The 53,814-nt window shown below is 46.6% G+C and overlaps 6 protein-coding genes across 6 annotated transcripts in view; 1 reads left to right on the top strand and 5 right to left on the bottom strand.

The window, feature by feature from the left end:
- Positions 1 to 4,217: 4,217 nt before the first annotated feature.
- LOC101763306 (NADH-ubiquinone oxidoreductase 20.9 kDa subunit) lies at positions 4,218 to 5,006 on the bottom strand. Its single transcript, XM_004973442.3, has 2 exons — positions 4,726 to 5,006; positions 4,218 to 4,638 (listed from the first exon to the last, which is right to left on the bottom strand). The coding sequence occupies exons 1-2, from the start codon at positions 4,877 to 4,879 to the stop codon at positions 4,484 to 4,486; spliced, it is 309 nt and encodes a 102-aa protein (XP_004973499.1). The 5' UTR covers positions 4,880 to 5,006; the 3' UTR covers positions 4,218 to 4,483.
- Positions 5,007 to 5,254: 248 nt separating this feature from the next.
- On the top strand, positions 5,255 to 8,173 carry LOC101763713 (dihydrolipoyllysine-residue acetyltransferase component 4 of pyruvate dehydrogenase complex, chloroplastic). Its single transcript, XM_004973443.4, has 6 exons — positions 5,255 to 6,240; positions 6,329 to 6,520; positions 6,612 to 6,699; positions 6,802 to 6,872; positions 6,966 to 7,049; positions 7,790 to 8,173. The coding sequence occupies exons 1-6, from the start codon at positions 5,359 to 5,361 to the stop codon at positions 7,892 to 7,894; spliced, it is 1,422 nt and encodes a 473-aa protein (XP_004973500.1). The 5' UTR covers positions 5,255 to 5,358; the 3' UTR covers positions 7,895 to 8,173.
- Positions 8,174 to 8,472: 299 nt separating this feature from the next.
- LOC101762616 (formin-like protein 9) lies at positions 8,473 to 12,076 on the bottom strand. The gene is made up of 4 exons (XM_004973440.3): positions 10,078 to 12,076; positions 9,806 to 9,996; positions 9,482 to 9,717; positions 8,473 to 9,405 (listed from the first exon to the last, which is right to left on the bottom strand). The coding sequence occupies exons 1-4, from the start codon at positions 11,589 to 11,591 to the stop codon at positions 8,686 to 8,688; spliced, it is 2,661 nt and encodes an 886-aa protein (XP_004973497.1). The 5' UTR covers positions 11,592 to 12,076; the 3' UTR covers positions 8,473 to 8,685.
- Positions 12,077 to 12,813: 737 nt separating this feature from the next.
- LOC111257617 (heavy metal-associated isoprenylated plant protein 26-like) lies at positions 12,814 to 13,833 on the bottom strand. Its single transcript, XM_022827516.1, has 3 exons — positions 13,506 to 13,833; positions 13,324 to 13,405; positions 12,814 to 13,236 (listed from the first exon to the last, which is right to left on the bottom strand). The coding sequence occupies exons 1-3, from the start codon at positions 13,515 to 13,517 to the stop codon at positions 13,046 to 13,048; spliced, it is 285 nt and encodes a 94-aa protein (XP_022683251.1). The 5' UTR covers positions 13,518 to 13,833; the 3' UTR covers positions 12,814 to 13,045.
- A 400-nt stretch (positions 13,834 to 14,233) lies between these two features.
- Positions 14,234 to 19,420, bottom strand: LOC101773716. The gene is made up of 6 exons (XM_022827515.1): positions 18,910 to 19,420; positions 16,951 to 17,042; positions 16,749 to 16,862; positions 15,661 to 16,359; positions 15,359 to 15,569; positions 14,234 to 15,243 (listed from the first exon to the last, which is right to left on the bottom strand). Exons 1-6 carry the CDS (start codon positions 19,259 to 19,261, stop codon positions 14,711 to 14,713), a joined length of 2,001 nt encoding a protein of 666 aa, XP_022683250.1. The 5' UTR covers positions 19,262 to 19,420; the 3' UTR covers positions 14,234 to 14,710.
- A 28,548-nt stretch (positions 19,421 to 47,968) lies between these two features.
- LOC101762216 (leucine-rich repeat receptor protein kinase MSP1-like) overlaps positions 47,969 to 53,814 on the bottom strand; it is a 7,630-nt gene continuing 1,784 nt past the window's right edge. The window contains 4 exon segments of the mRNA XM_012846949.2: positions 47,969 to 49,104; positions 49,107 to 52,204; positions 52,741 to 52,826; positions 53,053 to 53,144. Of these exon segments, the coding sequence (XP_012702403.1) occupies positions 48,299 to 49,104; positions 49,107 to 52,182 (3,882 nt within the window). The 5' untranslated portion in view covers positions 52,183 to 52,204; positions 52,741 to 52,826; positions 53,053 to 53,144 and the 3' untranslated portion in view covers positions 47,969 to 48,298.

Genomic DNA, 53,814 nt, shown 5'->3' with positions numbered 1-53,814 from the left:
TGAGTCCTATGGCATCCCGTGCCGTCATATCATACAAGTGCTTAGAGCCGAGAAGCAAAATGAGATACCATCGATTTATATTATGAAGAGATGGGAGAAAAGATGTAAAAGGTTTGTATTGTATGATTTTTTTGTATGGCTGTTTTGTACAATAGTCTTGATTAGGTATTCGATTTTACAGGGAACTATTCTTTGATGAAAAAGGTAACCTGCTAGATGAAAGCCTGAAGATCCTATGGAGGTGTCAATGAGGAAAAAGATTTCAGATTCACGCAACTAGTTGGAACATCTTATCCAAATGGCCAAGAACTCTGAACAAGAACTCTGAACAAAGGATGGACTTTTTATTTTCTAGTTTATCCAACCTAGTAGAACCTCTCCAAAAGATCACGCCTGCTACGAGAGTTAATAAACAGGATGAGTATGAATCTTTCCTTGGTAGTAAAATTCCAAATCAAGTCGATATACATCCACCAAATGATATCAAGTCGAAAGGGAGATGCAAAAGAATTAAGAAAAGCGAGGAGATGAAGGCTGCAAGCAAGGGTAAAAGTAAACGGACGTGTGGAAAATGTAAGCAAGTAGGGGATCATGATGCACGCACTTGCCCAAACAATGCTGATATGTCTCAGGTTTAAATATGAATGAGAAGTGAGCTAGAACCAAATGTTTCAAATTTTTCAAAATTTTTTAGCTGAAACCCAGAACCACATGTAAGCCAAGCACAAGCATACATTATCAGCACAAGCATCCATTGACTATATAACATTGTGCCAAATGGTACCATTTTTAGGAATTTTTATAATTGCATTTTGATAATTACAAGTACCTGCACAAGAACTAGCTACATTCTATGGGCTTACATAACTGCAAAATCTCTCCCTGCACAAGCACAACAAGATTGTCCCCTTACAGAAGCACAAGAAAACTCTGCAAAAGCAGTAGCAGTTGCATCTTCTTCACCAGCAAGAGCCGGCTCCACATTTGTCCAGCACAACATCAATTCCAAATCAATCCTTCATCGAGGACGGCGACCAGAGGGGCAGCAGCCTAGCCATCAGGCGTCGGCGGCCAGTGGGGGCCGCAGCCTAGCCATCAGGCAACGGTGCCCAGCGAGGGCGACAGGTCAGCTTAATTTGTGGCCATCTGATCGACCAGTAGTCAGTACACTCACCACCATGAGACTCCATCCAGCTTCTCATCCTTCTTTCCTCGTGGCTCCTCCTCCTCCTCCAATCCGCTGACGCCAAGAGGACGTTGCTGGCGTCGGAGGCAGGGGCGCGGTGGCCGTGGATCCGGGCAGTGAGCCTCGGTGGCTAGCTCGTGACGGAGGGTGGAGGCGGGTAGGAGGCCGCCGAGGGCGACGGGGCAAGGTGGCTGGCGAGGGTGGAGGCGAGTAGGAGGCCAGCGGGGGCAGGGGTGATTGTGGCCATGAGGACGTACGGACAGCAAGGGCAAAATCGAGGGCTCGCGATGGCGCCGGACGCACACGGAATCAGAAACGGACACGAGGGGGTAGGGGGCTAGCGGGTGGAGGGGCTTAAGCGCAAAATAGTCGCATCTCTCACCCTATCTATTGGATTAGCATCTAATGACCTTGATTCGTAGTTTCCAAGGTTGCACAGGGTGGTTAGTTTGCACCAAATACGTTCCCTACTTTCTTAGTACCATATCCTATCTCACAGACATGGTTTCTTGCTTAAATTTGCCGCAAAACATTATTACCCTATAGTTGCTTAAGAATCTTGTCAACATTTTTAGGCAGGCAGTTTGTTCACCACGGGCCATACTTTCTTCGCACCATACCTTAACCACAGAATTAGTTATTTGCTCAAATTTGTCGTTGCTGTGGCAGTGACGGGGAAAAAAACTATGGCACACCGTACTTGCCTGAGCTTAGGCTTGTGCCTAGAGACTTATAGAGAGGGTCGATTCCATGCAGAAACTGAAACAGCAGCCCGAGTAAGAGTAACCAGATCCTGGGAACAACTTCATGGATGCATGCAGGTTCAGAACCAGGAACATCAGCAACTTAAGCTTAATATTAGCCATATTTCATATGTGCCTTTCACTTTACAGAGACTGAGACTATGAATTGCAAAATCATTTTGCTTTCTGGGTCACCTTCAGCCACTGAGAAACTATAGCAATTGGCAACCTCAGATCCATCTAACACTGCCTCTACATGCACATTGATAGCAGCAGTGGAGTCAAAAAGATTTGAATACCACAGGGTTGAATTACCGTTATTCCTCATCATTTGTGGGGATTCAAGATCTGTTTATGCACATAAATGCCTCTAATGCCGAACAAGGTTATCAATGTTCATGAAGATGTGATCATGTTCCTAAACCCTAATGTGTGCTTCAATGTTGATCTACCACCTGAATCTGTTGCCAAAAGCATGAAAAATGAAATCATGTCTAGGTTTCTAAGTTGTAATAAAGGCCTGATCACCCCAGTAAGAAAAATGGTCATCAACTTAGGGGACAATGAAGTTTTTTTTCTCTTAAATACTACCTCCATATCGTTTTATTTGACGTTGGGTAGTTCAAAAATGAACTAAGCAACGTCAAATAATATGATTTGGAGGGAGTATATTAGAGTAAACTGCTACGGCAGTTCCATTTTGAGGAAGGCCGCAGAGCAACTTAGACACATCACAAAGCCAGGGTTTCCTTTATACTACTCAAAATCACAATCTTCATTCTAATACAAGGCAGAAACCTATGCAGCTTAGACAAATAATCAAACCAAGGGTTTATATCTAAGTGAGACCTACGATTGAAGTAAGGATCACACTGGATCTGATATAATCATGACTACTCATAAGTCATAACACATAACATACTCACTGAGAGGTCAGCTCTTGCAGATCAAGGTAATAGAATGAAAACGACAATGCTGGAGTTTTAAAAAATTGAATAAACTCGAGAAGAATAGCTTACTTTATTTCAATTAACTCAAAATAAATTGAAGCACAGCTGCCAATGCTACTAAGTACTAACAACCAGGTGGACCAGAGTAATTTCCACACAGATTTACATATTTCCCGGGTCAGTGGGCAGTGGGTACTAATAAATTGCTGTGTCCTCCCTCATACTACTATCTACCTTGCCCCCCTGAAGATTTTTTTAAATGCATGTGTACAAAATTTACTAATTATCATGTGGCGAGCGCAAGGCAATCCTCATATGCATAAATCATACAAGCACTCTCTGATAGCATTTCTCAACACCAGCTAGTCAACCCCACCCCAAAGCCTACAACAAGAGGCAAACAGAATCACATCCCCTAATCCAGGCAAGCTAATATAAAAAGGCACAACAGTCACTAAATTACATACCAGAAATAACTTTCAAATAAAAAATTTACCGGAACAGAGACAACATTATCACCGGAAAATAACATGAGGGGATGCATTGTATTATCAAATCCTCACAGCTGTTCCACAGCATAACAAATTTACTCATCCAAGATCATACATGCTCAGATCAATCGAAGCTAACATGGGCCATGGGGTAAGGGAAGATAAAGAGTAACAATTGTTATAAGAGCAACAGAGTTAAGCTAAATTCTCACTACAACTTAATGTGTTTCACAAGACTCGGAATAAAAAGGACAGTAACATGTCAATACTTACACCAGATAGATCGGATTAATTTCCACAGTTCTATGTATTTTCCATGTCAGTAAGCATGGATAAAAATTTCTGTATGCTCTCTAATACTACAATCCTATGTTTCAAAAAATGCTAGGCGTACGAGACTAGGCAGTTGTACTTTCCCCAGGCCCCTAGAGTAATGCCATGTTAAATAGAGAAAACTTGGTATATTAAGACACAGAATTTGACATTATCTTGCAAGTTGCAACCATAACTTCCATGACCATAGTTCGCCTTTATGCATCCTCTGTTTTGTTCTACTTTCATACTTACATAGATCAAGTCTTAAACTGCTCTACATGGAAAAAAGCCGCTGTGCTAGGTGAGGCGGTGTTGCCGCCTAGTACGTAGGCAAGTCCTCTCACAAGATTCTTGATGATGAATCTGGACAAACTCACAAACCATCATGTAAATAACATCAGGTAAGTCCTGATACAAAAGTTGTCTGAAAACTCTTATGAATCTTATCCCCATAGCAAGCCCAATGAGCCCACCCCACCCCACCGCTTACTACAGGAATCAAAATACATACCCTAATGCTGACACGCTAATATACACAATGATGCGGCGATTTACCAAGTTCAATTCAGGAATCACAAAGTTCATAAATTCACGGAAATGGTGATGAAATTCTCACCAAAACCACAACAAGAGGAGCTGAATTGTATCATCAAATCCTCATAACTGTGCAACAGCATGCCACATTTATTCAACCAAGGCCATACAGTGCCCAGATCAAGAACTGAAGCTAACAAGAGGTCAGGAAGAGTAAAAGGCGTAACATTGCGACGAGGGAGACGGAGTGAAGATGGATCCTCACTACAGCTTGTGCTTGTAGCGCGCGACCTCGGCGTCGTTGGGGAAGAACCCCATGAGGCGGCCGGCGGAGTTCTGGTAGGCGTACATGAACCCTCCCATGACCCCGATGAGCCCGCCCGTGACCATCGACGGGCCCCGGATCCCCGGCTTGATCCCTGCACGACGAGCCCCGGTTTGAGCTTTCCGATGGGGGTGGAACTGAGAGCCGGGGTTTGGGAGGGGGATCTAGGATGGGAACGAACCGGAGAGGTAGCCGACGGTGACGGAGACGGCGGAGATAGTGGAGAGGCGCATGTAGTCGAGCGCGGAGAAGTTGCCGACCACCTTGGTGAAGGCCGGGTTCCGGTCCACCACCGGGTACTCCGGCTTCGTCGACGCGGTGATATCCGTGTTCATCGCGGGCGCGGCGGGGGCGCGAATCCCTCCGGTGCTGGCGGCGGCGGCGGCGGCGGCGGCGGAGACGGCAGATTTGGTCGCGAGAGCTGGATGTGCGAGACCTGTGGCTTCCGGGGATGGGTCCTTCTCACTGGGAGAGGTGGTGGGCCTAACGAAAAGAGCTGGGCCTAGTCTGAATCTGGGCCATCCGACAAAGAGTGCGGCCCGTGTCGTCGTCGATCACACGACCATCATAACTGGGTTGAGCCCACTGCTTTCAGTCCATCCTTGTTAATGACGTGGGGCCCAGACCACACGGACAGTGAGCCCGGCCCATCACTGAATCGTCGGAGTTTCCAAAGCCACCCTCACCTCGCTTTCTCCGCCCTTGCTCGAGTCGCCTCGCTCTTCCCACCGCTATACCCCAACCAGCCAAGCCCCGCCCCCTCCTCGCCTCCGCCTCCAGCTTCGACTCCTCGAGCACTCCTCTCCAGTCTCCAATGGCGACGGCCCCGGCACCCTTCTCGCTGTCCACCTCCACCCTGCCCGCGCGCCTCCGGGCCGCGGCGGTGCCGGCGGGCGCGCGCGGCAGGCAGCCGCGGCGCGGACGGATGGTGGTGCGCGCCAAGATCCGGGAGATCTTCATGCCAGCGCTGAGCTCCACCATGACGGAGGGCAAGATCGTCTCCTGGTCCGCCGCCGAGGGCGACCGCGTCACCAAGGGCGACGCCGTCGTCGTCGTCGAGTCCGACAAGGCCGACATGGACGTCGAGACCTTCCACGACGGCATCGTGGCGGCGGTCCTCGTCCCGGCCGGGGAGTCCGCGCCGGTGGGGGCGCCCATCGCGCTGCTCGCGGAGTCCGAGGAGGAGGTGCCGCTCGCCCTCGCCAAGGCCAAGGAGCTCTCCAACGGGCAGTCGCAGCAGGCGGCGCCTGCTCCGGCGGAGGAGGCCGCCGCGACGCCGCCCCCGCCTCCGCCTCCGACGCCGGCGGCTGCCCCCGCGCCAGTGGCCGCCGGGACGAAGGGCATTGCCAGCCCGCAGGCTAAGAAGCTCGCGAAGCAGCACAGGGTGGACCTTGCCAAGGTGACCGGCACCGGGCCGTACGGTAGAATTACGCCTGGGGATGTTGAGGCGGCCGCCGGAATCCAGCCGAAGCCAAAGCCTGCTGCTGTTGCTGCTGCATCACCACCTGTGGCTGCACCTTCAGCTGCTGCAGTGCCTCAAGCAGCAGTGCTACCACCGGTGCCTGGCGCGACTGTTGTTCCATTCACTACCATGCAGGCCGCGGTGAGCAAGAACATGGTGGAGAGCCTGGCGGTGCCCGCATTCCGTGTCGGGTACCCAATTGTAACTGATAAGCTCGATGAGCTGTATGAAAAGGTGAGGATCGGAGAAGTGTCGACTGCCCCTGATGCTCTTCTGTGTTTTAGCCTACTTGCTGATAATTGGGTTGATTTGATTCTGTTAGGTTAAGCCAAAGGGTGTGACAATGACTGTGCTACTGGCGAAGGCCGCGGCCATGGCGCTTGCTCAGCACCCTGCTGTCAATGCTAGTTGCAGGGATGGAAAGAGCTTCACTTACAACAGTAACATCAACATCGCAGTGGCCGTGGCAATTGATGGTGGCCTTATTACACCCGTCCTGCAGGATGCTGACAAGGTATATACTATATTTGTGTTATCAATTTGATTTCATCTACGAGTAGTAGCAAGCAAGTTAACCATTCAGCTTATGAGTTGGTTCACTGCAGCTGGATATCTATTTGCTCTCACAAAATTGGAAGGATCTAGTCAAAAAGGCACGCGCAAAACAGCTCCAACCAAATGAGTACAGCTCCGGTATGGAACTTACTGCAGTGTTTAATACGTTATTATATTGCCTTTGCAATCATTATGATGTTCATGAACATTGTGCTTAAATGAAGATTTTGTGGTCTGCAGGGACATTTACACTGTCCAACCTGGGTATGTTTGGTGTAGATAGATTTGATGCAATTCTTCCACCTGGCCAGGTAAGCTTACTTCTCATTATTGCCTAGCTAAAATTGTGCTATCTTTGCTTTACTGATGTATGATAGATAATATTTGTGTTTCTGTGAATGCAGGGAGCTATTATGGCAGTTGGAGCCTCGAAACCTACAGTTGTGGCTGATAAAGATGGTTTCTTTAGTGTCAAGAGCAAAATGCTGGTTAGTTATGCATCTGATTTTTTTAGACATCAGTTGTTTGCATGTGATGTTTTCAGTTCTATGAATTCTAGTGCTATATCCAGAGGGTTTTTTCATGAACGATCGCCAAGTTTGTCATATACATCATCTGGAGAGCATTACATTATTATTGTCTACAACCACTAGATTCACAGATTCTGTCCAAATCATAGTGCATAGATATACAAGCCTGATTTTTTAGACATCAGTTGTTTGCGTGTAATGTTACCAGTTTTATGAGACCTAGTGCTATTATCCAGAGGGGTTTTTTCATGGTCGTCGTAGAGTTTGTCATATACATGATCTGGAGATTATTACATATTGTCTATAACCACTAAATCGTAGTTAATAGATTTACAGGCCTAAGTTGAGTATGTTGGCAATGAAACTATGTAATTCATAGGTAGCAAGCACCACAAGTTACACATCATCAAAGTCTAAGTTGTATATGGGTGATGTTTTTGTGCGGGGCTGTCACTGGTGCTGCCAGTTAGGGCCTCTTTGGTTGGTTGCTGGATTTTGGCTTGCATCAGCCATGATTCTTGTGGAGTTGTGGTGAACAGATTGTTTACAATATTTGACCAGAACTGTAGCTGTAGCATAGTGGGCATATAGTAAGAAAGTACTGCATCAAGTATGGCAGAAAAGCAGGAGCCAAACTAGGGTAACTCAAGTTCAGCAAATTTGTATTTAACTAAGTTGTTTCAACATTTTCTTTTCAGGTCAATGTCACTGCTGATCACAGGATTGTATATGGTGCTGATTTGGCAGCATTCCTGCAGACTTTTGCAAAGATTATTGAGGATCCTGAGAGCTTAACGTTGTAAGATCTCTTGAAGATTATGATGTTACTCCTATCTATGTGCCCATCAGTAGTCTGATTGCAGTTGAGGAGTTCTCTCCAGTTTTTGTATCTTCGAGCCTTCAGTGGGATGTCGTCTGATCTGTTTGTACTTGTTTTTATTTCTCAATATTTGGATCTTGTTGGAGAGATTATACTGATGATACTATGGAAATTTTGGAGAGCAATAAGTTATACTGTAGAATAGTTTGGTAACTGTAATTTTGCCTTAGTTCTGCATATTTTTTGCTTACATAATGCTTTATATCCCTGTTTCATTTATCTGCCAGAAAGTACATATTCTTAAATTTACAATATTATAATCCGGTCTTCCCTTAATATATATAGGGAAAAGGTATAATTGCATTTGCTTCAATCCTGACAATAAATTAAAATATTTATCAATTTAGACTGGCATGTAAATTGATCTAGACCGATTTGAACTGTAATGGCATGCTGCTTTTACAGTTTGAAATTTGTCCAGCTTATAATGGCAAAACGTACATAGTATATGTTTGCGGATCATAGCTGGCTATATATCCAAGAGACCAAAACTATAAGTTGTTCAGCGTTAAGTTGTGAGTATATTTAACAAACTTGAAAACCATGCAATCCAACCGACCATCATTCTAATACAACTCTGCACATGTACAAATTCTCCATAGTTGATACCAACCCACCAACTCATCTCAAGCTAATAACTATACACACAGTTACACAAAAAAGTTAGTTTGTTAATGTCCCGCTGGTTAATCTGAAGTCTGATCATCAAAGTATTCACCTGAGTGGAAGTACTATGTTTAGATATTGGATGTGCTTTGAACCTCTCATCTCTCTGCACACCCTATCTAGCAAACCAAGAAAATCTCTCATGATGATAAATATGTGGAGAAGGTTGGACTCATTCTTGCCAATGTCTCCATGATAATACTCTGTGAGTTCTCTGACCTGCTGTAGGACCTCGGCTTCAGCAACTTTGAGCTCCTGCATTGTATTCTCTGCATGAGTTTGGAATGATCTCATGCAATGCAGGAAGTTCTGGTTCCTGTCATTGCAGGTAAGGTCCTTTCCAACAAGCCTTCTTAGTTGAGCCAGTCCTTGTGAAAGATTTGAGATTGAGCTTTTTAAGGTATCCAGGTCTATGCTTGCCACCTTCTTGACATTGGCAAGCTCATTACTTAACTCAGAAACAAATTCTGTACCCATTTCCAAGTACTCTTCACGTCCTGCTGGTGTGGCGTGACATGGTCCTGGTGTTCCACTGATCTTATCTGAAGCTTTTGACCCTTGTGACCGTACCATCTCTTGAACAACAAAATGGAGGAGGGTTGTCTTCCCATCAGCTCCACGTATATCTGACAGTTTCAGCAATGCGTCGAGTTTGAAAGCACTTGCACCTCCTCTTATTGTTCCAACATTCATTCTGTTTCCTGTCTTCAGTACTGCTTCAAGTAACCTTAAGAATAATTTGCTGGACCTGAGTTCGCTGCAGGCTCCCTAGTAAACACAGAAATAGTTGTAGCTTCAATAGAATGTTCCTATCTTCTAAATTAATCGAAATGGATCCACTTACTTTAATCAATGTGAAGGACATTCTGAGATGGGAAACTTCATCATCAAAAGTTTCCTTGTACAGCATCACCTCAATTCTTGAAAATGCCATTGGTATTGTCAATAGCACCTTGACAAAGTTCTCTGCTGGATCCAAAATGTTGATGTCCCCATCGTAATCCAGCAACTTTTTCTCTTCTTCCTCAGATGGTTTCATCTTGACCAGAGCTTCTAGTTGTTGCACAGATAATCCAGTACCTGTGATATATAGTCAAAACAACACAGTAGGTTCATCTGGCCATCATTAACTCAGTAAATTTGAATCCAAACATCATGGGAAATATACCTTCTGTTATAGAATCGCAGACTTGTTCAGTGCTCGCATTTAAGGTCTTCAGCAATATAGTAGTATTTTGAAGTTTGTGGTGCTCAATAACATGATTGCTGCTAGATAGAGTCTTGTTTTTGTTGTCCTCAGTTTTTACTGGGCCTTGAAAGTTGTATGCAAACAAAGAGTTTATCATCTGCTCATCAAATCTGCATAATCATGTTATTGTAAGAATGCAATAATAACCACTGCAATGACAATATAGAATGAGAATCCTTTAATTGCCTTACTCGAACTCAAAGGAACTTGACTGAATGTCATTCCACACCATGGAGCGGTTTGGAGCTGCCCTTACTTTGTCCCAGTGCAAAGGTTTCAACCTTGGAAGGGGTAATCCATCTTTGCCAACTTGTACCTGAATCGGTAATGGAGGTGGGAGTGGAGGCTGGCCAGTGTTCTGCCCTTTAAGACTGGAAAGATGTTTGTTTGGTGGTGGAGGCGGCGGTGGTGATTTCGGAGGGGGCGGTGGTGATTTCAGGACACTTGTTGCACTTGATGGTTTGAACTCAGCTTCTGCTGCTGAACTCCTTGAGGTCTCCTTAGAATCCAAATTGAATTTTGCGCTTGACGCACTAAATGCTGTGTTTGTTTCCGAGGGTGTGATCTCTGTACCATGGGAAGTGCATTTGTATCCTGAGGATGGATTCATGTAGCAATTTGAGTTGTCCTGCTCTATTCTTGGAGATTCAGGATGTGCCATGGATCCAGAAGTGTTAGCTCTTTTGCCAGTTTCTTGATAGTATTGTTTCGCTGGAGGATGGCAAAAGGTGTTACTCACATGGGTGTGATCAGAAGCTGTTGAAGTTGGAGTCTTTGGAGAGAAGTGAGATCTAAAATCTGGTGATAGTGATTGATATGAGGAACCAGATGGTGAATCATCTGCGTGTGGAGAAGACGGGGATGGATCTGTGACAGTTTTATTGCAAATCTGCAACGGTGACTCTGCGTTGGAGCCACCTGACGAACGAGAACAAGGTACGGAATGGAAAGAATCAGCCTCATCAGACTGCAAGTTGACGTTGGTTCTCACAGTATAATCGCGTATGATTAGCTCTGCACTTTTTGAAGGTGTGCATAAGCTCTTAGATTCTGAAGATTCCTTGAGGATCGGGTAGTCCTCTAGGCGTTGCACAGCAGAACTCAGGAACAGCATATCTGGGCTAGGATGGGAACTAACCTTCATGGTAGCACAAGGTGACCTGTGAGATCTCGATCCATGGAACAACAGCTTGAATGGCTTCTTCTGAATCTTCCTTGATCTCCTGAGTGAGACTGCTGCTACGGCGATTCCAAGAACAAGCAGACACGCCCCAACCGTGGCCAGAGCGACAATGGCGGCTTTCGGGAGCTTGGTATGGCCTCCACCGCCCAGTTTGCGTGCCACGCTTCTCACCGGAGCAGTGTGGCTGCGGGTTTTCAGTGGCATCCTGCTGTGACTAGTATGGGGAAGAGGAGCAGGAGCTGGAACGGGTGCTCTTGCTTGATGAGGTGATGTTGCTGGTGCTGGAGCTGGAGCTTCAGAATCGTGTCGGTGCCTCTGGTGTCGCGACCAATGATGATCCAAGCCTATCAGCATCCTGAACCTGGAGACGAAAGAGGAACTGGCATCACGGGTCACCACCACGACACCGCCGCGCTCATGGCTCGGAAGGCGGGGAGCCCCCTCCAGGACCTGGAAGTTGAGCAGGAGGAGCACAAGGGAGGCGGTGAGGAGAAGCAAGACGCACTTCATCGCCAAGCCCATTCTTGCTGCTGATCATGAATGGACAAAAGAGAGGAGAGGAGCTCTCCTTGCCGCAGGACGATCGAGCTCTCAATGACCGCGACAAAAGGAGGAACAGGACGGGGAGTGAGGTGGGGGTGTACCCGTGTACGTGTGTGCGGACACATTTGCTGTCCAGGCCGTAAGCCAGCGGCCGGTGAGTGAGTGAGTTCGTTGGTTGGTTCTCCTCTCTTCTCTGTGACGCCCATCCACCTCTGCAGGCTTTAACGCCACTCCAAGAAACCCCCTGACTTACCATGGCTTTTGCTCGGCAAGAGCTAGCAGGACGGCAGCTGCGACGCAGGCTTCTCGCCAGGTCTGTACAGCACCTTCCTTTTGAGCTTCTTTTGCATCTGTCTTGCTTACCGGTTACCACATCCGGTGCTACGGTTTGGTGGGCAGTGGGCACCGATTTTTGGTAAGGGGATCGGATCGCCGCCGCGACAGAAGTGATAGTTCGCTGTGCTGATTGCGCAATGATTTTGATTTTTCCTGTCATTTTCGCGGTAACGACGTCAGTACCAAATCCGTTATCAGCCACTTGTCTTCTGTTAATCTGTTATTTTGTTAGGGAAAAGGTTTGTGATATGTAGTGGGATCCTTTTGCTCCATCCGGAGGCTGCACTCCAGGCACACAGGGCAGTAGCCCGGCACTTACGTTTGCAGAGGTTACCTTCTTGGTGTGGGTGCCTTGGAAGGCTGGGCACCAAGCACATTCAGGTACAGGAAACCTGCTACTGCTTTGCTGATGACCATGGGCCTGTTCGCTTCAGCTTATTCAGCCGGCTTATCAGCCACCAAATAGTGTTTTCCTCCCACAACAAATCAGCCGTTTCAGCTTTTCAGCCGGCTTATAAGCTGAAGCGAACAGGCCACATCTCTATCGTGTTCGTCAGACTAAGAGCTACAGCCCCTACGTTCGATCTTGTCTTTCCATCAGAGATAATCTGAACTGCCGTGGCTTCTGTACCGGTCCTCGTCCTTGTGGTTAGTTGAGAGTTCAGTACTTCATTTAGGTGGCTGGTAGCGTTGTTGGTTCCGCTGTGGTACGACGCACTGTTGCCACCGGTGGCATGACCAATGAAAAGGGACAGTGAACCACCGAGCTTGCGGCGAGTAGAGCTCGTGAACATCGTCGTCAGATATTCAGATCAGGCGAAACAGTCCCTACCGCACCGTGTCAGGTCAAGGGCTCAAGCGCGCATCCAAGGACAATGGTATCTGTTTCGAAGAGTGCACCTACGGCATATGGCAATGCTTACATTAGCCAACTTTGTGTGCTTACAGCGTTCCAACTGCAAGTAGTGAAGCCTAAAGATCATTTCTCTCTAGGTTACCCGTTCAGCAACAGCAACCCAGCATGAGCTCCCGGGCATGGGACCTGAAAGCAAGCAGGACGACTCGGGAAGGCTGTGTCCTGCGCCGCGGCCACTACTTCAAGGCTGCTGGCCGCCGCCGCCCTCCGCTGGCGGGTCTCCGCCGCCTCCGGTGTCCACCTCCTTGACCTCCAGTATCTCGACGCGGCGGTTGGTCCTCTTGCGGAGCTTGATGGCCACGTCCTGCGGCACGAAGGCGCCGCAGACGCTCACCCGGTGCTGCTTCCGGTCGATCATGTGGCTCTCCAGGTCTTCCAATCAAGCCAAAAGCCATCAGAACAGCATCAGTAACGTTACTTTCTGAATTTCGGATCAAGCTGAAGCGTTTAGTATAAAACCTTGCATGTTGAGGAGCGCCCTCCTGATCCTCTGGTAGCACCCGTTGCAGTCGATGTTCATCCTCACCGTCATGCAGTAGAACTGCACCCCCACATCACAAACACCAGTCGTCAGTCAAGTCTCAGCACCTCCAGCAAGCACGATCATGGTGGCGCAGAGCGTTGGCCGTCATGGTGGTTACCTTGCCGCTCATCAATTAATCTCCCTTCTCCTGCTCGACCACGGCCAGCGGCGCCGGTAGATCTGTGGCCTCGCCGGCGAAGGAGGTGGTCCTGAAGAAGCCGCCCCAAAGAGAGGTTTGTTTGCAAGGGCAAAGGGCAAGTGGGCACGCAGCTGGGGCTAAGGGGATTTGATTTGGACTGATACCTATCTTTTGAGCTTTGTCAAGGCATCACCGAGGTCGCCGGAATCAGATTCTGGCCCAACCACGCAGGCTCCCTGGCTGCCTTGCACGTATGGGCATGGCGCCGGTCCTTTTCCTGGCACCTTTCGCCTTTCCTCCTGCCCGGCGCCGGCGCCCGCCTTGTGACGATGCTTCGGACACGGGCTCTCTCAACGTGGACTCTTGCGCATACCATAATCGTACAGCGCGATCGGAATCTTGGAAACGCGATGTGGACACACGGATTAGCAAATTAGCACGGCGGGAGAAGTGCAAATTTGACCGTCGGAGGTGGCGCGACGAGAGTGGCGTCGGCGGCAGTAGAGAAGGCTGCCAACATCGTCAGCAAAGCTAAACCTGTCAAACCTACCGTTGCCATACATTCAGAGCAGGATTTGATTCTTTTTCCAGCGGTAGCTCAGCCACTTGCTGCTACACCGCACATTGACATTTCACAACCATTCCGTTGCGCAGATAGAATCAGGCACAATGAAGTCCACTGCAACGTGATAACAGAATTCAACAAGTACCCAGAGGGGCAAAACCTGAAAACAACTTAACTATTTTGTGATATTTCTTTCAGTACAGTAGAGGATTCAGAATGATAACGTTATGTGAGAAGCACCACAGCTACAGGATGAACAAATTTAACAGCAAAAGGCTAGGATTGTCAAAAAAAACAAAAGCTCTAAAAACTGGAATCAAAACTCAGCCATTCTTCCCCTACTTTGAACATGACGTTAACAAAGCTCCTATCACCCCTAGAATGTTATAGAGAACAGGTAAAACTTATCTAGGTCAGTCATACATACAAACTGTATACTGGTCCTTGGTGACATCTTCACATCTAACTGCTCAGAACGGATGAGCCTTCAAAACTCCCGAAACCTTATCCGGGTGGCAAAGTAACCTGGGGATGCACAAAACCACATCTCACCGAGGCTGGTGTAACTCCAGAAAGGAAGAAGATAGCATGTTAGCCTTCAAGCGGTGTGAGTTGGGTTTCATCTGGACATCACAAGATTGGGAACCTGCACAGGCACACCCATAAAACACTGCTCTCCACTGCTCTTGCACGCCTCCTCATCAGGCACTGAATTCAGCTGACCAGAACTTCCACTGGGGCTGGATGAGCCCATGTCTCCGCTGCTGCTTCCACTGCTAGTGTCCGACTGCCTTCTTGAACCAGATCTTCTACTGCGCTTCCTTGGCCTCCACCTCAAGTTATCAAGCTTCAAAACATTTGTAAGGTCAGCAAAGACACGTTTATTATCACGTGAGATCTTGCTGACAGAAGATTTTTCATCACGCCTCTCATCAAATCGAAGGCCCTCCTCCAATTGTGGTTCTGGTTTTGGAGACATATTGACATCTAATGGAATTTGTTTCCGATTCAAATCTTCACTTCCAGTGCCTGTGGCGGAGGTCAGTTTGTTTGCGATATCTTTTCTTTCCTTCAAAGGATTCCATTTGTTACCAACCCACTCAAGGGAATGCCTCAGCTCATCTTCAAGAAATTCAGCTACTCGCTTTTCTCCTGTGATACATAACATAAAAAGAATGTAAGCTACTGGGCTTCGATATGCTAACATTGTGCTACTAATGTTCACGCATCATAAAAGCATGCCCAAAATTGCTGGGAGTGAAGTTACCAGGAAAATAAACTTGTAGATGCCCACTATCTCCCTGCCGCAACACAATTCCCTCCCACCAACCACCATGCCACCACGCATCAACAATGGCTCCAACATTAAAGCAAGAGGCCTTGCTTTCTCCCACATGTTGTGGGCGAACCATTGGCCTTCCAAGGAAACGTATTCCCAGTTGATCAGGTTTAGCAACCCTAGTCAGCATAACCCACTCCTGCAGCATACAAATCAGATCAAAGTTCAGTTAGAAAGCCCATTAACGTGAGCAAAGGTAAACAAAATTATAAAAATTGAACTTAACACACCTCCAAGTTTCCAGTTTCGTCAGCATCCTGGAGTTCTAGGTAGCGCACCTTGATTTTATCATTATGCCTCTTCAGGATCGAACATCTAAACCAACATCCCCTTATACCACTATCCTGTGATAGAACTTCCACTTGGCATCCAGGGTACAAGTATTTGTCACCCAAAAAACTAGATGCAGAAGCACCAGAACCAAGGAACTTTTGTGGATTAGCGTCATCATTGAATGCATCGCGCTTCCTCTTCAGCCCTCCATCTGAGCTGGGTCCAAATTTAGGGACCTTGAAACGCACCTTCAGAGAGGAAGTTGCATTGAACATGGTCCTCAGTACTCCCTGGCTCCAGTAGCCTTGAAGTTGTGTAACGTCAAAAGGCTTGACTTCATCATCATCTATCTGCCGGCGGCAAAAGTAAGGTTGCCACAAGCTGTATCTGGTACCACTCTTGAACTTCTCGTAGTGCTGAGCACTCAGGACTGCAGCCAATCCATCAATGCATTCTACATTGAGATCTTGACGACCAAGAGAAAAGAAAATCTCTCTGTCATCGACATCCATGGGCAACGGAACACCAACCTCATCAGCTTTGTCAAACCATCGCACCTTGACCATGTTGTATGAATTTGTATCCTCGTAGAGATCTTCCACATAAGCAATAAGTCTCTTCATCTCTTCACTCATGATGTATACAAAACTATGCACCTATAAGCATAGCAGGAATATATCAACTATGGTTCAACCTTAAAATGTTTAAGCTACATGAGAAAATATTGGCACTTAACCTCCACCTACTTTCAACTTTCTATGATGACAAAACGTTCCTTAATATCATCTCAAAGTAGTAATGGTAAAAGAATAAAAATGATTTGTCACAATGTAAAAGAAGCTTATCTTCAACAAAATCTACCCACTTCTTTCTCATGAAATTGCCCATAAGTTCAGAACTGGCATTTTTTTCTGGGGTTCAGTTTTATGCCTGCCTTTTAGGTATGGTGTTAGAAATGTAACTATTGTACTTGAAAATGAGCAAGGAGCAGAGGTGCACATACTGGTAAAGAAAGATCATGAAAGTGATCATTGAGTGGGCATACCGAGATAGTAATTCCCCTTCGGCAGAAAGATTTGTAGTGCTTCAAATGTTGTTGGCAATGCCATGCAGAACCCAACCATGTGAAATCTTTCGAAATTTCCCTAGAAGAAACATCCTGAAGAGGCGTAAAAGAAAATGCATTAGAAGGTGAATTAAGAATTATGAGAGGAATAAGAAAGGCAAGAACCAAAACATTACTGTACCTTTGAATAAGTAACCTGAGTGCAGTTAATGTCATTGTCGTCGTATGAATTTCCATTCCACCTATTAGCTGATGAGTAACCATAATTGCAACCTGCAAATGCAGCATTTTCACAATAAGAAAACGACCAAGAAAGCCTTTAATTGAAACCTTCATGTAATGAAGTAAAAAACTCTAAACCAAGATGAAGGCAGCACAGCAAACAAAACAAAGAACAAAAGGGAATGGAATGGAAAAGGGAAAAAGCGATGAAAGCACAAATCACCACAGCAAACAGGACAGAAGATGGAAAGCATAACTTGCGAGTAACTTCTAATTAGGGAGAACCCCTATCGTATGTCATGTATAAATTCTGCAAGATATGTTTCGCCATTTCATTCCATTAAAACATTGAGCCCAAAGCCACACGAATCATTTTCACTAGAATTTGTTGCTTTTCAAAGAAATGGAGGGAATTTTTTGCAGGAACATCCAGTGTGTGAAAGTACACGTTATATGGAATTGTGGATTAGTTCCATAGAGGGGTCAGGGAAGGCTATACAAGGGAAGATCAAAACAGCACCTGATTGAGTTTACATTCATGCTGCTGCTTCGTTTATCTCTATTCCCAAATGCCAAGCTTAAGCAATTGGCCCAAAGGAAGCCAGCAGCTGCTTCCACTGGGTCACACCTGTATTCTCCATAATCCTATGGAAAAGGAGAAGGCATGAGTTTCGCATGCAACCAAATTATTACTGAACAAACCGGGCGAGATTACAGTCACTTCTAGAAGAACCAAAAAGCAACCCAAAACCGATTCAACTAAACAGAAACTTAACCGATAGCTAAGGGAACACACAGAAATCCCAATACTATGAGATGAAAAGATATACTGTAATGGTCTATTCAAGAAGAAAACAACGTATTTCTGAGATGGCTAAAACGCACTACACCTTGGTAGCCAAGCAAGCTTGATGAAACAAAAAAGATTGCTGAGGGGTGAGGAGTACACAAATTGAATGGATCTTCCCTTTTCCATATAAAGCTAGAAGAATCGAATTAAACAAGACAAAGAATTGCAACTAAGAAAAATAAAAGAGACGAGAGCAAGCTGCTATTTCCGAATCCCACAACAGCAAAATGGAAAGAGTACAAGGAAGAAGACGGCTCTTCTTGCCAAATAAAGCGAGACACAGCAGGAAATGGAAGTAAAGCATCCGTGTTCCCTAGCCGCCGCTATTCCAGAATCCCCAACGGCCAAATGGAAAAATACGAGGAACAAGACAGCTCTTCCTGCCAAATAAGGCTAGGCACAGCAGGAAATGGAAGTAAAGCATCTGTGTTGCCTAGCCACGGCTATTCCAGAATCACCCAACAGCAAAAATACGAAGATGACGGGTTTTTATTGCCCAAATCAGCCAGCCGCAGCAGGAAATGGAAGTAAACCATCCGCGTTCATCTAATCTCGTACAGATGTCGCGTCGCATAAACAGGAGATCCGCTCAGCGCATCAGAGATTACAAACCGTTGCACCTACATCGCGCAGAACGAGCAAAATATGCAGGAGAGACGCAGATTACAGGGGGGAAATTGTAGAGGCGCAGAAACCAGATACGCGCCCAAATCCAAACGGACAAATCAAAGGACGGTGAGCCAAGGAGTCCTAGACGTGGGCCTCAAACAAACCAAGCACGTAAATCGGCCGACGAAATCCTTAATCCCCAAAAATCTCATCATTCACGGCACTCGGCCCAGAACGCATCCAAACAGGCGCAGAAGCGGGGCAGAAACACAAGGAACCGCGTCTGTGCGCCTGAAATCCGAACAAAAAACACGCGAAAATTCAACCCAGAACGCAACAAGCAAAGCCTCCTACCTTCCGTAGGACCAAATCGAGCAAAAAACAGGAGAGACCCAGACAGAATCATCTAAATCCAACACCAAATCGCCCAAAAACACAACCAGGGCGCAGAAATATTACCGGAAACGAGGGAGGACAGCCAGTCCACGACCTCCCGCCTGGACCGCCACCTCCTCGGGGCGCCTCCGTCCGCCCCCGCCCCAGCCGCCGAGGGCGACCGTGACGGCGACGGTGCCACCGCGACCGCTCCCGCGGCTGCCGCGAGCGCGCGGAGGAACCGCCCCTGCACGGCGTACGACATGTGCCGCGGGCTCCGCTCCCGCCCCACCACCGCCAGCTCCTTCGCGTCCCCCTCGCCGCGGAGGTAGTAGTGCACGAGGCGCCGGCCCCGGTCGTTGGACACCACCACCTCCTCCCACTGCGTCCACCGCCCCCTCGCCGCCGCCAGGGCCGCTGCCGCCGCGTCCTCCATGGCCGCCGCCGCCGCCGCGGAACCCTAACCCTAGATAGAAGGCGCCCGGCTCGTGTGGTGCTGGTGCGTATCGCGTCGCGTCGGGTGAGGAGACCTCGCACGAGGGGAGGGTCAGATTTTGGGAGAGAATAATGGGGGGTGGGCGAGGGAGAGGACGGGGAGGGATTTGGTCTTATTCGGGGGGAGGGAAGGAAAACGCGACCTGAACGGGGAAGTTTTTTTAACGGAATGGAAGGAGGGTGGGTGTTTTCGAGAAAGGGCCTCAAAGTTTTGGAAAATTAGTAAGAGATTTGCTAGACCTTAGATGCTTGATTTTTGAGCTTGTCTCAATCACTTTTAGCTGAGCCATTGGGGATTCGGCGTCAGGTTCTGGGGTTCGGGGTTGGTGGTTTACCTCCGTCTCCGGGTGTAGAGGAAGCTCCGAGGACGGCTCGTCGGCCGGCAGTGGAAGCGGAAGAGACGGTGGCATGGGCGCCGCCGGAGCCGGGTAGCGGGGGACCTCCAGTGGATGGTGGAGGTGGTGGGGGTGTTGAGCTCCAAGAGATTAGCGTCGGCGGCGGCGGAAGTGGCGAAGGCCGTCGAAGCTCGGCCGGGGTGGGAGCGGCGGGGGAGCTCGGGGGAGATGGAGGCGACGTCAGGGGGAGACGGAGGCGGCGTCGGGGGGCATCGGGGGAAGAAGATAAGAGGAGGGGAGAGAGAAACGAATCTGAGCTATTGATTTCCAATCGGACGGCAAAAAAAAAGTGGTTGAGAGATAGCTAAATCTCAAACGTTTGAGGTATTGACAGTCCCAATTAGTAAATGGAGTTGTTTAGTTTGGAGCTGCAACAATTTTTACATTTTGCATGAAAGTAAGGTGGATGAGCTTTGACTTTGGGAATTAAAACACCTGTGTCTATCCTGACAACAACCGAACTATCACGCTATATTTTTGTTTTGGGGTTGAGTTCCCAGCTATAACCCAAATGTTATTTCCAAAGGTTTTGCAAAAACATAATTACGAATTAAGTATCTTTTGTCTATAACAAGTCAAGTTCTATGATTAAAAAGTTATCTCTAGGTAAACAAATTCTGCAATCAACTTTAATTAGAAACAATTCGTCGGGAGATCACTACCAGTGATTTGCCATATGTGAGCAACATTTGAAGATTCTAGTTCATAAAGAAAACATATGATAAATCTTGTGAACCTATTACAATTTGAAAATAAATCAAAGGAGGTGGATGGAAATGTTTGCATTTCAACAATCTTGTAAACCACGAAGGTTTCTATCAATTGTGAGTAACCACAAAATTATCTCGAAGTGTATGTAATAACTAAGTACCATACAAAGCTCTAGTCTAGAGTCGTCTAGGATAATAAATTCAAGAAAAAAATAGTTGTGACACCTCTAACGTTGTCATAAGTGACATATATCTAGAACAGCTGAAGGGTAGAAACAAGCTTCAAAAAGGTAATATCTAGATCAACAAACTAATTCAAAAGAAAAATGTGAGAAAGGTTGAGGTACTTGAAAATGAAAAAAAAGAAGTAAACTCTACATGTTTAAATAACTAAACTAAACAAATTTGCAGTGAACATCCATGTGCAATCCAGACAGGCCACTATAACCGATATGTAAATGTGCTTACTAATGAGTCGCGATGATTGACTCCAAGATGGCATCCTCCACAGTAGCGGATTCAGTAAGGGGTTGGGGGTTCCAACCCTCCCCCTGCACCCATGCCTCATTGGAACCAAGGGAGAGCTAGGGAAGGAGAAGGTGAAGGGAGAAGAAGAAAAGAGGGAGGGGGGCAGGTCGCGGAAGATGAAGAAGAAGACATCACCCCTCCCCCACCCTATAGTTCATGGTTGCATCCACCTGTATCAGGAGGGTTCCCAGCCCCCTCCCTTCCTATAGCCGATGTATTGATGGAGAGAATAGAGAGGATGAGGGTAAATAATTGGCAATAAAAGAAGAAACATGGGGACACGGAGAAGGGAAGAGGAGAGGTCAGCCCCCTCCCTCCCTGATTGAATCCGCCACTAACCTCATCGACATACATGGCAGCTTGGTCTTGGTGAGAAGGCCATGCTCGGGGTCATGGCCATGGCTAGAAAAGGGTGGGAAGGCCTTAAGTCATGGACACCCTTAGATTTGAAGCCCTCCTCCTTATCCTCGTTTCCATTTTCACTTCTTTTCTGCAACTTCTACTAATCCTTGTGTCTTTACTTCCAGCAAGCAAAAATATGGGGATAAAATAGCGCTAACAAGATCTTTCCGAGGAAAGAACTACTTTGTGAAAAATAAATTGACAATTTTACCTAGCCGATTGATGGAACTCCGATCACCTTGCCTATGCCCTAGTTTGAAGTTCATGTCTCATCCTCATATCTGTATCTAAAGAGAGAGAAGGATGGGATGAGGATGCCATGCCTGCGAACAAGTCTTCCCCGGTTTAGTGTTTGGTGCCTTTCATGTAGGTCTAGGGAAGTAAGTAAGAGGAACTCTCTCCCTCGCCCGCTTGCTAGTCATGGACTCCGGTGATCTTAACTCCATTTCAACAAACTCGAACATATCTCCATCTTCCATCGATTCAAGAGGGGGTGTTAAATGGAAAATAAAAAGGAAAGGTTGAACAAACCAACCTCACGAAAACAATGAGTACTCTATAATGGGCCCCATAAGCAACAATGGAACACCCTAGTGCTTTCATGTGATAATTTATAGAAAGCGACATCGCAAGTGTGTGTATCCCTGCATTAGAAAAAAATGAGAGTTATGTGGCAACAGTACTAGCATTAGACCATAAAACTCACATTTCAATTACCACTCACTCGACATTTCAACTTCCCCATCATTCAGCTTTTGTGCCCATTTACTGGGTGATCTTTTTTGTGTGATAGAGCTTCCTCATCATTTTCAGATAGGTTAAGTTTTTGGGTGGAATATTATCAAAATCATTAGGGCGGAGAAATATAGTTGACGCTGGTGGTAGCAACGATTGGTGTCACATCATAGCAATGTGTCTCTTGTCACGGTAGTGGGAGATAACTTGTGGACGAGGTTTTGTACACATGTGATGATATATGACGACAAGTAGTGTCAAAGATAGATGAAAATGAGGCGTGACATAGTTCGACTAACAAAGTGATAGGTTGTGGTGCATCTACTTGAGCTGAGAGAGAAAAGTACTATGATACAGCAAGGCTGATGAAGTGAACTACTATGATACAACAAGGCTGATAGAGTGAAGTACTATGCTGACATAACCGACTTATAGTGAGAGAGCAAAGTATATGATACAACAAGGCTGACGAAGCGAACTACTATGATACAACAAGGGTGACGGAGTGAAGTATTATGATACAACAAGACTGACATAACCGAGTTATAGCGGCGCCCTGACCTTGGGTCACCTTACCATAACAAGCGCTTAACCACATAACAAGCCAACAAAATGGGAAGCTTCTCATTGCAGAACGAACATTGTGAGGAGTGGTATACGATGGATTCTTTTCTGTGGTGGCCGAGCAAGACCTTGTCTCTTGAGTCTTGACTTGTAAGGGTGACAACACCTTGGAGGGATGGGGTTGAGAGAGCTCAATGATGAAAAAGAGATCGTTTAGTCCCTCATTTCATATTATAATTAATTTAGCTTTGTCCTAGATCAAATATGTCTAAGTTCAACCAAGTTTATAAAAAAATATATTAAGATTTATAATGCCAAATAAATGCTCTATGCCCCTATTAAAACATATTCCATGGTAGTTTTTTGAAACTAATTTGATGTTGGAGAAGTTGATGGTTTTTTCTATAAAATTGATCAAAGTTATATTAAATTTAATTTAGAACAAAACTAGACAAGGTACTCCCTCCGTCCCAAATTATAGGTTGTTTTGACTTTTCTAGATTTATAGATATTAGTATGCATCTATACATATGGTGTATCTAAGTGCATAGCAAAATCTATGAATGAATCTAATAAAACCAAAACGACCTATAATTTGGAACGGAACGAGTATATAACTTGGAACGTAGAAAGTAAAAGGCAGTAAATGAAAAATTGAATAGCCCCCTCGCTGATTTCAGTGTAGATGAAAAAAAGACAGTAAGTCGTAGCACTGCTACGACTGCCGATGTTGAAAATTGACGGATGTTATGAAAAGTTGATGATTTTTTTTTTTGTAGGGAAGAAGAATTGAGGTTCAGCTCTCTCCTTGAATTTAGTCCCGCTGACACACTGCCACACTGGAAGCAGCAAATGTTGCTCTCTGCCCGCACCTTCGATGACAACTGCCAAAGGGGAGTTCCATTTTAAAAAAAGAAAAGAAAGTTAGAAAAGAAAATCAAAAGGGGAGATTTAAGATACTAGTATTAAATATAGATTAATTATAAAACTAATTGCACATATAGAGACTAATTTGCGAGATGAATGTATTAAACCTAATTAGTCCATGATTTTGACAATGTGATGCTACAGTAAACATGTGCTATGATGGATTAATTAGGTTTAATAGATTCGTACCGTGAATTAACCTCCTTTTATGTAATTAGTTTTATAATTAGCTTATATTTAATGATCCTAATTAGCCTTCGAATATTCGATGTGACAGAAATTTTAGTCCGGACTAAGATCCGAACAGCCGACTCGTAGTATCGTGATCGAATGGCACCCGATACAGATGACGATATCACGCAATGACGACGAGCATTGTTAATTGAGAAGAAACCCTAGTGCACGAGTTAGTGGCGTGGCACGATCACCTTAACCTCACGCCGGCATTAAGCAGCCGGATTATCTTATCTTCCTTTGCCTTTTTGTCCTCTCTTTTTGATTTTTTGATCGGAGAAGGGCAAGGCGAGAGATCTTCTACGCATCATCCGGCGTTCCAACGAAGTCATTGGCCGTTACCTCTACCAAATTCGAGCCACCACGGCCTCACCACAGCATGCCAGCAGAGTCGTGCGGCGCTGTAGATCCCGCCTGGCCGCCCGCCGGACGGATGCGCTCGGGCAAAAACGTAAAAATCCATTTTTATTTAATTAAAAGAAAAGAAAAGAAACGCAAAAATGCCCGCACGACGAAAGGGAAAGGCGGGACGCGCCCGGGCCGGCGTAGCGTAAATCATCACCACGCCCGGCGACAAAAGTCGCCGCCGTCGCAGCTGGATCCAGCTCACCCGCCCTTGGCCACCAGTCCACCACCGCCTTCCCATTCCCATCCCGCAACGGCCAAAAAAAATAATAAACGTAGCCCCGTTCCGTTCCCACGCGCGGCACGCCCGCCGCAGGTCACGGCCAGGTGGGCCCCGGGAAGACGTGCCCCCGCTGTTCAGCCTTGGGGTGCAGCGCACGCGGGTAGGCAAGGCGGTGGCGGAGGGCGCGATGCCGTGGGGCCCGCGGGTCGAGTGGAGCGAGGTGGGATGGGAGGAGTAGAGAATATCCGGCGGGCGGGGGGCTCTGACCCGGCTCCTCCTCCGGGAGTGCGTGAGAGCGAGCGGGCGATGCTTCGTTGGTTTGACCGGGTGGGTAGGTTAACCGCACCGCACGTGACATTTTTATGCCTTCAGTTCTAGAAGCAACACCGCTTTGGTTCATCTCGGCCGTAGGCTCTCCATCCGACGGTCTCCAAGCTCGGGGGACGGGAGGCGTTGCCTGTGGCCTGCAAATGAGCGCAGGCACAGGCGGCACACTACAGTGCGTGAACTAAAAGTTGTACACTTGTACTCCTACCAAGTACCAGTAGTACGTAACAGTGACAGTCGAGGTAAGCGTTGGGCTTGCCGAGCAAATTGCTTTCCAACCTGCCGAGCTAAAATTTAGCAAGTGAGATCGTTGTTCAATAGAGCTGCTATCTGATTCTTCATCCCATCCGACTTGCCACATTTCTCCTCACACTTACCAAATTTAGCAAGCCTTTGGCAAGCCAATTTGCCGTGCCAAATTGTGGATCTCACGTGCGGTAATTGGTAGAATGGAGAGTGCAAAATGGAGAAACTGCTGTAGTATGAAATGGAGAGGCTGTTGGAGTGGATGGAAAGTGTATATTTGTAGAGAGGAACCTAACTGTTGGGATTTGTAGAGTGAAAAATAGATAGTCTGTTGGAATGAGAGAGAGTGTGAAATGGATAGTATGTTGGAATGAGAAACTCAGGGGCTGTTTGGATCTTTAGTCCAGACTAAAATTCATATCACATTGAATATTCGGAGGCTAATTAGGAGGACTAAACATGAGCTAATTATAAAACTAATTACACAGATGGAGGCTACTTTTCGAGATTAATCTATTAAGCCTAATTAATCCATCATTAGCACATGTTTACTGTAGTACCACATTGTCAAATCATGGACTAATTAGGCTTAATAGATTCATCTCGTAAATTACCCTCCATCTGTGCAATTGGTTCTGTAATTAATTTATATTTAATACTTCTAATTAATATCTAAATATTCCATGTGATAGGAATTTTAGGAGCTTACAGGGAACAAACGGACCTCAATATGAAAGAAATCTATTTGCCAACGGAGTCAAACGAGGAAGATGCTCAATGACGGTAGTGCCCGCGTCTGTCAGTAGATCGACCCGGAGAGACGGGTGTGACCACGGCTGCCGGCCGGAAGGTGCGCGGCCGACCGCATCGTATTCCCCCCGTGTGTGAAATCAGGACCCAGAGTGGGTGGGCCTGCCTTTCGCCGTTACTGGTCGCGGCCCGGTTGTCACCTGTCAAGCCTGTCTGCTGCGGCTTCTTCTCACTCCCTTCCCCTTCCCCTTCCCCTTCAGTCCTTGACCTTCACTTCTCCTGTTTCTGCGAGGCTGTGAACGTGCTGGGCCGGTTCTCCTTTTAACCATGTCTTGCTGGTACGCTCATCAAGGAGAGAGGAGGGTTCAAGGCGAAACGGTGAAAGATATGGCACCGTTGCCAGCCTCCTGCTGCCATCTTCTTCTTACCACCCGGTGGACCCGCATGAACAGGGTGCATTGAACGAGCTCCACCCATCTCGAGATGGGCTCGATCGATCGGCGGCACAAACGGACGGCGAGGGCATCGGGCACGGACAGCCCGGTCCCCGTGCCCTACGTGATGACGCCCATGTGGTGTGTTCGGCCTGGCGAGTTATCTATCCACTGGGAGGAGCCAGGGACGGCATCACGGGACAGCCCGGGCCGAGACCACGGTAAGACGAGCGAACGGCACGCATCGCCTGCACTGCACCGTTGGCATCTCATAAAATTTCAGACGTGTAGCATAATCGAGCAATTGAGAAAAAGTTCGTTGCGGCAAAACAGTGGGAAGACATGGCGGGTCATCACTCGTGCGACATGCGCTCTCCTCGCCTGGCACGTCTGCATGCGGCTCGACTCGCCGATCGCGATCGGTCGGGTTAACAGTCGCCTGCGAAGTTTTTCCTTCAATCCCGTCCCGAGCCGTACTGCAGGCTCTGCACATGTGTTCTCCTCAGCTGGAGGGGGGAGTTGTCCAACTCGCGGCCGCCAATCATGACACGAGGATAAACGCATATAACCATCGAATCCTGTCGAATAGTCGTCCAAGTCAACTTCCATAACTTAACTTAAGGGTGTCGCATTGAATATTTAGATATTAATTAATAGTATTAAATATAGGTTAATTACAAAAATCAATTGTATAAATGAAGGCTAATTCGCGAGACGAATCTATTAAGGGGTGTTTGGTTCTCATGGTGGACTAAAGTTTGGACTAAAGTTTGCACTTTTTAGTCCTTAAACACCCAAACAGATGGACTAAAGTTAGGACTAAAGATTTTAGTTCTCTAGTCCACAAAATTGGACTAAAGTGGACTAAAGGGTGTCCAGGACACCCCTACCTCTCTCATTTATTACCGTCCCACCCTCCCGCCCGTCAGCCTCCCGCCCGGCTCCCTCCTGCCGCCTTCCGCCACGTTCCGCCCATCGCCATCAAGGAAGCGCGCCGCGGTTGGCGCCATCCCTTCCTCCCACACGGCTCCCTTCCGCCGCCTCCCACCCGGCCCCCGCCACCGTCGCCGCCCGCCGTCCTCCCTCCCATCGCCACCCTCCCACCCGTCGCTCTTCCTTCCTGCGGCGGCGGAGGCATCCTTCGGTGGAGGACGGCCTGCCCTGCTAGCGGAAGATCGATTTCGGGAGCGTACAACTAACGGTTCCCAGCGAAGGCGGCGCCGGTTTTGGCAGGGCAAGGGCATCCAACCCTTCAGAACACGCGGAGACGGCGTGGGCAGGGCGCAGCAGTCCGTCGCCCACCGCCCGCCTGCGTGGAGGAAGAGGCGGCTAGAAAATTTGGCACCAGAAGAAGGAGTGCTTGGTGCCAGGAGGTGCAGGCGCAGGAGTACTAGGGGTAGGGAAGAAGGGTAAAAGGGTCTTTGTTCAATAGCATTTGTGGACTTTAGTCCACTTTAGTCCATGGAACCAAATAGGGGTGGGACTAAAGTTTAGTCCATGGACTAAAGGAACCAAACAGGACCTAAGCCTAATTAGTCCATGATTTGACCATGTGATGCTACAGTAAATATGTGTTAATCATGGATTAATTAGGATTAATAGATTCGTCTTGCGAATTAGCTACTGCTTATGCAATTAGTTTTATAATTAGTTCACTCTAATTGGTATTCAAACATCCGATGTGACCCGAACTAAAAATTAGTCCATGGATCCAAACACCTCCTTACCATATGCACCCAAAGACCTAGGATTTCTTTGCAGAACAGAGATGCAAGCCATAGGATTTCCATCCCCTAGGCCTGCTAATGGGGCTGTACCCGTCCCTCCCCTGCCCCTACCCGCAGCAGCTGATAAATTTCTGCCAACCCACCCCTACCCAAAAGTTTAATTAATCAACCCTCCTGTCGGTGTTTAGACCCGTCAACTTACCGAGGGGGGTACCCGAGGTAGTGTTTTATGTGTGGAGCTTGCCAAAATTAGGAACCCAATGGTGAACTTGAACACACGATTTAGACAGGTTCGGGCCGCTTATGTCGCGTAATACCCTACGTCCTGTGTGTTGGTTGGATTGTATCGATTGCTGTTATTTGGAAGGGTCCCTCCCTCGCCTTATATTGCCGGGGGCAGGGTTACAGGTCGGTTGCTTTACAAGAGTACTAGTCGGATTCGACTAGAGACTCCTACTCTAATTGCTACTAGTAGTTTCCTAATCCTTGACTAGTTCTTGTCCTCCATGTAGATCACGCCATTCTGCACCGTAGTCTCCATGTCTGACACATCTCGATGTACAACCCCGTATTGCATGACTGTCCAGACCTCCTAGTGGGCCCATAGATGTATGGCCCACAAGCCCCCGAGTACTTTTTAATCAAATATAGCAGTTCCGAGTAGTTTTGTGGGCTTCTCCAACTAGTTTGTGGTGCTCTTCGAGTACTCGTCAGATCTCAGTCTTCAAATGCTTTCAAGTACTGCCATGCGGTTCGAATGTCCTCAAGATTTAACTTGGTCTTGAATTTTCAACCTTGAATTTTATATGTAATGCGATGAAAATCGCACTCCATATGGAGTAACCCCCGAGTCTTAGATTGAATTGAAAAATTAGGCTGAGAGTTAATCTTATAGTTTTACTTCTCTTTCACCTTGAAACCTAAAAGAAAAAACTTTTTAGCTGATGGGCACGTGGCACACAGCCCCCGAGCCGTTACATGACTAGTTTGGGTATAAGGGGCAACCATTGGTCAAAGTGACCATTCGCCAACAGTAACTTTATCTCTTTCAAAAAATTTGAAAACCATCAAGCGATAACTGATGGTTTAAAAAAGCGGAATATTCCCCATAATTTTCGCCGCTCAGTTAATTGTGCCGCAGTTATAAATAACGGAGGAACTCATCCCTTCCATTTCACTGAGCCATTGCGCCCGTTCACCTCCCGCACTGTAACCCTAGCGCCGCCGCTTGCCATTCTCGAGCTTTGAGTGCCATCATCCCCCACTGCCTAGCCCTCCAGCTCATGCGCAAGAAAACCTTAGTGGCAATGAGACCGAAGAAGGCATCCTCCAACAAGGTGGTAGAGAGCAAGAAGTGGAATGCCAACAAGAGGGAGAAAGAGATCCAGCTGCCGGCACCAAAGTACAACAAGATGGACTAGACGGCGTCGCCAAATCAAGCCTGCACGTGGAAGAAGTCCGTCATGAAGGAGGCGGATATTCAAGCACTGGTGGATGCTGATCTTCTCCAAGAGCAGGACTTCGCCTACTGAAGGGAAGCCTACGGCAACCGATGGCCCATGGAGAGCTTCGCCAATGAGACAGTCATCTTCGCGCACTTCGTCGAACAAGGTGTGGCGCTGCCCTCATCGGATTTTTTCCGTGGGCTCTTGAGGTACTACAAGCTGGAACTAATCCACCTCAATCCCAATTCAATTTTGCACGTCGCCATCTTCGTGCATCTCTGGAAGGTGTTCCTTGGCATTTAGCCACACTTCCAATTATTTAGGAAGTTTTTTAGAGTGAAGCCCCAGTCCCGAATGGATCATACTGAAGTAGTCGGATGGGCAGGGATCCAACTGCGGGAGTAGAATAAGGGCCAATACTTGGATTATGAACTCGTAGGCTTCCATTTTACATTGGAAATCACGAGCCCCATCTTCCTAAGGTGACCGGCCATCGTCCAGTATGGAACAACCACTGGTTGGACGAGCCAAGTACTGCCGACAGCTTCCAACTGCTGGAGCTGATAGCAAAGATCGCCACGCTTAAGAGGGAAGGTATGACCGGAATCGGTGTGGCCTTCAGCTTCATGAGGAGGTGAGTCCAACCCCTGCAGCTGCGCTGCACATGGGAGTATGACTACTCGGGTCCCAATGACCCATCGCGGATGACGTCAGAAGACTTGTCCACGGATGAAGTGATGGTACGATTGAAACGCATCTTCAAGCACGTCAGGCGTATGCCGGCAATCGTGCGAGAACACTACGCCGCCAATCCGCCAAATCCTGTAAGTACCCATGGCCTGCAGCCCTCGAGTACTAATTTTTTGTACTTTGTTAAGTAGTTGACTTGTCTTTTGTTTGTAGGATGAAGTCCACTTGTACTGCTCCAACCCTCCTCCACCTGGAGCCAACATCACCCCACGTGCACAGCCCCTTGCGGCTGTGCAGAAGGCGATTGAGGAGGAAGAGGATAAGGAAGATTCGGAGGATTGGTCCTCCTTTAGCAGCTCTGAATCAGAAGCTGTTGAAAAATTCATCGTCCAGCCTCGTCTTTCTGACAAGGCAGGGTTGTCTTCCGGGATGTCCAATCATGAAGCTAGGGACGAGCTGGAAGTCGGATTGGCACAGCCCCCGAAGAAGGCGCGCACAGTCACTGTCAAGCGGGTGGCGAAGAAGTTATCTACCCATGAAGTCCCACTCCGGTAATTACATTTGAAAACGGACAAGATCCTGAGGATCGAGTACCTGTAAGTTGTTTGCTTTATCACCATGCCTAACTTTGATTCTGACATGGACGATTTGCAGGTAGTCAAGGTGGAGATGGAGGCAGTGAAATCGACTACTGAAGTTGTGTAGCAGAAGCTGCCTGCGATAGAGGAAGTTGTTGAGTTGGAGGATGACAAGAAGTCTCCTGCCAGCAGGGCCAACCCCACCCCTACGCAGACTACTCAAGGGGTGAAGATGACAACTACGGCTGGCAAGGATCTATCTGCGACCCAACGAGCCGCACCGAAGAAGTCGTTGCCCACCGTGAAGTCTCTGTGTCTGGGGGCTGGGCCGTCCATCAAGATCAAGAGGTCCACCAAGTAAGTATCCGAGTACTGATTTTAACTTGGTGTTGCTGTGTAGTGTGTTTCTGACACTTGTCTTGTTTCAGGATCTGCCAGCATGGATATTGGGGGCCCAAGGCCAAAGTCTGGAGCTGATGGCAGTAGCCGCTCAGCCCCAAAGCTCGCCTTAGAGCCTACAGTTCCACCACCAGAGGAGCAGCCCGCGCCCGAAATCGCTCCAAGTGTGGTATCTCTTATCGTGGCCCTTTATGCATGATGTCTTGACATCGCTTAACGTTTCTGCAATGCCAGCCCCCGAGCTTCCAGAGGCTGAACCCATCATGGAGAGTACTTCCGCGGTGGTGACGGAGTTGGTGGCTCTCATGCTGAATCCCGAAGCCGAGCTAGAGCCGAGACGGAGGTGGAAGTGGCAGCTACGGATGAAGTCAAGGCTATGTTTGTAGCCTCCGAGCCGGACGCTGATGTGGAGGCTGCTGGGGTACTCCAAGTGATGGCGATCGTCCTGCCGTCCAAGGCGGGGCTGTCGACTAATCACGGGGCTGCCTCCCTTTTGCCTTTAGAGGCTGGTCCGACAACTAGCCGGGCGCTGGTCCCTCTCAGTGCACCGGGTGCCGAGAAGCATGAAGAACACAATGAAGACTGGATTGCTCTGGGGGTGGATCTAGAGAAGATCCAGTTGATAGCTAACCCTCTAGCCACCATTCAGATGGAGGCCTTGGTCATGGAGATGCATCACCGTGTAGGTGAATTTACAGAGATAACTTTCACTTCTGCTGTAGTCTTTGACTTGAATTTGGTACCGCTACTCATACGAGTACTTGCTCTATTTTGTAGAAACTGATCCAGCGCTCCCGTGAGAAGTCGAAGATGATCCAAGCGAACGGGGACACCATCATGTAGGCCCAGGTGCTGGAGTAGAAACAAGCCGAGGAGTGCCAGTCTTCCTTCCAGCTTCTCATGAAGTATGATGGCTAGGCTGGCGAGTACCGGAATCTCATGCAGAAAACTGATGAAGAAAAAGACCATCTCCGGAAACTGAATAAGGATTGAGGAATCGATGCGAATGTAAGTTGTCACCTCCCGCTAGTATTCGAGTACCGATTTGTAGTTGATGATGCTAATTTGCTCCTTGGCTTTGTTGTTGCGGAGCTTACCAAAGAAAACAAGGATCTCCAGGGTCGTGTCATGTATTGGCAGAACTCGTACTACCAAGTTACGGACCAGCACAACAAGTTGTCAGCCTAGTACGAGACTCTAGAACACAAGCTTGAGAAGAAAAAGAAGCTGCGCGTGGACGGAGAAGTCGAACTTGTAGAATTGATGACGAAACTCTGAGCGGAGGAGGATGAGTTAGTGGCAACCAAACATGCTCTCAAGGAGCTAACAGAAGCCACTCAACCTGTCGCCAATATGGTGGAGCCCCCAGAACAAGGCGTGGAGCCCCGTCCCTTGGCGGAAATACTCAAGAAAGTAACCGGGAAGATCACTGGCTACATCCAGAAGACGACAGAGTCTGTCTCCAAGCAGTTGCTGGCGATGGTGAAGTCTTTCTACCCGTAGGTTGACTTGGCTCCTGTTGCGGAGGGCATCACGGAAGACTGCAGTTCCAGCAGTATGTGCAGGAGATGGCTCCCATCGCTAAGGAAGTAGCCGGTCAGATAGACCTTGAGTTGTTGTAATGTATAAAACATCATTAAGTTATTGTAATGTAAACAAATCATGAAATGAAATGTAAATTATTTGAAGTCTTGTCGCAATTTCTTTTTGCTTGTCGACTTGTTTGAATCTTTTTGGTTCAGTGCATCTCATGAACTACCTTGATGTTTGCTCGTGTGGTAGTCGTGAGTGTATGCACACAAGGCTACTCCTATGAGCCTCTTCAGATACGCTATGTAGAATACCTTTTAGGATGTAACTCCTTTTGCGGAGTGCCAATACTCGAGTATCTGGTAGTCAAACTCTTCAGGCGAGTAGACTCTTCAGAACTTCATGAACTGGAGCCTACCTTTGCAACCTCTCTGGGTTGTTCGGGTGTGGTGCTTTGAAGGCCTGAAAATACAGACTTGTTATTACAAGCTGTGACTAGACTAGATTGTCTAGATAAGATCTCGGGTAGTATAGATAACTCCCAAGTTACTTGACGGCTTCTTTTTTGCGGATGCCATCGATGGACAGTTTTGTCCAAGGAGCTAATTAGCTCATGAATTTTGTGCGCAGGCTTGCTTTTTGCAAGTTTCTACTATCCAACAAGTTGAATAACCCGATAGATATGTGTGCAAACTTGTTACTATAAACCACATATGGACAATTTTTGTCCGTCGAGTTAAATAACTGGAGAATAATATTTGTGCGAACTTGTGAATACAAGCTGCGAGTTGGGTGATAGTACCGGGGGAGTTGAATAGTGCGGCGAACTTTGCTTTTGCAAGCCGCAATTTTGGGCAGAGACTAGTCGTTTTGCGACAAAAATAACTCTGCTCTATTGAGTTGTAATTTATACAACTGAGGCTGTTGACCGATTTACATGAATATGTAAACTATGGGTAGAATCGACACAAGTGTTCGATGTTCCACGAGTTGTCGACTTCTTCACCAGTGAGCGTTTGGAGCCTATACGACCTAGGTCCAGTGATCTTGGAGACGATGAAAGGACCCTCCCATGGCGAATTTAGCTTGTGCATCCCCTTGGTGTCTTGATACGGTTGAGGACTATGTCGCCTGTGTGGAACGAACGTTCTTTGACATTGCGATCATGATAGCGGCGAATTCCTTCAAGGTATCTTACTGACTAGATGAGTGCTGCACAGCGAGCTTCTTCGAGGCTGTCTAAGTCTAGACGCCTTGTATCTTCTGCCGCACCCTCCTCATATTGCTCGACTACTAGAGCTTTCCACATGACGTCGGCGGGAAGGATGGCTTCTGATTCGTAGACCAGGTTGTAGGGTGAGTAGCCTGTAGGCTTGCACGGGTGTGTGCAAAGCCCCCAAAGGACATTGGGTAGCTCCTTGAGCCACTTGCCCCATTGGTGTTGCCACTGTCATGTAGTTTTTTTTTAGAGTTTCCAGTAACATACCGTTGGCACGCTCAACCTGGCCGTTGGCCCACGGATGAGCGATAGAGATGTACTGGACGTCGATCTCGCTATTCTCACAGTACTCGTAGAGCTCGTGGTTGTTGAAATTTGAGCCCAGGTCTGTGATGATGTGATTAGGGAAGCCGTAGCGATGGACAATCTCATCGAGGAAGTCAAGTACCCAGTTTGCCTTGGGGCAGGTTACTGGCTTCACCTCGATCCACTTGGTGAACTTGCCAATCGCCACGAGTACTCGATTGAAGCCCTCGGGCGCCATAGGCAGAAGGCCAATCATGTCTAGCCCCCAGTATGCGAAGGGCCAGGAGGGTGGTATGGTGATCAACTTGTAGGCACGAACATGTTCCTGCTTCATGAAGAATTGACAACCTTAGCACCGGCGGACTAGTTCTTCGGTGTCAGCGAGAGCTGTAGGCCAATAGAATTCTGCTTTGAAACCTCTGCCCAAGATCGTTCTTGAAGATGCGTGGTTGCCGCATATACCCTTGTGGATCTCCTCCAATATGTCCTTGCCATCTTGTCGTGAGACGCACCTCATGAGTACTCCAGATGATGCACCTCGTCTAAAGAGTTTATCCCCGACTAGAACGTAGTTCTTACCACGCCACGATACTTGCTCTGCTTCTGTCTTGTCGGGAGGCAACTTGTGTTCCTTAATGTAGTCGATGAAGGGGATTCTCCAGTCTACATCGATCATCATAACCTCCCGGTCTGGCGCATCATTGCCTCGATCAGTGGTTTTAGATGGTGCCGGCTCCACTATGGATGGCTTGTGTAGCTCATGGATGAAGACCCCTGCTGAAACTTGAGCACGAGTAGATCCGAGTTTGGACAAGATATCTGCGGTTACGTTGTTGTCATGAGCCACGTGATGGAACTCCAGATCGGAGAACTTGTTCTCTAACTTGCGTACTTCAAGGCAGTACGCGTCCATGTTGTCCTTGTGGCGATCCCACTCGTCATTGACTTAGTTGATGACTACTAGTGAGTCGCCGTAGACCAACAACCGCTTGATTCCCAATGAAACTGCCAGGCGGAGCCCATGCAGAAGCGCTTCATATTCAGCTTCATTGTTGAAACCTCCCAGAAGATTTGCAACATATATTTGACTTGTTCGCCTTTGGGAGAGATTAAGAGTACTCTTGCACCGGCGTCCTTGAGCTTGAGCGATCCATCAAAATACATGACCCATTGCTCTGGGCGTTCTGCCGGTGTGGGTACTTAATTTTCCCACCACTCTACCATAAAATCGACTAGTGCTTTGGACTTGATGGCAGTTCTTGACTTGAATTCCAAGGACAAGGCTCCAAGTTCTACTGCCCGTTTGGAGATTCTTTATGTTGCATCTCTATTGTGGATGATGTCGCCCAATGGGAAGTCTGTGACGACGGAGATGTTGTGTTTCTAGAAGTAGTGTTGTAGCTTCCGCGAGGTGAGTGATATTGCGTATAGCAATTTTTAAACTGGCGGGTACCTGGTTTCGGAATCCGACAACACCTCGCTGACGAAGTAGATGGGCCTCCGTACTTTGTATACATGGCCTGGTTCTGGTCTTTCAACCACAATCGCCGTGCTGACGACATTAGTAGTCATGGCGATGTAGAGCACCAAGTCTTCATTGGGAGTAGGCGCTGTGAGGACTGGTGGATTTGATAAGAAGTCCTTCAGTTGTTGAAGGGCTTGTTCTGCCTCCTCGATCCACTGGAATTTAGCTTACCTTTTGAGTAGTTTGAAAAAGGGTAGTCCACTTTCTTCGAGCCTTAAGATGAATCTGTTGAGGGCCGCCATGCATCCAGTCAGCTTTTGGATGTCCTTGATGCACGATGGGGGCATGCAAATTTGTGATGCCGGCGATCTTCTCGGGATTAGCCTCGATTCCTTGATGATTTTGATGATGAACCCGAGTTGTTTTCCAAAGGGTACACCGAACACACATTTTGTTGGGTTCAGTTTCCACCGGTATGTTCACAAGCTTGTGAAGGTTTCTTCCAGATTCGCAATCAAGTCGTTGGGATTTCTGGTCTTTGTGACCACGTCATCCACGTACGCCTCTATGTTGCAGTGTAGTTGTTTCCTGAAACACTCCTAGATGGCTCATTGGTATGTGGCGCCTGCATTCTTCAACCCGAAGGACATTGCTGTATAGAAGAAAGCTCCATACGGGGTGATGAACACGGTCTTTATTTGGTCTTTTTCCTTGAGAGCAATCTGGTGATACTCCAAGTGGCAATCAAGGAAACAAAGTAGAGCGCATCCACCCATCGAGTCAATGACTTGATCAATCTTAAGGAGCCCAAAGGGATCCTTTGGACAATGCTTGTTGAGCTTCGTGTAGTCGACACATATCCTCCACTCATTGTTGTTTTTCTTGCGCACCAAGATAGGGTTGGCCAGCCACTCTGGATGATAGACTTCTTTTATGAAGCCAGTAGCGAGTAGTTTGGCCAACTCTTTTTTGATTGCTTCTCTTCTATCTTGGGTGAATCGACGTAGTCATTGTCATTTGGGCGTAGCTTTGGGGCCCACGTTTAGTGAGTGCTCGATCAACTCCCTGGGCACCCCCTGCATATCTGATGTCTTCCATGCAAAGATGTCTCGGTTGGCCTGGAGGAAGCTGACGAGAGCATCTTCCTATTTGGGATCGAGCCCTGAGTCAATCAGGGTAGTCATGGAGCTATCGCCAGTCTCAAGGTCAATGGCTTTGATATTGACTTCTTCTTTGGTATTTTGAGTTCTGTCAGGGACAGTTTCTTGGAGACAGTGAAGACTTGCATCATGGAATTTGGAACTTGAGTAGTCGCTACCAACTCTACGGTTTTGTGTCGCAGTCGTAGGATCTTTTCAAGTCTCCGCGTAGGGAGAGTACTTCCTTTGGTCCCGGCATTTTGAGTACTAGGTACACGTAATGCGGGATGGCCATGAACTTGGCCAGTGCAGGTCTTCTGAGGATAGCATGATACGATGTTTCGAAATCAGCTACCTTGAACCGGACATACTCGGTCCGGTAATGTTCCTTGGTCCCGAAGGTTGCTGGCAAAACCACCTGAACAAGGGGTACAACTGCGTTGCCTGGGACAATCCCGTAGAATGGAGAGTTCGTCGGGGTGAGCATATCTGTTACGTCGAGGCCCATCTTCCTCAAAATCTTGGCGAAGAGCATGTTGAGACCACTGCCGCCATCGATGAGTACTTTGGTCCTGTTACCAGGACCTTGCATTGCCCCTGCAAATTTGTTTGTGAACGCGACCTTCAATTGACTCCACATGTCAATGGAGTTCCCTTCTAGAGATTTGAGCCATGTGAGTGGCCCTACCTCCATGCAAATGGGGAAGTAGATGACTTTTGTATCATCGTTTCCTCCCGCCGCTTGTACTGACAACGAATAGCACCTCAGCCATTGGATTGGGTCTTGCTTGCCATCGTACTTGGTAATACCCGGAGGTTTGAACTTGTCGGGTAGGGCTGTCTTTCGTACTCGTTTGGAGAAGGCGGGGAACCCGTCAGAATCTTCTCCCGAGTAGTCGTCTTCCTGCTCGTGTTCGCGGCGGCACCCTTCGATAACATTACAGGCGTCGTGATTTTTGTTGATCTTTTGACGAAGGTCATGTACTGAGCGTTTGGGCTCTAAATGGGGCCCATGGTGGCCACGGCCTCCTGAGGGTCCCATCCGACTACCTTCTGCCCTGTGCTGACTTGTTCTGGGGTTCTCAATTCTGGGAACCTTGTTTTGATTAGGTCTGGCATCCTCTTTGTGACTAGGTCTGGCGCTACTGCCATGATGGGAAGAAGTGCATCTAACCGAACTGATAGGGCTCTGTCGATCGAGTTGCTCGTACGTATGCTTCGCCAATAGAGCTAGTTGTCTAGTGTACTTGGTTTGTGGCATTGCCCGAGTAATCAAGTCGATGGATGCGATGGTGGCGAGAGGAGTGTGATGATAACGTGATTGAACTGCTTCAAACGCATGGTCCAAGTTCATGATGGGTAGTCGGTGCAAGGCGGCGGCGATGCTCTGCCCTTGCAGCATTTCTTGCTCGCCGACGATTCCTTTGAGATTCAGTCTCTTCACCTTGCACGTTGGCGGTGAGTTCATCCTGCGAGATGTCGTCTGGGTGACGTTCGTGATGCAGATTTCTTTGTGGCAGCTCTTCTCTGTCGTCTTCTTGTGCAGCAACGATGGCGAGTAGTTCCCGCTCAGGAGAAAAACTACCCAAACTTGACTTGATGACATCTGTGGAACCATCTTCTTCATAGATAGGCAAAAGAGGTGTTCCCTGCTAGTACGAAAGGTTGAAAAGATAAGCGACAAGGCGTGACTCATCGTCCCTGGTGGCTTCATGTTGGGCCAGTAGATGAATCACCTTGTGGAGTAGATGCCATTACCATGCCCTGCTGCGGACCTGATAATGGAGTCTCCTCATCCGGATCTGAGTAGTAGTTGGGATCCTCGATCAAATCCGAGTTGGATTGAGATTTGGATAGGGTAGCTTGGTAGACAGCACCCGAGTTTTGGAGTCCGAACGGGAATCGAGTTGTATCATAGATCGATTCGCATAATGGCTTAAGCACCAGCTCGTGGGAACCGGTCCGATTGGTAGGAGAAGTCAAGTTGTACTCGGACTCGTCCCTCGAGTCTTGCAAGAGGTCAAAAATTTCATTGAATTTTTCAACGAAATCCTCCAAAGCTTGGCGATGAAGGTTGATGTCGTACTGCTTCTCCTCTGAGGCCGGCGATGTGACTAGAAATTTCCAACGCGTCTGCAACGCAAACCCAGGAGCCGAAGACAAACATCGCGCCCGCTTCGAATGCGACGGTGGGCTTGATTATGACTTGAGCCATCGAGTTCGCTGGTAGATCTTTGCCAAGATCCGCTACCAGGCGCGCCAGCTGTCGGTGTTTAGCTCTATCAACCTACTGAGGGGGGGGGGTACCGAGGTTGTTGCATGGGGCTTGTCAAAATTAGGAACCCGATGGTGAACTCGAACACACGATTTAGACAGGTTCGGGCCGCTTATGTCACGTAATATCTTACGTCCTATGTGTTGGTTGGATTGTATTGATTGATGTTATTTAGAGGGGTCCTTGCCTCGCCTTATATTACCGGGGGCAGGGTTACAGGTTGGTTGCTTTACAAGAGTACTTGTCGGATTGGACTAGAGAATCATATTTTAATTGTTATGAGTAGTTTCCTAATCCTCAACTAGTTCTTGTCCTCCACATAGACCACGCCGTCCTGCACTGTAGTCTCCATGTCTGACACGTCTCGGTGTACAGCCCCATATTGTAGGACTGTCCAGATCTCTAGGTAGGCCCATAGATGTATAGCCGACACCTCCCCTACCCGTCCCACCGATGATGGGTTATGCATGGGTTGCTGCGTAGGACAGGGAGCATTGAAGCAGCATTCTACTAAAACATCAAGCCAACAGTTGCTAATTAAACATTCTCACTCCTTTAGCACAGCTTGCAGGAGCGTTACAGAAAGAAGAAATTGCATGCATAGTGGCTCATTTGGCACAGTTTGCAGATGGGATGTACATCTAACAAAAAAGAACTAAGCTGCCAATAAATTACAAATAGAATTTTCTCAGCTCTCCATCAGCAATATTTTCTCCATCATTATAGTAAGATTTAGCACGCTCAATGTTTTCTTAGCTCTCCATCAGCAACTTCTGGAGCTTGAAGTAGGGGGGCATGTGGAGGACAACATTGTCTAATTGTCATTGTTTTCTCCGAAGAGCGAAAAGCTGAGAATTCTCCCCACCCTGATAGCATTAAAAATGAAAAGTGCACACACGCCGAGCATAAACAGGGCTCACAGATTCTCCGCTTTTCTCATGGCATGCTACTCAATCACACACTCACATTTGTCTTTATTTTTTTTAGATGCACAGATGCAGCAAACTCCAATTTTCAGATGCACATAGCATATTGTTCAAAAGAACTAAGAACTGATATAAATCTGAGAAAGAACATACTACAACATAGTGGAAAAGCTTGAGAAATAACATACTACAGCATATTATATACTGATCTAGTAACATTGCTGACTGAAATATTCAAAGATGTTTGAAATATTAAAAAAAATCAGAAATGGAACTGATGGCTTATCAATCCAGTAACAGGTGAGAAATCATTTTCAGTAACTCATGCCTTAACTCAGGTTAACAGGGATTGTCGATGGTACAAAGCAAAGCAATCAGACATGGCGCTAAGATAGTGAACAATCAGACTTTGCTATTTATAAAACGAAGCTCAATAGCCGAATAGCATACTTGTTCAAGTAAAACAAACAATGAAAGGTGGTCTATAAATTACCACATTAGCTTACTAGTATCACGGCCTTTTTTTAGAACACAAATGCATTTGTCAAAAAATATCACAACATGCATCTCAAACTTTAGTGAATAATGATGACAGAATAGAGACTGTAAATCCCATTAACACAATAGCATAGCTACATAACTGATTCCTACAAGTATAGGGAGCAGCATTCTACTAAAATAGCAAGCAATCAATTGCTAACAGATGTACCAACAGCTAACCATGAGCTATGGTGATTCAGTCAGATATTAGTAATGTTGAACTAAACATGAGCAGGGATAAGAAGTTTGACCATGCAAAGGATCGCAAAGGATAAGGATAAGCTTCTCAGAATTCCCTAACTCCCTCCTGGGCTGCACACAGATAAAGATCATCATGTCATGTGGGTAGAGATGCAAATATATGACTGAAACAAAGATCATCATGTCATGTAAACATCTTCTCTTTGATTCCATAATCTATCATAACTCTTTTAATGGCTTCCTCAATAGCTACACCCGTATGTGGATACTTCACATCCTTAAATGCAACTATCTTTTCTTCAAAACAAAATCAGGGCCAACATAGCATGCTGTCACACAAATATATCCCAACTTTTGATTTGTTGACCAAAAATCAGATGTGAAGCATATGCGAGCGTTAAGACTCTGAAGTTCACTTCGTAATTCTGTCTTTGGTCTCTCAAACTTAGCAACACATTCATTACGAATCGTTTATCGTCCGATGCAACTAAATGCGGGTTGCAATGACTCCATCCAAGGCTCAAAGCCTTCATCATCAAACTTATTGAATGCTACATCAGCTCTAACACACCATGCAATCATCAAGTCACGACTTCTCTGCTGATTAAAGGTGAATGAACCATCTACGAGCTTTTTCTTCATTGTGGCAACAAATTTGTTCCTATCATCACTAGGGACTTTGGGGCAATACTCTGCAATGTAAGCTCAAAGGTTGTTTGTACCTGATTTCATGTTCGTAGTCAACTTTAATTCACAGTAGTTGCAAATTACTGTTAGGACACCATCTATCTTGATCAATTCCAGCTCATAATACTCCTGGACTAGTGCCCTTCTATTTGGTGTTTGTGACGAACTGTTGTTGGTGCTCTCACTAGTACCAGAGGCCTCTGACCAGTGAGAAGACATCTATTTCAAAAAGGCATAAATGAGAATCAGCAGCAATATCATACATATGAAATGCAGTAACAGAAGCTAATAGTGATTGAATATATATTCTGTTGAAAGTGCAGCCATAGATCAAATATCGATTCAGACTCACAGCCAACTATCAACTGAATAGCCAGCAGGAAAGACAAAGATATGAACTTTAAAGAAAAGACTGTCAGGCATAGGAGCTGGAAAGCTTAACTCAGGTTGGATCGGTATAGGAAAGGCATAAAAGAAAAGATTAATATTTACTAGGGGAATGCAAGTTACAAGATGAAAAAAGGTACCAATCATCGCAATATGCAAAAAAGTAACTGTAGTTCACATATAGCAGTAACTGCTGACTATTTGACAATGCATATCCATAATCTTTCATTGAAACTAACACTAACAGTGACAACAACCTAAACCTTTTGAGAAGTGTAAATCAGATGAGCAGAAGATATACACCTATTTTGCAAGATTGTCGGAAGCACATTATCCAATTTCCTTCATTAACTTGCATTTGCTTACATCAAGATATTCATTTGCTTACAACAAGAGAAAAGGGGATCTAGGACACATGAATTTTATTTGTCTTACAGAAATTATATTGTTTCTTGTTGTGGCTTGTAAATTAGGCAAATAAAATCGAAATTGTCAGGAACACCATCTGATCACAATCTAGACCATGTGGTCGAATGAATGGCAATCAGATCATGTGCCAGAACAGTTATCCCATGAGAGCCTTGGAGAGAAAAGGGAAGGAGGCGCACCTTGAATTCTCGAAGGGATCGGACTTGATGCCGGTGCGATTCCTGGACGGGATCTATTGTCGTGCTTGGTGGGAGGCGGACGAATCCGGTGTCGGCAAGAAGAACAGGTCTCAGCAAGAAGAGGAAGGAAGTGAGCCGTTAAGGAGAATAGGAAGGGGTGATGCGGAGGAGGAGATGGAGAAGGGAGGTGGAAGAGGAGTACCTCGATCCGTGGCCGTTGGAGGAGGACCTCGCGCGAGAGGGGGGGGCGGCGATGTCGCCTTCTGCTTGCGGGAGTGCAATGACGAGAGAGTTGATCCGTTCTAACCTTTCCCCAACCCACAAATGCAGCTCAATCACATGTTGTGAAATTTCGAAACTAACCCAACTGGAATAACCTCAATCGGAGGTCTAGATCTCGAGATATGAATTAAACAAGATGACTGTGTGATCAGTAATGATAGATTCTGATTATTTCACAAATTCGCATGTACCTCTCTATCAAAATGTCCAAAACTCATGAAATTTTGACAGAAATTAACCAATGAAATTCTAGAGCTAACCCAACTAGATTCATGTCAATCGGAGCTCCGTAGCTTTAGGTATGATTAAAACAGGACAGATGTGTTAGAGAGCAACGTGAACAGATTTGGCATGACAAAACTTGCATGATAGATAGATAAAGGATTGTGCAAGATAAAGGTTGATTGAGAAAGAATTGAAACAACAACTTTATTACCAAAAACCGATGTCGTTGTGGTCATCACCCCACAACACACCGCACTCATTACAAAAATTCAACTCAAGCATTTATCACAAGACCAAGCATTCCAAACACACTATAACTAAAACTAGCACACACTTTAACTAAATGACGTTCGACTCGATCGATTACATTAAATTTAAACTTAAAACTCCTAAATCCTAAAGAATGTCTTCGGTGTGGGTTTCTGGCGAGTCGTAGCGAGGCCTCTTGGGTGATGGGGACCGAGGCGCATATCTCACTTCCCTTGTTTCTCCCCAAACTGGTGGAATGTAATCATCTCCTCTTAGTGTGGCGGCCAATCTGTCCCTCTCCCACCTTACCTCTAGTAACTCCTGCATGGTCCTGGCGAGCTCATGGTTGGTATTGTCTAGGTTCGTGTTGACTCCATCTAGTAGTTAGCGGATAGACATACATCTCAAGATTAAATGCGGGAGTCGGAGCTATGAAGGTCTTCCACTTTCCTGAAGGGAACGCATCTGAAGCCCCAGTCTTTCGCCGGACATGGTGCTTGTGACAGAGGACATAGATTGCTCTTCGAGCAGCCCCACTGACTCCAGCTGCCATAGTTGCTTTGGGAGAAAGATCATTGTGAATTGACATCACCTTCCTTGCACCGGGGTAGCGGTGATCTGGTTCATGGAGAGTGACTGACACCCTCCAATATGTCCCATACTAGGTGCTACTGAGTTACCTCCACTTGAATCGGGGCGGGAAGGTGTATCCAAAGAACTGGAAAGCTGACCACCATCTCCATTGATGTAGAGCACACACTTCTTCAGTTCTTCAGGTTCCACATAGAGCGTGTTCTCCTCTTCTTCATCTTCAGATGGATCCTCATCATCCTCTGGTGGCTCACCACCATCTCCTTGCTCTCCTTGTGCTCCTCCATGGTTAGCTGCTAACTCAGCTTCACTCTCCACTTCTTCTGGATCTTCCTCACTCTGCTCCTCCTCTGGATCTCCTGCAGGCAGGTTGAGGAAAATCGGTTCATACTGGTAAATGGCACTCTTGCGAGCAGTCTCCCTTGTACGGGCCATCTAAAGATAGAAAGGGTTAGATGGATTGGAACAGGTGCTAGAAATTCCTTAAAGCAAGAACAAGGAAGCATAGAGTGAAAAGGATTTCAAAAGTAAGATAAAGAAACAAATAGAGCACTAAGGATGAGATAAAAGCAGGGATAAGTATATTAAAGCAGATTTAAAGTAAGCATGAGTAAGAATGGCTACTAAAGCATTATAATCCTTAAATTCGACCATTTTCTATCTAGGCTAACGTCCTATCATCAACACAGCTCTGGTACTACTTATATCACACCCGGTTTTAAAGGCAAAACTAGATTATAAATTGCATGTGCGCCAGAATCAAGTTTCACATATGCAATGACTTCAGTAAATACCATAAACGGTGTCAAAATGTAAAAAGAGTATTAAATTTATTACATGCCCGAAAGTCTTTAAATCGAATAGCAAATGAGTCTTTATTTTAGCAGCGGAACTCCAATGATGACGACGACTCCACAGGCAGTCAAGTGGGGGCACACGTACGCCTAGAACTCCTCAAAGTCTTCAAGAACCTCCTCAAAATTGTCTTGTCTGAGCAGCGGTTTTAGCAAGCGTGAGTACACTTATGGTTGGTACTTAACAAGCATGGGGAATGTGTAGTGTAAGGCAATGCAAGGATAGGCTAAGGTTTAATAGCATGTCAGCATTTTAATTGGTTGATCAAATTCTATTAGCAAATACTAAGTATAAGTTATACCATCCACATTAAGCATGAACATAGATAAATAAAATAGCAATAAGTAACATAAATAACAATGATTTAGTTCAACTTCCGATAGATTAATCATGCGAGGGTCCAGGCCGCTCTTGACCGTGAGCACGGCTGATCAATTAGTTTTAGAGACTCTGCAGAGGTTGGACATCTTTTACCCACAAGTCGTGTTTCCCAAGATGCCCAGGTCAATTACTCCCTTAAACACTTCTGAGGTGAGTGGCATGGGATTCACTACGAGGCCTTCACAAAGATTCCCTAATAAGTAGCAACCCACTAAGGTTTCCGAATTAGTAGCAAAGCATAAACCTTTCTCAGGACTGCGAAGCTGCCATAGAGCAGATCAGCCTGAGGGCCGGGTTATACCTCGTCTGCTGCTGCCCCTCTCACCCTTTCGGTAAGATTACTATAGATTAAGGTTTCTAATTAATTAGCCAAGACCAGAGCCCGTTAGTCTTGTGATTGCACTATTTTCCTAGGTGATCACTCCATGTTCCAATTAAGTATGTGATCTTGTATTAATGAAAGGTATAGTATAAATAAAACAAGTTTAATCATTGCTTCATTAATACCACCATATCCAAGTTGAGCAACTTACCCAACATAAAGTAAGATCCAGGTAAACAAGGTATAAGGATTAAGATTAGGCACTCCTTAGATAGGACCCATCATGTTTAATCGTAAAAGTGCATAGCATGTGAATGAACATAAAATTCAAGGGCGTATAGGCTCAAATTGTCATCAAGGACACGACTTGCCTTCCTGAACTTGCTCCTGCTGCTCAAGGTCTTCAAAGGCTTGTTCTTCAAATCCCTTGAACTGCGATCCTTCTAAGCGCATCAAACAAGTACATTCAAGCACACAACAGAATAAAATAAGAAAATAATACACTAAACAATAGCAACAAAGAAAAGCAAGATCATGAAATTGTTCTTTGCGTCGACACGAACTCATAGGTGCAAGAATCATTCAAAATGGATTTAAAACGCTAAAGATATGAGCTAAACAAGGTTCAGGGCATGTCTGCGAGAAAATTAGGGTATAAACATAATTAAGGGCATAAACCTAAGGTCTAACGAGCAAAACAGCTAAAACAGGACTTCGGGCACGATTTCACGAGAGAGCAGGGCCTAGAACAGAAGAAAAAGGATCTAATTCTAATTAGTTTCGAACTGCTCTAGCGGCGGTTGCAAAAACTAAGAAAGATGGGGTCTCTTTAGCAAAAATGCGGCGGAGCGGCTGGGTTGACCGGTACGCGACCGGTTTGACTCCGTGTCGGATTCGATCTGGGCCGCTAGCTCACGATCCGACGGCCGGCGGCGGCAGACTGCTGGCGGCGGCGCCCGAGCGGCGGAGGCAGGCGGCGCACGGCGGCGGCGGGCGGCGATCTCACCGGAACTTGCTCTATAACGAGCGTCCGGCCACAGTTTGCGAGGGGATTTGGCTCTGGATCAAGCTGGGAAGCACGCTAACTAAGCTAGGGTGTTGTGGAGGTCGATTACGCGGCGGCGAAGGCGCTATGCCCGGTGAGGCGGCCCGGCGAGGCCACGGCAACTCCGGCGAGCCAAAGCAAGCGAGAAACAGCATGCGGACGCACGGGACCTGGACGGATAGCTTCCTCACCTCCTTACCTAGCTCCTGAGCCGCTTCTCGTCGACTGGAAGGCAGCGACGAGGGAGATCGACGGCGGCGGCCTTGCGCTAGGGTTCGAGCTCGAGCGGGGGGCGCAAGGGCTTGGGATTCAGGCGAAAGAGGATTGCGGAGGTGGCGGTGGGGTTTTATAGGTGGGCCAAGCAACCTTGGCGTGCGGGCCCGAGGATTGGAGGCGGGTGCGGGGCACGGTCGGACTCGGCCGGAGGGTGGGGATGACGGCCAGGCCCCACCTGCCAGCGAGACGGCGAAGGCAGAGGTGGAGAAGGCAGGCCGCTGCTGGGCCGACGGCCGGCGAGCAGACCGACGGTCTGGCAAGATGCTACTGCAGCTGCGGGCCAAACTGAAGGAAGAAGAAGACAGCAAACAGGAAGAAGAAGACTCAGGCACAGAAGAAGAAAGAAACTAAGAGGGTCTTCCTATTTCAAAAAGGAATTCAAACCAAGAATTCAAATTTGGAATTTAAGGAATTCAAACCAAGAATTAAAATTTGGAACTTGAACTCAACAATCAGAAACAAATGCTCCAGCATGGATGCAACAATGAAATCCTATGATTCATTAATTAAATTTCAAAAAATATTTAAATGCCTGAGAAAATTGAATAAAAGCTTAGAAAAGTCTTAATCCTTAAACAAGCTCAAACAATTTTTAGAAAATTTTATTATATTTTATTCAGTAGCAAAATTGGAAATTTAGGGTGTTACAGCCTGTGCTCCCTCTCGACCTGTAGCCGAGCGAGCGCTCCCTTATCATCGTCGGCGCCCGGGCGCTTCTGCCCTTTCGTCGCCACCGGCCATTCAATTCTCGTCTTCAACATAGTCCTGCTCGCTTGCCTGCCGGCGCGCCTGTCAGCTGATCCATCCTCCTCTCCTCCTCAGCCTGCCTGTCTTCTTCAGCTGAGCGGAATCGTTGGGCGCGTATCCGTTGGATGCCGAACCATGGAAAAGGAGACGGCGACGTGTTCAGCTTCAGCGCCTCGCAAAAAGGCTGCTATTATGTGTGAGTGTCACCTGCAGTGGCAAAGCTAAACTAGCTGCATCTTTGACGTGCACCTACAGCCTACATGCATCCAATTTCCAAACTCTCAAGTTTTTTTTAGGAGTTAGGGCACACCAAAGTACCAAACTCTCAAGTGGCATCGTGGTGTCTCTGCTTGTGGGCCTAAATGGGATCAACCCGCTAACCTGATGGGCTTGGCTTCTATACGGCCCTTCTTGAGTTCTTGTCTTGTTTTGCCTTTGCACAATTGGGCTGTGCCATGTTTGGTTGCCCATTTCTTTCTGTTTCTTCGGCACTGAAAATTCTCCATGGGAGAACAAAAAAAATAGGTGCCGCACGTCAGCAAAGAGCTCGGCCTACCAACTCCCTCAGGACTCGGCCCTCAGCAGCAGTAAGCAGTACCTGAGAAATCTGGCAAAAAAAAAAAAGCATCAGCTTAGAACCACTTGATACCAGAGAAGAATGAAGGCCAGGAACTGAATCTGGGCAAAGCCATGAGCTAACAGCTTCAGTTAAAAGCAGCAACACAAGTGACAACAAAATAGAATGCAAAGTCAGCAAACAAGGAAAAAACGAAAAACAATGGTGGTTGCCAGGTAGAAGAAAGAGTACTTGGATCCAGATAGAAAGTTAACACCACTAACTACAGCCTGAACATGAGCAGCATTAGTTTCTCTCATTACAGTCACCAGATAAGATCAATGTACAGACTACAGCTATAACTAGCCTATATTAGTACTTCAGCATCAAGAACAACCTTCGCTCATCTTCCAGTTGCATCAGCATGTCAAGATGATGTCGCCCGCATTACATGTCCCCGGTCACTGTCACCACCAGAGGTCCACTTTCCATTGTCTGGGCCATCTTGAGGCCCTTAACCACCTCCAGCATGGTTGGCCTCCTCCACGGCTCATCGGCTGTGCAGTCCCGAGCAATGGCGAGCACACAGGCCATCTGTTCCCGCCACGTGCTCGAGACTGGCAGGCAAGGATCAAACAGCTCGTTCTCCCTACCGTGTGCAGTCATCCACCGTACCCAGCCCACCAGGTTTCCACCACCTTCCACCTCCTCGTGCCCAGTAGGTGTCCGTCCAGTGAGCAGCTCCAGCATGACAACGCCGAAGCTGTACACGTCACCTTTTGTAGAGGATTTCATTGTCAGGCCGTACTCTGGAGGTATGTAGCCCAATGTACCAGCAATGTTGGTGCTGACGTGAGTCTCGCATGCACTGATTATCCTTGCAAGGCCAAAGTCAGAGACCCTCGGCTCGAAGTTCTCATCCAATAGAATGTTGCTTGATTTCATGTCCCGGTGGATGATATGGGGCACGAAGCCATGGTGCAGGAAAGAAAGCCCGTGGGCAGAACCAAGACAGATCTTCAGGCGGTCTGGCCATCCAAGTGCTTCGATGGCATCAGCCTGGTTCCTAAGCCACATCTCAAGATTCCCATTCTCCATGTACTCATATATCAAGAACCGTTCATCACCACAAACACAGTAGCCAAGTAGAGGAACCAGATTAGGATGTTTCACCTTCCCAATTGTTTCCATTTCAGCCAAGAACTCACGATCACCTTGGAACTGATGGCAACCATGAAGCCTCTTGACCGCACTCTCCGACCTTCAGGAAGTGCTGCCCTGTAGACAGTGCCAAACCCACCATCCCCTATGATATGCACCTTACTGAAATTATCGGTGGCTTTCAGAATGTCATCTGCGGTGATCCTTAGCAGTGCATGTTGAAATGTTGCAAGATTGATACTCAGGGGTTCCCGAAACTTTTTCCCTAGGAGTCCATCGCTTGAGGTTGGCTCAACTGTAGCCCTGGCCTTACTGGCGGGTACAAGGGCTGAGGGCCTGCTTCTCAATAGTTTCCATCTCAGACAAACCATCAGAAGAACTAAGACAAAGATGATTGCAAGTATAATGACACAAATGATTGCTACTCTTAGAACTCGATCAGATGGATGAAGCGCCTTACGATCAAAACCATTTCCAGTACAAAAACCTTCTGTAGCACAATCTGCTAAGCTGAACATGCCAATGTGATTGCCAGAGAAGTTGGCAAATGTGAGGCCAAATATACTGCAGATACCACAAGGGATGACACCATGGAAGTCGTTGCTTGAGAGGTCAAGATAGTTTAAAGAACTGAGATCAGAAAGTGAAAAAGGCAAACTTCCAGTGATACTATTGTTGTGGATATCAAGAGAAGAAAGTTGTGTGAAGTTTGAAATAGACTCATCTAGGTTCCCAGAGAAATGGTTACTACTTGCATTGAAGAATAGCAGTGAACTCGAATATTCTTTTTCTTTAGGACAAGAGAATGGGATTTGTCCAGAGAGGTTGTTATTACTGACATCCAGATGGATTAGGTCATTGATGCAGAGCAAAGACTCAGGCAGAGTGCCAGTAAGTGCATTACCAGATAAGTCTAGCTTTTCAATTTTGGGAAGTATTTGACCAATCTCAGAAGGAATGGAGCCATTTAAGTAGTTATTAGAGAGAAACAGGCCTTGAAGTTGTACCAATGGTGCAGACCAGGGAAGCATCGGGCCAACTAATGCGTTATAAGAAAGAGTGATGGTTGTAACATTTGTCAGTTCACCAAGCTCAGGGGGAATGGTTCCACTCAGCATATTGCCTTGCAAGTTTAGTGCCATCACCATAGAACAATTCTTGATCGCTGTTGGGATATGACCAGTCAATCGATTGTATGAAAGATCAAGCATGCCATGATGCTGAACAAATTCTGAGTCCGGGTGAGCCGCATTCCCAAATCCAACACAGATCTCAGCAGGTATAGTACCAGACAGCTGGTTATAAGACAAACTCAAGCTGTTGAGAAATGTCAATTGAGATATGGCCCTCGGGATGTGGCCACTCAGATAGTTAGAGCCCAGGTCCAGAGTGACAATGTTTGTGCAGTTGAATAGTTCTAGTGGAATGTTGCCAGACAGCCTATTGCCATGAAGAGATAGGTTTGTTAGATTCCTTAAAGTGCCAATCGACCTAGGGATAGGTCCTTGCAGGTAGTTGTTGTCGATCTGTAGCCTCTGCAAACTGGAGAGCCCACCAATGCTTTCTGGTATAGGGCCAGTAAGCTGATTGTAGCTGAGTGTGATCTCCAGAATAGTTGATGATTCCCACAATTTATCTGGCAGCTTTCCGGTGAAGTTGTTTTGGGACAACTCCACTCTTACTAGCGGTAGCTCAGATAAGTAATGCGGTATCTCACCATGAAGATGGTTTCCTAGGAGGTTAAGTTCCGTAAGGTTCTTGCACCCTTTAAATGTCTCCATTATATTCCCAGTCAGATTGTTATTGTGTAATATGAGTGACTGCAGTGACTTGGCCTGACATATCTCCACAGGAATAGAACCAGAGAGCATGTTAGTTGCCGCAGAGAATGTAACTAGATGTGGCAAAGGCAACACTGGCAGGGGTCCATCAAACATGTTCTGTGCTAGTGATATGGAACGAAGATTTACCCAATTCTGAATCCAATCTGGAATGTGGCCAAATAGATTGTTCCCTTCCACAAGAAATGTAGCAATGGCTTCTAAACCTACAAGTGCTTTGGGTATAGAGCCAGTAAAGGAGTTGAAGGACAGATCAACAAGCACAAGCCTCTTGCAGTTACCAAGATCTCTCGGAATGTTCCCACTGAGACCGGCACCCTTTGCAAATAGACGGGTTAGGTTTCCCAGCTCACCAACAGATGCCGGGAGTTCAGTATTGAGCTTGTTCTCTGATATATCAAGCTCCTTTAAGCTTCTGAGACCTCCAATTGACCAAGGAATGGTGCCTGTGAACTGGCAATCAGAGAGTTCAAGCACTTCCAGCAGATTTAGTTCACCAATCTCTTTTGGAATGCTTCCACTGAAACGATTATGTCCCAATATTAACAACTGAAGATTCTTCAGCTGATTGATCTCCCTAGGTAGTGGCCCCACCAAACCATTTGAAGAGAGATCAACTGTCACAAGGTTCACCATTGAAGTTATTCCAGGGAATATTGATCCACTGAGATTATTCTGGCTTGCATCGAGGTGCAAGAGCCGAGAGAGGTTCCCCAAAGTGGCTGGTATCAACCCGTTCAACGCGTTCATGTGAAGGTCCATTTTTTCCAGATTCTGTAGACTGCCCAGTTCTGGAGGAAGGACACCGGAGATGGAATTTGCGGATATAGATAACTTCGTGAGGTACTGAAGCTGAGCAATAGCAGGGCTCAATTGTCCGGAAAAGAAATTATTGTCAAGCACTATTACTTTCAGCATCTTCAGTCCATACAACGAGACAGGAAGAGCCCCTGTAAGCTGGTTGTTGCTCAAATCAAGGTACTGGAGTTGGTGCAAGCCCTCCCAGGCATCTGGAAGCTCACCAGAAAACCCACAGCCACTGAAGTTGAGGTTAACAAGTGACTCGAATGACCCAATACAAGATGGGAATGGGGCATAAATTGGCACAGAGGACAAGTCTATAGCTACAACAGCATGCCCCCTACAAGTTATGCCTGACCAGCTGCATGGAGTGGTTTCTGAATCAAACCAGTTGAAGAGGAATCCTTTCCCTTCAGTGACTGCATCCCTCAGATCCAACAATGTACTTATATCACTATGTTCAGCAAAAGCAGAGCTGGGGACAAAGCATATGATTAGGATCAAAATGCAGAAACCATGGTATCCCATTGCCAGCAGTTTTAACTGTAACCTGCAGGAAGAAAATTGTCAAGTTAGTAGATTCAAAAGAACCACATAGCATTACAATCTACCATATTGCATAATGTTTACTGTGATGACTCCAAAACAGTTTATCAGCATGGTCTGCAGAACAAATGATGTTCCACGCTTTTCCTTAGTTTACAAAAGAAGTTGACTAAAGTGCAAATTAGGTTCCATTTGTTTAGGATCAGGCCAGATCCTCAAACCAAATAGGTATTTGTGTCCTAGAACAGATGTTTGAAACTTGGCAATGCCTCCAACAGAAATTGACACTTTTTTTGGTTAAGAACACCAAGACAAAATTAAAATGACTAGGAGACTATTAATCATACTTTTTTGTTAATCAACTTCTCATAGTTTAGAATCTGAACATGTAATTCCTGAAGTATATATAAAAATTGTTCAGACTTTTGTACTGTCTGAACTGTATACGTGTAATGCCCAACTATGTGCATAAAATCAGAAGACGGAAACACAGCCGAATGCACTTTTGGGTAAACTAAAACTGTAGCCGTATGTCAATACCTTTTAGTTTGACAGCATTCTTCCTTCAAGTAGGGCAGAAGAAAAAGACCACCAACCAATGCTTCGCTTTATGCTCACCACGCATCCTGGAGAGAAGGGCCAATGCCATGTCAATATAGAAGACATCGTGTGATTAACCTTGGATTGAAAGTGATTAGATTTGACAACAACCTCTTAGAATAATAAAGAGATAATGACATAGATCAAATAAAGGTCATGTCATTTGCTGCAGGTGCACTAGGTTTTGCCAATTAACAACCACAAGAAGTCCACAAACATACAATTAAGAAAAGGAACCTAAAACCAAATTACCTTTCGAACCGTGATCCTCATCTCCTCTTTTCAGAAGTTGTCCAAGTAAACCATAATCAATCTAAGGTAGTATGATCTCCCTGAAACACATCCTGAAGAAAGCAAAAGGATGGTGCAATTAGCTTCATGTAATCATCAGTCCTAGAAACAAGAATAGCAAACAAGCATGCCCACCCTACTTCTCAACCAACATCACACTGCACAACTGGAAATCTCCAAGATACAAATTCTCTTAGAAATCCAGAGTACCAAACTCTAATCAATAGACTCAGGATAACGTGGGGCGGTTGTGTTTAGCTCCATATCAATAGACTACTATTATGTAGCGCCCAAAAGACACAACCTCATCATCTATTCATCTCAATCCCTATCTCTGGTCAGCATGAATAACAGCGGAAGCTATGGAAACCCCTCCATAAAGCCAGAGAAGCAGGGCAGACATGAACAAGAAACATCCAGCCACCAGCCCTCAAATTGTTTAAGTACAAGAAAAGGAAATGTCACTACTATACTCCAGCGTGCTACAGGTTTACATGTTATCAGATGGAACAAAACAAGCCGAACATCATAAAAGTAGGCAGGCAGGCAGGCATGCCACCTCCTCGCGCGGAAGCCAGGAGACAGCCACATTCTCCAGTCCTCATGGCACAAGAAAGCCTACCCCCCCCCCCCCAAACCCCCCCCCAGAAATATGTGCTGCTCAGTCTTGGTAGAAATGAAAGAGTGTCTTCGCCGGGAAGGCAAAAAAAAAAGGAGGGGTAC

The sequence above is a fragment of the Setaria italica genome, chromosome VI, assembly GCF_000263155.2.
Source record: "Setaria italica strain Yugu1 chromosome VI, Setaria_italica_v2.0, whole genome shotgun sequence".
In the NCBI taxonomy this organism is placed as follows: Eukaryota; Viridiplantae; Streptophyta; class Magnoliopsida; order Poales; family Poaceae; genus Setaria; species Setaria italica.
Note: the sequence above shows the minus strand (reverse complement) of the source record. Positions and strands in the feature narration are given on the sequence as shown.

What these genes read in the sequence shown, in the direction of transcription:
- LOC101763306 (XM_004973442.3), bottom strand. Translation starts at nt 4,879, where the DNA reads ATGAACACGGATATCACCGCGTCGACGAAGCCGGAGTACCCGGTGGTG. An exon ending in CACCGTCGGCTACCTCTCCG is followed by an intron (nt 4,639 to 4,725) that starts GTTCGTTCCCAT and finishes CTCGTCGTGCAG; the next exon opens with GGATCAAGCCGGGGATCCGG.
- LOC101763713 (XM_004973443.4), top strand. Translation starts at nt 5,359, where the DNA reads ATGGCGACGGCCCCGGCACCCTTCTCGCTGTCCACCTCCACCCTGCCC. An exon ending in TCGATGAGCTGTATGAAAAG is followed by an intron (nt 6,241 to 6,328) that starts GTGAGGATCGGA and finishes TGATTCTGTTAG; the next exon opens with GTTAAGCCAAAGGGTGTGAC. An exon ending in TCCTGCAGGATGCTGACAAG is followed by an intron (nt 6,521 to 6,611) that starts GTATATACTATA and finishes GGTTCACTGCAG; the next exon opens with CTGGATATCTATTTGCTCTC.
- LOC101762616 (XM_004973440.3), bottom strand. Translation starts at nt 11,591, where the DNA reads ATGGGCTTGGCGATGAAGTGCGTCTTGCTTCTCCTCACCGCCTCCCTT. An exon ending in TCAAGTTCCTTTGAGTTCGA is followed by an intron (nt 9,997 to 10,077) that starts GTAAGGCAATTA and finishes ATGATTATGCAG; the next exon opens with ATTTGATGAGCAGATGATAA. An exon ending in TGTCCTTCACATTGATTAAA is followed by an intron (nt 9,406 to 9,481) that starts GTAAGTGGATCC and finishes TGTGTTTACTAG; the next exon opens with GGAGCCTGCAGCGAACTCAG.
- LOC111257617 (XM_022827516.1), bottom strand. An exon ending in GGCGCTCCTCAACATGCAAG is followed by an intron (nt 13,237 to 13,323) that starts GTTTTATACTAA and finishes CTTGATTGGAAG; the next exon opens with ACCTGGAGAGCCACATGATC.
- LOC101773716 (XM_022827515.1), bottom strand. Translation starts at nt 19,261, where the DNA reads ATGGAGGACGCGGCGGCAGCGGCCCTGGCGGCGGCGAGGGGGCGGTGG. An exon ending in GCTGTCCTCCCTCGTTTCCG is followed by an intron (nt 17,043 to 18,909) that starts GTAATATTTCTG and finishes CTGCATTTGCAG; the next exon opens with GTTGCAATTATGGTTACTCA. An exon ending in ACGAAACTGGAAACTTGGAG is followed by an intron (nt 15,570 to 15,660) that starts GTGTGTTAAGTT and finishes TGTATGCTGCAG; the next exon opens with GAGTGGGTTATGCTGACTAG.